Here is a 72,089-nt window from a genome sequence, read left to right on the forward strand (position 1 = left end):
ACTTGTTTTTGCGCCAACCATCTGTTGTTTCCCTGCTTTATCGAAATTAAAGGACAGGCTTGTTTATCTGTTTACAGCCAGGCATGATTAAAGGAAACCAAAACCTTCATACTAAGTTACTCTTATTGTAAAGTTTAAAAGATTTGAATAAAATCAGTGAAAATTTGAACAAAATCGGGTAAGGAATAAGAAAGTTAGAGCTTTTTGAAATGAGTAGTCACTAGAGGGCAGTATTCAATTTGATGACATCATCTGTGAACAACTCTCCATGCCTTTTGTACATAAATTTCACAATTTTGTTGTTTTCTTCGTATTTATTTGTGTTCTTGATCCGACTTCATAACATGTGAAGTAGAATATCATTTTGCATTCTATATCGTGCTTTCAGGGGAGTACATTATCTCAATCACAAGAAAGAAGGAAAAACATGAAATTTGATGTACAAAAGGCATGGAGAGTTGTCCACAGATGATGTCATCAAATTGAATACCGCCCTCTAGTGACTAGTAATTTCAAAAAGCTCGTACTTCCTTATTCCTTGCCCGATTTTGTTCAAATTTTCACTGATATTTTTCAAATATCTTAAACTTTACAATAAAAGTAACTTAGTTTGAAGGTTTTGGTTTCCTTTAATAGTGTGCAGGCTTTAGACAATTCATAAGAACTACCGGTACAGCTATTAAAAGTTACAATAAGACCTCGTTCTCACTCACTTCGTTGGAGCGCTCTGGAGCGCTCTAACTAAGACCGTTCCTCAGGAGCGGTTCTTAGGTGAGTGAGAACGGTCAAAGTGGTCCAGGAAGTGGACTTCTGGACCGCTCCAGAAGAACGGAAAGAACGGAAAGCGTACTTTGAACGGAAGTGAGCTAGTGACCTTCGGTGCGAAACATGTAGTACGGTACCTACGGTTTGTATTCCGCACGCGAAAAAATTGATCTGCTGACCTGAGCTGCCATAGCAACAAGACCACTTTGACTCGTGGAGCGATTTGAGCCATTAAAAACTGCTCGGAGTGTGTACGCTCGCAAACCGTTCCTCAAGACCCGTTCCTCTGGAGCGGTCTAACTAAGACCACTTTCAAAGTGAGTGAGAATGGGTTCTAACACTTGGTTGGCTGAGAGCAGATTTGTCATATAAATTGAGCATTTTTTATTGATAACAAGTTTTATGAAACAGGGCCCTGCATGATGTGGGATTGAAGCATGAAAGGCAAGTCGATGACGTCATCTGTTAGGCGCCAGAAGGGAATTAATCTTCTGACATGTACTATCACCTGGAGTCAAAGCCCTTTTGGTCCTCAACAGACGCTACCTTCCAATCTAATTAAAAACAATCTGTATTGTTTATTCAGACGACGGCACGACAAACACACCAGTATGACAGATTCAAAGTGGGGAAAAGCCATAAAGACGTCATGCCAAATCAATACGATACACTGTATTCTGTATTTGGCAGAGAAATGAAATTTTGTAGCTATATTTTGAAGATGGATCAATTTTATCTGATTGAATTTGTCACCTGTTTCAACAAAGTGTTTTACAGGTGACGCTCAGCTGCTACATTGTATTATCCTCGGGAGGGTACATGCTATTGGCCTGATGAAATCAATATCAATATTGTGTGTGTATTTTTTTTTTAATTTCTAATGCCAGCAAGTAAAAAATTTGTTCGAATAAAAATACTGAAGGTGTTAGTTTTATCAATGATGATGATCATGTAGCTACTTGTATTTCTGGATAAGATCAAGTTAACTGAAACTTTGGGATATGAAGTGGCTTTTTTCTGGCTGTTACATACAAGAGATGAATCACATTGTAATGTGCATGTGAACTGGTGGTAGCAGCAGGAAGGAGATTTATGAGGGGGCATTTTTAACCTCACCCCCCCCCCACTCCTTCTTATGATTTCAGTCAAAGGCTCTGCCCATCGACACCATGTATGCCCCTATATTTTTCAAAATGTTTCATGAAAGAGAAAAAAAGAAAGAAGGAGAGAGACAAAGGGAGGGAGGGTGGGAGGGAGGGAGGGACGGAGGGAGGGAGGGAGGGAGGGAGGGAGGGAGGGGATGGAGGGGAGGGAGGGAGGAAGGGGAGGGAGGGAGGGGAGGGGAGGGAGGAGGGAAGGGGAGGGAGGGAGGGGAGGGAGGGAGGGAGGGGAGGGAGGGGAGGGAGGGGGGAGGGAGGGAGGGGGAGGGGAGGGAGGGGAGGGAGGGAGGGGGAGGGGAGGGAGGGGGGAGGGAGGGAGGGAGGGAGGGGGGAGGGAGGAAGGGAGGGGAGGGAGGGAGATAGGGAGGGGGAGAGAGGGAGAAAGGTAAAGAAATACAAATCTAAATTATGAAGATACAATAATATTTTCAATTTCAAATATCTAATTCTCTGCACATGCATCTACATCTATTTTGAAATATGCCATCCTGCAAATGTGTACTTAAAACGTGTAGGAACTCCACCACCTCTGTATTAAATAAAAATTGATTTGTCAAACATTTAATCACATTTACTCAAAGTGGCTCCTCCCGAAGGCAAATCAACTTATATTCTGTATCGTCTTGCGAACGATATAAATAACCCACTTCTTAAATCAAATATGACCGCATTATCAAATCTAATATAGGGGGATTTACCCTCCAAGTTTGCGCCAGAAATGACATTGTCGAGTTGATTTTGTCTGGAGAGTTCTATTTGTCTTGTCCAAAGTGGCAGCTTCAAGTTAATTTGGTTAGAAAATAGTAGTTGTGTTCACACGACAGTATTTTAACTCTAAAGTGTTCCAATCACTAAAACCTGTTTAGCTCTTAATGTAAGGGGTTCCATATACTGTAATCAAAATATGAGCTTCAAATATTACTTCTGCAAAGAAGATCTTGCAACTTAATTCTTTTATTCCCTGCAAGCCCTATACGTGGGGTTTTATGTTATACTTTATTTCCTTTATACTCGTTTACCTACAGAATGCTAGGTACGTTTTTTTAGGTGATGGGTACGCTTTAAGGGTACGTCATTGCTTTAAAATTCAAAGTTATTGTGTAGTTAGGATTATGGAATCATGCGGACGCACTTGTGGTAACAAAACTTTGAGTCTACTCGTAGTTATAAACCACAAATGATCTTAAGGAATAGCATGAAAACTAAAAGCAGTTAGGTGGGTCCTCACTTGAATTGATATGCCGTGCAGACTCAATTAACTTGTAGTTAAAATGAATGCGTTCTTATCTTGTAGTTTACAAATTTAAAAGCTTATTCCTTAGTTTTCTTGTGAACCCTCTTCATTGTCAGTAGATCATTGTTTATTGCTTTGAGGTAATTTCCTGAACTTGAAGCTTTAAACTTAGTTTTAAACTTTGACGGTCCCGTGCAAACACAGCTACATTTATTGATTTGCAGATTGGTTAATGTATAAATTGAAGGAGGGGAAGGGCTGGCATGTGTTGGAGTTGTCAGATCAGGCAGGATGGATGGCCCAAGGTTGTACTGCAAGGAGAATTCAGTATGGTGCTATTCCCAAAGCTTCAATTTTTCAGCTGTATGTCCTCATGAAAGGCTATTTGTTAAAACAGAATATGCAGAATGCTATTTCTTTAATTATCAAATAGCTGAAAGACAACTTTGAAAAGCAGAAGAAAGAAATGTCTTCACTCTCAAGAAATTTTGATTTTATAGGTATTCTCCCCTAGATAGTAGATTTATGTTTGCTCCTTTTCAAATTTTCTGCTTGAAATTTTAGAAATACATGCACATTTTAGTACCGGTAACACCTGGTAGCACCAGATCTCAGGATAACAAGGAAACCATAACACTGTACAAAAGTAAGCTGTATTGGGGGAAATAAACATGAAAAGTTCCATATTTTTATATTTCAAATCTAATTTGAGGGTTTATACACTTCAAATTTGGTGCTGCTTTACATTGTCAAGGTGACCTTTTAAATTGGTGTGAAATTGGTCAGTCCAAAAGTGCTGGAATCCAATGAGTTTAGTTAAATGGTATTGATTGATCAATATTGATTGAATTAAGTAGGCGCTCGTCATCCTAAAAAGTGCTTGAGTAATATGTTTGTTACAAGTTGTTGCATATATACTGTTTACCTGTAGAGGCAAGCTTAAAGGTAATACAAAGTTTTGGTGTGGGGTCATGAATTTGGTTTAAATGAACATATTGGAAGCGTACACAATTTTACAATGTTCAATGATCATTGTTGCGGTTGAAATCCTCTCATTTTTTTTTCTTCAAAGCTATCGTGCCAAACCACAAAATGTTGAAAGCATTGTTATAGAATAGTTGATGGTTGAAGGGGTTTGCAATATGTTACTTCTGAACATATGGAATGGTGTTTAATAGCGAACACCCAGACTGACGCTATGCTATTGCTTTGTTTATAATAAAAAAAGACCTTTGCTGCATGTATCATGTTGGAAAAGCATTATAAAAAAAAAATTCCAAACCAAATATCCATTATTAAAGATAAGTATATTTCTAGGGTACTTTCTGCTTCCCAATGATTTTCCTTTTTGCACCAAATATCCATTATTAAAGATGGGTAGATGTCTAGGGTGTATTATCGACAACGTCCGGGGTACTTTCTGGCTCGCAATGATTTGCGGAGATACAACCCTCTCGCTCCCGGTCATGATTTATGTAGTCAGAAAGGCAGGAGCAATAACCCAGTGTTGAAATATGGATGGGCCGGGGGTGAGGGAGTTTAGGTGGCTGACATGACCCCCAGTATATGGGACTGACACGAGGGAACGAGGAGCTGACGCACATCCAAGTATGTGGGGCTGACGCCTTTGGTGGTTGACATTCTTTCAATACATATTGGACTATTAACTTGAGGCTATTATTAACCCCTTGTCCACTGAATTCTGGCATTTCCATAGGCTTTAATACAGGACCCACCAGGTTCAAGGAGTCAATGTGTTTAGTAAATATCTTGGGCTGATTCTCTCCATCTTGCTATTTACTTGACTAAAGTGTAACATAGTCTGTCCTATAAACTCATATGCTAAGATAATAAATTGTAATGTTTGTGTGTGTGTGTGTGTGTGTAATTGGGTTTTTACAGACGTGTATCAATCAGACATTATTTATGTCTGGGAACGGACCTTCAACGTCACCATTCGAAACACGTGATTCAGTTTAGAACCTGACCGCCTGAGCTAGTTTGTAGGCGAAGACAGAGAGCTGACCAAGTGAACGTACCGCGCTAGACCATCTCATATCTCCCTATGTAATGTTGTATTTAGTTTGTAGATTTATGTATGAATCTACCTTAAAAGCATTCAGGACTGCTGAAATGATGTCTGAACTGAATTGAAGTCTTTTTTCTTCCTAGTGGTGACATCTAATTGCTGTCTATTTTGTATGCTTCAAAAGATCAATTTTCTGACAAGTGTCGACATAAACTGAATCTTAAAATCTAAAATCACCATTCATATCCCCCCCCCCCCAAAAAAAAAAAAAAAAATTAAAAAAAAAAATTAAAGTTTCCTTGGTTTTTGCCTATTTACACATTTTTAAAAAATGTACCAAAAATGCTCTTGCTGCTCGTAGAGTAGTGTCATAGCGCAGACGCTGTTACGCACAACGCCTGACAAGAGTTTGTCCATGCAAACTAATCTTGTCGTAGATCGAGCTGGTTAATTACAGGCCTCCCTTGGGCTTGGCCGTACTGACGTAGAGGTTAAGTGTGAATTGCACGTCGCATGTTCTGTTGGGTCTGTCGCCTAAGGCACCTCGGGTAGGCCACAGGTGCGTAGTGCTGGGATTAATCAAGGTTCAATCCCCCAATCATGAATTACTTCCATTAATCACTTTCTATATGGCATGGACTCTCACCTTCGAAGAGAAAGGTCACAGAGGTCATCATCACTTACAAAAGAGGTTGATTGATTGGGGTAGGGGAGGGGGGGTTGTGGATGGGCTTGAGCACCCCCCTCCCCCCTTTGGACAACTGTACGTAAATGAATGGACTTGATTAACGGTCAGAGCGCGCTAGCATTCGCAAAACAGACTGAAGTTCTCCTCATGCTTCGGTTTCGCGTATATTGCATGCACGTGAATACTGCAGTCACGTCGTCCGTATTCGTATTATACTGATTGGCCACGGGAAAGACACGTAGTCTCATCATGCTACACCCCCATTAAGCTTGCAGAGCAGCAACAAGTCTTGCATGCGTAGTACTCACCCCAAAATCAGAATGAGCAAACACTGTTTTTCATGGGGTTTTTAAGTAGAGAAAATGGCAGTAAAAAATAATAAACAATTTTTCAAAATTGTCTTTGTGCTGAGTAAACTATTGTTGGCTATTGTTGATATATATGCAAGAAATAAGGTAACATTGATACTGCTCATTCCTTTGTTGAATATTTGAAGGGAGTATCCCAACATTTTTACCTAAATTTCAACATTTCCTTTTCCCCCTGCTTTTTCCTTTCTCCTGCAGGATTTTCTTGGAATAATAATCTTGGAATAATATTTGTTTGGACACAGAAGAAAGTGGGAATTTGGGAACCGTACTCCCAGCATCGTATGACAGTTAGGTAAGTCAGCTCTCAATCAAAAGACACATATAATATATGTGTGTATCATCTGTTGACAGCCAGACGTGCTCTGAAGAGAATGAGTGTTGATAAATGTTACTCTATATCTCTTTAGGCCATTCCAAAAACAAAAACATGTTTAGCGTCCTTGCCTTTTTGAAAAATATGAAGGAGGAGGCCCTATTTTTTCTTTCAATATGACCGCTCTGTATATTTGCCTTGACATTCAATCAGTCAGGCTTTTTTTCAAGATGGCCGCCAGCATTTATGTTTTTTTTGTTTTTTTTAATCAGAAAAGATCCTTTTAGCAGTATGTTTTACATGTTACAAAGGAGAAAAAAAGTAGCAGGCGGCCTCAATGAAAGCAGACGGGGACTCTAAACATGATTTTTTTTTCTTCTTTTTATTGGCCTTATGGTTTGTTGACATATGGTATGTTGTGCGGCGGCAGTCTTTTTGATTTACTTTGTGCCTTTGTGGTGTCGGTGGTGAAACAAAGGACCTGCACCTTCTTTTTTCTGTGTTTTTGGAGATACAGAAATTAATGGATTATGCTTTAATACCAGAGTACATCATTATGCTTTTGTTATTGCTAGCTATGGCTTAAAACAGCATATGTAAGTGAGCATTAAATATTTTGATATGGTCTTGAAAATATGGATTTGTTTTGTTGTTGTTTTTGTTTTTTGTTTTCTTGGATGTTAGAGAAAACATTGAAAGTTTTAATGGAAAGGGCAAGATTTATTTTTATCATTTTTTAGAATAAAAATTCTATCGGTTCCACATGGGACGGTTTTGCCCAGAGTGGATTATTATTCCAAGTTATTGCTATCTTGGGAAAAAAGAACGACGCGTTACTAATGCTTCTAGACAAATATTGCCTCGTCATGTAAACCTGAAACTCACTCTCATAAACAATTATTTCCAGTTAGCTATTAAAGACAAGATACCCATGTCGTGCTGGAAAGAAAAGAACCCACGGGCGAAAAAATGAAATGAAATGGCAATGCAGCGTGCGTTCAAAGCCAGAGTTACCCAATCGTTTTCATTAGCGATGCCGGGGCTGTGTCGATGACTGCGTAATGGGCGACGCATCTCCGATGTAACGGTAGTCTCACGTCCAGAGGGGGACGGGGATATCAGAAACGCCGGCTGACATTTCGTAGCCAGCTCAGGTTTCAGTCGTAGCCCGACGCACTTGGAATCGTGTTACCACTGTTATGACAAGCTGACAGCCTGACAGGACAATTTTGATTTCTTCATCTGTACCCGGTGTGGGTTCATGAATTTTTTGATTTTGTTTTTCTTCTTCTGTTTTGAAAGTGTAACAATGATAGCTTCAATGTTTTTACTTGCGCAACTACAGTTTGAAGACATTGAAATCTAGCGCAGTCAAGATGAGATGGTTTTGATACGTGTACAAACTTCCATATCAGCGTCTAGATGTTAGAGTTATAAAAGGATGTGTATTATATCATTGAATAGCAGGGGGGCAATGATCATTTTAGGTGAGGGGGGAGGCACGTTGTACCAATTTTGTCAAGTGTGCCAAAGATTTTACAAGTACGGTAGTAAAAAGAACACATATTGTATATTAAATATGCATGTGCACTCTATGTCTTCATTTTTTTCTCCATTTTTTTCATTTTTTTCATTTTTTCAATTTTCATTTTTCATTTTTCATTTTTCTTTTCTTTTTCTTATTTTTTTTTTTTTTTTTTTTTTTTTTTTTTTGGGGGGGGAGTTTTACTCCAAAATGTTTATTTTTAAACTCTATACATATCTGATGTGCTAATGACGCTGTTAAAATCCAGAAATTGCTTACAGAATATATTAAAAAGGGGTGTACTGTAACCCCCCCCCCCCCCCCCCCCCCCCCCCCCCCCACAGACACTCAGCTCCAGTGGTGCTCCTAATGACAAAGCTGTTCAAGCACTACTTCAAACACAAGTCAATAGTTTGATGTGTCTAGTGCCTTCAGATTACATGTATGCTGGCATATAAATTTGGACAATGGAAATCACCAAGAAAAAAATAAGTAAAAGAGAAATTGAAAATATTGTTTCGATTTTAAAATCTGTATTAATATCTGACAGGACATTTCCCATGTACGCCACCATGTTTTACAGAATGTTTTACAGAATGGTGTAGATATATTGTGCAGGCTATTTGACAGGGTTTGCCAACCGGTCAATACTCTAAATTGATGAGTTTGATTCATGATAGCAACAGTGTTTGATTGAGTTGCTACACTCGACAATATTATAGGGGCCAGCTGGTGTTGCTAAAAGGGATACAGTGTGTCCCAGAAAAAACGAAACCGAGAATTATTGATGTTTCATCATAACTTAATCACAATTATAATTGATAAATGACACATATTTGTAAAGCTTAGATCCTCCTCTTTCATTTGATGCAACTCATATGATGCATATTTCACGCATGAGTGATTAAAAACAATTTTAAGAGAGGAAATCAAAAAGTAATTTTCCCGTTTTGTTGACGATCAGCCATGCACACAGAAGACAAAAGAAATATGCATCATATGAATTGCATCACATGAAAGAAGAGGATCTAAGCTTTACAAATATGTGTCATTTATTAATTATAATTTTGATTAAGATATGATAAAACATCGATAATTCTCGGTTCGTTTTTTCTAGGACGCACTGTATAAATATAAGGAACATTAATGGGCCTGACCACCTATCAAAACATTGATTGATGAGCTGATAAGGACAAGAGCACTTCTCAAAATGAAGATTCCTTTTTGTCTCGCCCTGACAGATGAAGATTCTGTGAATACATGTAGGATAATTAGTTTGATTGCTGTATTCAAAAGAAACAAATTAAAATATTTACTTTTTATCTGTTGACTATTGAGAGCCTGAAAGGTGTTTTATGTCTCTGTGAAACATATAGGATTTATTTACCTTCTGGGCTTTCTTGCTCTGAACAGACACCCCCCCCCCCCTCACTCAGTGTTATTTAGGGTACGCGTATGCATGTTCCCTCCCTTGGAGAGGACCCCCCCCCCCTAAGTTTGGTGTGTAAAGTCGATGCAGGCCGATTTTTGTGTATTACGAGCCGGACTTTGGTGCGTGAAAAGTAGCCCTTTACCAGACATTTTGGGAACACGCATGGAGGGGGGGGGGGGGGGGGCGGGGGCGGGCCTGATGGGAGTTACATCGCTGTGAAGTGTAGGAGTAAATGCCCTGGCTGTGAAGACTCTGTGTGTGTCAAGTATCTATTGATGTGTATCTATGAGCGCGTTTATCTAGGCTTGCCACTAGATATGTACATATCGTACCCCACTATCGAACCCCACTATCGTACCCCACTATACGATCGTGATTTGCGGGATGTCGCGTTTATCGACCCTTCACGATTCAAAATAAAGGCCTTGTGTCTGCCCAGCTGTTTTGACCCGGGAAGCAGACAGTTTCCCGGAGGTCAACTTCACACGTATGCTTGTACACAACACCTGGGTGGTCATATTTGTATGTGAGGTTCAAAACAGCTTTGCGTTTATCGATCTCTCAGAAACGTGATTCTGGCTGTATGTCACATTCAAACCTCACCTTTTTGCGTCTTTAGATATGCCCATATCTAAAGACGTTTGAAAAAGGCTTTGCGTTTATCTACTTCTAAATTTGCCTGAAAGACGTTTGAGAAACCTGATTCTAGCAAAAATTTGCTAGATAAACGCAACCTATAACTGTCTAGTGAACACCTTTGAAGTAGTTATGCCCTCTCAACATTCCTATCAGCTATTACAATGCCATTGTGTTTCCGCTTGATAGCTTCCTCAGTAGGATAATAAGCGTGAACCAAATAAAAGTGTGCTTTTATATACCGGTAATAAAGGAGTTACGCCCTTTCGGTATTCCTATTGGTTATTAAAGCCCCTCTGTGGGAGCCCCAAAATTTTGATGGCAAAATTGCATTTAAATTGTATCATTATGTGAAAGAGGATGTCATTTAAAAGTCATTTCTGCAAGGATTTTCAGGAGAAAAGAGAAAAGAGAAAAGTTCATGTTTTCTGCGTACAACAGAAAACCCAAATTATGTATTCTTTGATCAATATTTGTCTTCGAACACATTTTTTTTTTTTGGGGGGGGGAAATCTTTGCAGAAGTGTGTCTTATTCAAATGACATCCTCTTTCACATTATGAAACAATTAAAGTGAAATTTTGCCATCAAATTTTTGGCGTATTTGGGGCTCCCAACACTTTTGAGAATACCTCTGCCAGACAGATTTCTGAGAATAGAATAAGTAGTATTCTAGAAGACAAAACAGTAGTCTGCAATATACATCTCATAGACCTCTTGGTTCAAATGTCTTTGATTGACTTAAAGAGAAGGTTGAGTTCTGGGAAGAGTTCAAAAATAATTTGTGAGCATTATCATTGTTATTATGCAAGTGTGGAAGAACATTAGATAAAAAATGTTCCCTGAAAAGCAAGGCTCTTCAAATGCCTTAATATTCTAAATATGGCATGTAACGTCATAAAAGTAAGGACATATTTTTATGCATTGTAGTCCCATATTAATATTTCTTTGTACAGTGCTTGTAACTTACCAAGACTGGGCCAAATTTCTTATCATTTTGATGATTCCAGAACCTTGCAGTACTGCTAGATGATCAACCTTTTCTGATCGATTCCACACCATTTCTTTCACAATGCAATCGCGTGACCAGAACTCAACTTTATCTTTAAATGCCTTTTCCACCAACCCATCGGCTATTAATACACCTTTGTGTCTCACCAAGTAGATTACTTAGAATAGGATTAATGCAATCTTTGATTCGCCCTGCATGAACTACCCATCTTTGAAGAAAGGTACACGGAAATGACCGGACAGTTATTCATCCGCATCGGAATGCCAGGCATCCGTGAAATGCATATGGTCGTAATTGCCAGGCGGTAATTAAGGGCCGGGTAACGGGGAATGCATTCGGAGAAGAGTCACTGAGGATTCGCTCTACGGGGAAATGAATTTAATTTGAGGGGTGATGCGACGGTCAAGCGCAAAAATTATCTGTCGGGAGGGGGCAGATAAGATCCATGTGTCTGTGAATTTTTGTTTGTTCTAAACTGTCTATACACTGCATGTACACAGTTTGTATCTGTAATTCATGACGCAGTACCGGTACATAAGGAAGACATTTGGAAATTAATAATTATAATGATATTTTACATAGTTGTGGACTTGAACCACGTATATGTATGCGGTAGACTGTCTGGTGTGTAATTCATCTTATGTTTGTAATTGGGCTTTTGCAGACTCTTTTCAATCAGGTATGCAGACTTTTCTTTTTTTCCGGATTTTTCTTCAGAATAGAAATGGTTCCAGGAAAAATAAAAAAAATCTCTGCCTTTCTCTCTCTCTCCGATCCCTTTTTTCTCTCTTTCCCTGTTTACTTTCATGTGAGCGTGTCAGCCTACGTCTATTACGTACAGTACATGTACATGTACGTTTTCTTTTAGCAGGTCTGTGTATCACTGTTCAGATCATACGCGCTACGTTATTTTCTCAGCTGAATGTGCGCCGGACACGGTAACAGTTCAGGCAGTGTATAATGTTGTAGTAGAGCAGGGCATTCTCTATAATCACCTTTTCATGCATCAGGTCTATTGGAAGTAAAGCAAGAGAGAAGAAGAAGGGGATGTGGAGGAGATTGAAGAGGGAATAAAGAAATACAAAACAAGTGGAGCTGGTCATGGCTTGAAATGAAAGGCGAGCAAGTAAAGGGATTCTATCTCCAGCTACGTCCATCTACAAGAGTAGCAATGACAACTCATCATAAACACAGAATTATTAAACACCAACGTTTTTTGATGGGTTTTTCCAGTAGTGTAGAAAGTTTTTCAAATTATTTTGTCTGCAGTGTAAACATGCCTATTGCCACCTTTTTGACTTCTGAGTGTGGTGTCAATCATTCTTCTCTTGTGTAGTTGCAGTCACAGACCCGAATCAATTGTAAACATGAAACGTTCGCAGGGTCTGAATTTGCAAGGCAGTAAACTCACATGTATTCCTTGGTACTACACCCATGAATAATTTACAATTGCATATATATAGTATGATTATGATTCTATAGTGATTTTTTTTCATTGATCATGTACTTTTGTAAAAATATTGTTCAATTCTGCATGCCCCCCCCCCTCCTGCGAAGCATATTTTTTACTAAAGAAACCATTATTATTATTCTAAAGGCCCTGTATTCTACATGTCTCTATCATTCTATTTTTACTTGCCAGAATTAGGTTTATATGATAAAGCTATCTGGAAGCTAGAATAGGCACCATCAAAAGATTCGGTGTGTTTTGTTTACAAATCAAATTTTGAATTTGAGTCTGTTTTTGCAGACTACACAAGTGTAAGACTATCAATTACAAAAGCTTGAGTATTATTACAGCATTAATTAGTCAACGATGCATATTTTATGAGCATTGATTTACCTATTGTCAGATGCACGTAAAAAGACTGCTGCATGCAATTAACACTATACACACCCATGACTCTTCAGCCTCATTGCAAGTTGCAGGCAGCCAATGAATTATATTGTTTTTCATTTCAAAACAAGTTCTCTTGACAAGTAAGAAAATAGTATTGTTATTTTGAAGAATTAATGAGAAAGAAGTGTAGGTATTCTAATTGAAAACCCTGACTATATTAGAAATGAAATGAGAAATAATTAAATCTGTCCCCTTTTACGCGCCATTACGTGTAGCTATATTTACATAACTTGCGCAATCTGCAGTTTGTTTTTTTATGAGAAATAACCCCATTTTATTACCTTCCGGCCCTACTTAATTAATGCGCTCTACAAGTAAATACTGGAATATATACAGTCATTATGACAGTATGACTTTTCGCTTCACTAAGCGCACACATGTAGGCACACACAGAAGGGGTCGCATTGAAATACATGCAAGGGGGCTACTTCAACACACAGATATAGGGCTTCTGAACTCGTACACACAAATACACACTCCTGTTTCGCATGTACATGTATGTGAACGCTCGGGTTTTATTATCAGCACACTACACGTGCATTCAAGCAACCAATATATTGTGCAGGGGTACAGCCAAGCATAGGGAAATAACACTCTCACTTGTGTCTTACAGTCCAGTGGATTACCTAAATTGGTGACTATAGTATACTGCTTTTATCGTTTGTAAACACTGCATTAATTTTTCACAGCCCACTGCTTATTTTCTACAGGCAACATTCTATCAGCCTAAGCTTTAAATTGGGGATTTTTATCGGCTGCTGAATATATACAGTGTGTTTTTGGAGTGTATTATTGTTATTCGGCAGAGCTCGAGGATTTTCTTGACAGGTCGTTACTCTTGGAATATATGTACTGTAGAGAGGATATTGAATTGAGCATACCTGCATGTATGTTCGGGAGCTGCTATCGTACGAACTTGACGTCAACGTAGGACTTGATTCTGAGTAATTGACTGCATGTCGCGAGGCTAAAGAGAGGTGTGTTTAAAAGCTGTACTATCTGATTTGATTTTGCTCAGATCAGTTATTAATATTGGCTATAGGCTAGACCTATTTCAAGAGAGGCTGTATGTTACATTTGTAATAAATGTACATGTATGTAGGGTCTATGTCTGTTTAACGTACAGGTCTGTATCCTGTTTCATTTAAGTTGAGCAAAGGTATGTAGCATGTAATTTTATGAAATTTAGTTATTTTTGTCATAATTAGTAGAAGTAGTAATAGTTGTAGAAGTAGTAGTAGTAGTAGCAGTCGTAGTAGTAATGTTGCTGTTGATGTTGTTTTTAGTAGACTAGTAAGTAATTAGTTAGACCTAGTAATTATTATATACTATTATTGTTATTACTAAATATTGTTATTATTATTATTACTTGGATTATAATTTTTTTATAGTACCGTTTCTAGGAGATAATCTTTTTTAAAGGAGATACAAATTAATCTTCCTTCTATTAATTTTTCTATCATGTCCACTGTGTTTTTTTTCCAGTCAGAGTATGAAAGACGATACTGTAATAATACAGTAGTCAGAACAGGCAACAGTTGTTGTGTCATTATACTCACAGTGATTGGAGGCAACCACATTTATAAATAGTGACCACAATTCCAAACACAGAGATTACTAATGAAAGCCATTTTTGAGACGAGAAGCAGAATTGATATGCCAAATGTGTTGAATGATTCCATCACTATACCGCATGAACGATTTGCCGATTTTGACCATGTATGATTTACGAGCAGTCAAAATTGAATTCTACTGGTTCTGTGCTACATGTATATGTAGTACTATAGTACTGCAATATTATATTTTTCTATTCATGTACCTTTAAATACATGATACGTGATGGGACTGAGTGAAATACGTTGACTTACGTATTCTTTCACTTGTGCATTCGTTGTAGAAATACAACTTATGCATATACATGTACATGTACATACTACATATGTACCACATATTCATGTACACCTGTACATGTGTTGTTCCGAGGCCTAGCATAAGCAAGAAGTTACTGGTAACTTCTTGGCATAAGTGCCCATATATCCCTCCGACACCTTTCTAAGCGTAAAGTTGTGATCGCAGCCCCAAACAGCTTGTGCAAGAACCTCAACTTCTGTCCCATTTCCAGATCAAAATGTAGTAATTGAAAAAAAATTATATGAAAAGTATTCCTTGTAAAAGTTTTCAAAATGCAAATATCAACCCTTCATTTATGTACCTACATGTACTTTTAGTTTTACCTGAAAAGCATTGCTAATTTGTAGATACATAACATGTTATAAGTGGTGACGGCGCGGAGATTAGTTGGTCATCTCTCTCTCTCTCTCTCTCTCTCTCCACTCCACTCTTCCTTTCTCCTCATTGAATTATAAACCCACACACATTCTGTTTACTGCAAATTTGTTTGCAAAATATGGCACGCTTGACTGGTAAACAAATAAGAATTGTTGTAAATAGAGCAGTAAATGGGTCTACTGTAGGCCCACTTAGACCCTGTTCTCACTCACTTTGAAAGTGGTCTTAGTTAGACCGTTCCAGATGAACGGGTCTTGAGGAACGGTTTTCGAGCATTCACACTCCGAGCAGTTTTTTATGGCTCAAACCGCTCCACGAGTCAAAGTGGTCATGTTGCTATGGCAGCTCAGGTCAGCAGGTCAATTTTTCGCGCGCGGAATACAAACCGTATGTACCGTACTACATGTTTCGCGCGGAACGTCACTAGCTCACTTCCGGTCAAAGTACACTTCCGTTCACATTGCACGTTAGAGCGGTCCAAACCGCTCTTAATAAGACCCGTTCCTCAAGACCACCTCCCGAGGTGGTCTTCTGGAGCGGTCCAGAAGTCCACTCCCTGGACCACTTTGACCGTTCTCACTCGCCTAAGAACTGCTCCTGAGGAACGGGTCTTAGTTAGACCGCTCCAACGAAGTGAATGAGAACGGGGTCTTACACAGCCTGAACGCCATTTACACCTCTGGAAAAAGCCATTGATGTTTATTCATTCCATTATTTTAGTGAGAAGTGCGCATACAGACTTGTTGCATATACAGTATGCGATCGCACAGAAGCGAGGAGAGTCGCGCAACAGAAGAAAAAATTTAATCATTCACTGATGTTTCGAGAGTGGGCAAGCCAGGCATAATTTATGATGCAAGAATCTTTGAAATTTCTACCGTTTAAAAAACCCACACATTCCAAGGGGTGGATATTTTTTTTATTTTTTTTTTTCGTTGTGAAAAACAACGGAATGTGAGAAAATCAACTATCTTTGCTTACAGTGTGGGAGGATAAGCACTTGTTTTCACTAAATTGTATATGTACATGTACTAGGGAATTGTCTATGGCAAGTGAATTGTCGAAGTGGAAAGATTTACTAGATGAATTATATTCAATAATGAAATGTATTGTAAATTGCAAATTAACAAAGAATCACTAGGGTTGAATTGAATGACATATTGGAGAAATTATTGATAGCGTAGGGTACCTCGGTGACTTCTCTACAGTACGGGTGTGACTGTCCTATCGGCTGATAAGGTTTTGTGACCCTCAACAATTTGTTATATATCCACAAGCATGCAATATAACACGTACATGCATAATGTGTTCAAAAGTGAATTAGACTGTGCACCTGTCTTGAGTGTCTTCACTGTTTACATTGTCTTGGCGTCACGCAAAGGCAGCCTGAATTTCATCAACTTGATCAAGAGGGCCCAACTGACTCCAAGGGAGCAAGGTATTAGATCAGGGAAAAAATACACGGGGGCTCAGGGCAAAATAGCCCCCGAAATGCCAAAAAGAGCCCCCGAAAGCATAAAAGAGCCCCAAAAAATTTGCATAGAGCTCAATGCAAACAAAATTAAAGAGTGTTATTTTCAGCAAGCTTGAAAAGTAGCCCGAAATGTTTTAAATAATTTTTTCCCTGTATTAGATTGCAAATAGGCCTTCATGTTTCTCCAGATTTTGCAAATTTGTTTGTATTTTGTTGTTCAATAGAATATACATGAACATGTACATTTATGTATCTATTCACCCCCACATTCAGAATTCCCCTTGTGTCATAATATTTCGACCTTTTGTCATTCTTTCGTCAGCAGTGAAGTATAACATCACTCAGGAAATTCTTAATTTGTCGGTTCACATATTTTGTTATATTGAAAGCCGGAGCATGCGATATTTTATATTATGTACAGATTCAGAATTTGTAAGGGGAGTAAAAAAAGGGCATAGTTTGAGTGTTGGGTTGGGTTTGAGTGTTGTGTTGGGTTTAAGTTTGGGTCCGGTGCTAACCCCCCCCCCCCCCCCCCGAAACTGTGCCACTTATTCCAATGAAAAATGTGTCAACTCCAAGGGCTATCTGTTAATATGTTATAATCTCAATTCTATTATTAATTTAAAGGGCACCAGTTGGGCTACGAAATCAAGGTACATGTATGCCACTTAGGTTTTTTAATGCAGGCGCAGTTGTAGCCCCCCCCCCCCCCCCCAATCCCCCAACAAAGAAATAAAACAAATCAGCCAGGGATTACAAATGGCTACAGGTATTACAGCGTATCCACACACAAAACAATTTATCCCGAAACTCTATAACGAAACGTCGTATAAATAATCATCGTATAAATTCCAGGATGTCCACACACAGAAGAATGTAATCCTGAAACTCTACAGCGAAATGTCATATAGGTGCACAGTTTGCTACTGCGGTCATGAAATGGAAGCGGAAATGAGAGGTCTGGTCTCCTTTCGCTCGAGGTCACGTTAAGCCCCGCCCAGTTAGTTACACTAGTTAAACTCCCCCTGTCCACACACAACATTTTCCGTGATTAGACGTGATTCTTTATTGAGTTCTAGTTCGAAACGATGCCCAAACCTGCGTTTCGTTAGACTAGTTTCGTTATACGACGTATCGTTAGTGAGCATGAAAAAACTATCGCAAAACGGTATAGCTAATCACGCCTAATCATGGAAAATGTTGTGTGTGGACAGGGGGTTACTGTCATATCCAAGGCCAAATTTTATCATATTGCAATATTAAGTATTTCCTCATAAATGTAATTAGCTTACTTCCTAGTTTTATTTGCTTTTTTATTGCACTTGTGTGGTAAAGCTATTTGGATTCATACATAACGGATATGGCCACTCTGTTTTCAAATCATAAATTGATATATTGTACAGACATTAATCAATAGGCTTTGTAGTTTGTATGAGGTGATTTTCTTGTATTGATACAAAAAGATATTGCTTCACCGACTTTAGGCCATGGTAATAAAGATTGAAATTAATTTTTTTCATTCCTTTATACAGCTCGACACTCTCCAGTAAGTAGGACCTTTTGCTGCAGTTTGAGGATTTAGCTACATATGTTAAATACACATGTTCAAACTGTATGTACATGTAGGAATATACAATGTATACCGGTAGCTTGTTTAAGCAACTCTTTAAAAAACTTGGATAAAACAAACTTAGAGAGTTTCAAAAGGGTTTTGATTTAGATACACCCAAGTGTTCAGAAATATCATGTAGTTTCAATCATTGTCAGAAATAAGAACAGAAACTGTGTGTACAGTCTAGTATGTACTATATTTCTATCTATTCTTTTTCAAAGTGTTAATGTTAAATTGCCCTGAGCCCACTTGTCAATAAGTGTTCATATTTAGCATACAATCACACAATCAAAACATAGCATCAAAGATGTGAAAATATATCTGATTTAAAAAGAAACACTCAAATGGTTTTGATTTTAGTTTTCATCTTGTTAGACCGAGGACGCGCGCACCGGCCCTCACTAGCGATTGCGATCTACATGTACACAATTTCTCTCGCTTGTCTTGTTTCCCGTTGCGACTTTTACGTACCCTGCATGTGTTGACCTCATTACGTTGGCACATTACAAATGTTCACAAATTATTATTATCAGCTACAATTATTATAAGACACTATCTTCCTATCCTCATCCGAAAAAGTTATTGCAAGTACATGTACCTTCAAAACAAGATTTTGGGGTACAGTTAAAGGTACTGTGTCCCTTTTGCAGCCAACCTCAAATGCTGTATAACTTTGCAGGAATTATGAATATGTCATGTATGTCCTATCTGTGAAATTTAAACGTTAGCAGTGTCCTCATATTCAAATTATGCAAGGAAACCCGTTTACTTGCTAGACTTCACTGTCAGACACTATTGAGTGACTGACTGGCTTTTTTTCTTCTTTGGTAATAACATACATGAAAAGAGTTGTAAAGGGTACATGAGCATTTGTCTACATCAATAACCCACTTCTTGTGATGGCCAAGATTAAACTGATTGAACCTTTGCGCAGCATAAAACGTATGACCATTCGGTACAATTGTCTGAAAATCAAGATTATTACTTTTGGGCTCTATAGCCCTAAAGTCGATTTGACAACTAATAGTCATTATTTTCCCACTTGAAGACATTTTCAAGCCCCACCTTTTTTAGGGAAGTTCTAAATTAGTATTATCTTTCAAATGCAGTTGGAATTTAACGTTTTCATTTTTTTGGCCTGCAAATGGGACATAGTACCTTTAAACAAGTTGAGATGTTTTTATGAGGTAGATGTTGTGTGTACCTCAGGGCTTCTACATTTCCATACGACCATAGAATACACATGTACTGTAGCTTTCATGCATGCATCCTACAGACCAAGGCAAGTATTCAGAAATGTAATGAATTATTGAAGGACCCCTCTTTCCATGATAACTTCAAACAAAGAGAACAAAAAAGGCTGGTATGCTATGAGGGGTTTCGTTATACCAAAGAGATACTCTTTGGTTATGTATCTGAATAGTTTATAAGCAAGGTTTGGTATTTCTCTTTCCTCAAGCTCTGTTTACATGTGGCAAGGTTAAACCTCCTTACTAAAGCCTTGTTCACACACGATGTAAGTAAAGCCTTATAATGACATGTGATGTTGGGAACTGAAACTTTATTTAAAACCGAGATTTGAATTGTGAATACGTTGTTTCATTTCGGAGGTGAGGAGGGGGTGTGTTCCCCAGTTCAGGATCAGAACTTGAAAATAACCGCCTTCCTCAGAAATTCTGGGGGCATGGGACTCAAAGGAGCTGGGTGTAAGCTGAGTGGAGTTGATGTGGTTGTTCATAGAGGTGTATTACAATGTACATGTAGGCCTATGTAAGTCCTGCATGGATACTGTATGAGGGTGTAGTGTAATGAAAAGTTTGAAAGATGAGAAGAATGATTTTGAAGATGATGCGCTGAAGGATGGGTGAGATGTGAGCTGTACCTTTGGTGAGTGCTACAATTAAGTCTGGACACTGAGATTTGAAGTCATTGATGGCATTGCAGCTGGTACTGTAGTCAGGAAGATGTATCAGAAGAAAATTGCAAAAGTCCAAGTGCGAAGAGATTAGGAGAGAATGAGCCATGGTTTTAGTAGCCTTACGTGTCAGGAATCTTTGGATGTGCGACAGGTTGCGGAGTTGGAATCTGATGGCTTTAGTTGTTTAAGATACATGTACATGATCATTTAGTGTCATGTTGGAATCGATGGCAACACCGAGATTCTGGGATTTATTCGTAGAGCTGATCTGACCATCACAGATTTATAATAAGCTTTCCAGGATGTAAATTCATAAACTCATTTCCCTCCTTTGAGGTTTAGATTGTTATGTGTCATCCACCTATAGCATTGATTCAACCTCATATTCTCCCAGGCGCTTGATGATGGATATCAAAATGTCGTCAGAATCTGATCAAAATTTGAACATCAGATGGAGGGAAGGAGATGAAGAGTTGGATGTCAGCCAGCATTGTTGCTCTTGATGAGTTGACTAAGTGGTTTGGTGTGATTGGATCTACCATGTACTGTACATGTGTATGGAGAACAAGAGCGGTGCACCAAAAGATCCCTTGGGGACACACTCTGTACATTGTACATCAGATCTTTGTGTTATAAGCTGTAGGAAATTGAACTGCTCCAGCATTTTTTTCTGTAAATACATACTCTCTATTAGGAGTGTTCCCATATCATATTTGAACAAAGGTTAATCCACATTATCAGTGATATCAAAATTTGTATGTTCAAAGATCATTCTGGGTGAGGAGAGATCAATGATAGATATGTCAGTCACTGTTATCAGATATCGGTAAGCTTGTCAACCAGTGTTATTAGAAGATAAAGATGAGCATAGTTGATGCTCGGGCTCAGGGAAAAACACTCTGTTCCCTGGCCACAGGCGCGGATCCAGGATTTCTCAGGGGAGGGGGCCCAACTTTTTATTTTTTTGCTCCCGAAAATTTGAAAATCGCGCCGGCCGAAAAGTCGCTCAGTGGGGGGGGGGGGGGGGGGGGGGGGGGGTTTTGCTCCTGAACATTTGAAAAACACGGCGGCCAAAAATTCGCTCAGTTGGGGGGGGGGGGGGGGGGGGGGAGGGGAGGGGGGTAGTGAGCACTTTTTTTTTTTTTTTTTTTGATCCTCAAAAAAATTTCAATTTGCAAACCCCCCCCCCCCTCCCCGTTGAGCGTGTAAAATGTAAAATCACGTGGTTTTACATGAGTGGCGAGCATTCATATCGCTGGGATTCAAAATCAAATCCCTGTTGTCAGGGAACATCCGGGAGAGAACAGGAGAAGATGAATTTATCCTCATCTCTCCAGAAATCATTGGTATCAGCAGCGCAGATGCACTTGGCGTTTGAAGATGATACAGGAATGAAGATGTCTGCCCTCATTCAGACTACCAGAATTCATTGTATTGCTAATATATACAGCTACATGTTATGATAAAGTAATTACATGCTTTTCTTCCAGCCTGAACAGATATATAACAAAATATTGTACAACAAAACGTTGTTTTGAATACAAAACGCACATTTGAGCGTCATTTCAAACGAACACTCAATAAAGAGTGAGGGTCCTGTTGTACGCGTAGTATGAATGTTGTATCATATGAAAATCAAAGTGGGTAGGGCTTGTAGCGAGAATGCACTGATGAATGATCTACATTTGCCACTCTCCACCCAGGTGTTAAATTGGTGCCCGGTAGGATGCAAAAGCCAATGTAGTATGCTTAATAGCAATTTGAGCCTACATGTATGTAGTACATGTAGCTCTTGCTAGATTGCTCCCCAGGAAGTGGAGAAAGTGCATACATTGTGTGCGGGCAAGCCAGAATCCGATGACGGGGTAATAATGTAAAACGCTTAGAAACTCAGACATTGCCGATGTATTAAGCGCTATATGAGCAGAAATATTATTATTATGATTGGCCAGCTTTCAATTTTTTAAAATTGCTACATGTATATTGACCCTTCCATGACCTCTTCGAAACTGGTTTCTTTACACCATTTCTTTTAATGATATATCTTATCTAGTCTGTAATTCACCCCTTTTGCTATGCGATGGTGGTTTGTATGACAGTTCTTACAAAAAATTGTCATAAATTTTCTCTAGTCTAAACAAGCTGTTTATTGGAGGAATCTTTGATGGGAAGCCCTCGCTGGTCCTCGTTACGTCAGCCTAAGGCAGCCTTGCCGGAAAGAAAAAAATGATATTAATAACCCAGCCCACCTGTTTCTATGTGTACAATTAGCCATGTCTGCGCCATTACCGGTGGCGGTGTGGCTCTTGTGACTGTCTCCCGCTAAATCAGTCTTATGAACGTAATTGGGAAAAAAATGATTAGGGCAGGGGCGGATCCACAGGAATTTCTTCCCGGGGGGGATGGGGGGGGGGCACACGGGGGGTAAGAGGACATGTGTATATTTTTTTGGTCCCCTCCAAAATAGCAACGACTCAGTCAGCCAGCCGCTGAATAAGCAGGGGGGGGGGGGGGAGAGCACATTTTTTTTGCTCCCGAATATTTTAAAATCGTGCCGGTTGCAAATTCACTCAGTGAGTGAGTGGGGGGGGGGGGGAGTGCGTACTTATCTCTTTTTTTTGCCAGGGGGGGGGGGCACGTCCCTGTTTGTCAGTCCATTTTTGGCAAATTTGGGGCTGATTTCAACATTTGGCCTGGGGGGGGGGGGGGGGCCTGGATCCGCCACTGTAGGGGTAGTACTGGTAGTTTTCATTTGAAGTTGCATGTATGTGGCGTAAGAGCTGATCAAATTGTGGACACGTTGTGGTTGCACGTACAGTGTACATATACATGTACATGTATGTCACAGGAAGTGATTAGATTTTTTGACTGGCACCCAAAAATTGGAATCATCGGTGAACAAGGTCACTGTATGTTAGTTAGTGTTGATTAGAGAGAGAGAGAGAGAGAGAGAGAGAGAGAGTTTTATTATGACCATATTATTTAACTCTAGAAATTTGTCATTACTGACAATGATTTAGTTTTTGTCGTCTACAAGATTAGCCTTGCAACCATCAAGTTTACAAATGTTTTTCTGCTTAGCAAAGATACATGTAGGTGACAATAGGTACTCAGAGTCCCTGTTTAGTGTCGGCTTAATGCTTAGTGGACGAAAGCTTATGCAACAAAATTCAAGGTTGGTAGAAGCATCAAAAACTACATTGTATCATTATCCCCAACCAATGAAAGTTTTCTGTATCGCTTTCCAATATTTTTGTGTTGTTGGTTTTGTTCTTATTTTAAATATTTAATTTCCTCTTTAGATAATTTTACCAGCTCTCTTGGAAGAAAACATCGGACGCTATAGGTTACTAGAGAGCAGCCCACCCGTGAGAGTCCATTTTGCCAGCCGCACTGACACAATCCCAACAAGCGAGGGCAGTAGGTGTAGACAGGAGGCAGCACACAGACGAGGAGGGGGAGACGGATAGGCGGAGGGGGACGCGATTCTTGGGAGTGACAGAACGGCAGCGGATTAGAGGAAGATGGGGAAACAGAACAGCAAACTGAGGCCCGAGATGCTGACCGATTTGAGGGAGAACACAGAATTCAACGAGCATGAGTTACAAGAATGGTACAAGGGCTTTCTTAAAGGTAAGGATCAAACGTGATGACCTGAATGTTAATCTCCCCCAAATTTTTGTCACAGGTGTGTATATTTTTTATGACCCCCCCCCCCCCAAAAAAAAAAAAGCAGAGTGATTTGCAATACAAATGTTTTTGAATTTGTTTGTCATGCCAAATCAGTGAAATCATCTCTATTTCTAATAAGGCGCGTTAAAGGGCAGGTCCAAGCTATTTGGATTGTGACGTACGGGACATTTAGAGACTTTAAACAAGAAATAACAACAGATGAAATTATTTATATGGCTATCTTTTGGTATGAGTCTGTGGCTATTATGGGCTAGTTCATTTGTGGAAAGTTTTAGTTCTGACCAATTTTTTAATTAATTTTAAATGTAATTAATGTGCTGCGTGATGACCTGACCTTTGCTCTGCCGACATTTGCTCTTGGTTATATGTTGTCAAAATATATGGTTAGGGTAAGGGTTAGAGTTGCAGTTAGGTTTTAGATTCGGCTAGGGTTTAGGATAGTGTTACATGTAGATATTGCATTTAGTACAAGATTGAAGTCCATGTAGAAGCGATTCAGTCGTAGGAAATTTAGTGTGAATAGCGATTGTCGCCAAAGCCCGTGTCATAGAACCCACTTTCCTTCATTGCATAAAAACAATTCGAAATCTGTGGTTTGAATGAACTGAAAACAGAAAAAGGCATTTCTTCAAATAATGTAGACTCGACCTATCCAAAGTGGGTGGAATTTGACCACATATTTTCCCTCTCGCTGGCCCAGAATCTGCAGTATGTAGGTGAATTGGAGTGGAGGTTTTAACCGCCGTAATCATCATGAACTTTATTTAATTTTCTGTGAGTGCATACCTCTTTTCGTCTACCTGACCCTGTCCCTCTCTCTCCCACTCTCTCTCTTTCTCTCTCTCTCTCCCACCTTCTTTCTCTCTCCCACTCTCTCTCTCTCCCACTCTCTCTTCCACTCCTTCTCTCTAACCTCTTTCTCCATTATTTTCTCCCTCTGCCTCTCTTTTCTCCCATCCCTTATTTTTCCTTTCTCTTTTCTCCCATCCCTTATTTTTCCTTTCTCCTTTCTCCCATCCCTTATTTTTCCTTTCTCCTTTCTCCCATCCCTTATTTTTCCTTTCTCCTTTCTCCCATCCCTTATTTTTCCTTTCTCTTTTCTCCCATCCCTTATTTTTCCTTTCTCTTTTCTCCCATCCCTTATTTTTCCTTTCTCTTTTCTCCCATCCCTTATTTTTCCTTTCTCCTTTCTCCCATCCCTTATTTTTCCTTCCTCCCTTCCTCGTGTGCCTCATTTCTCCATCTCTTTCTCCTCTCCATCTTTATGTCTTCTAAATACTCTATCTCATACCCTCTATCTCTTTATCTTTGTTCTCCTTCAGCCTTTCTTGTCCTCCCCCGTCCTCTCCCATCTCTCTCCACCTTCATCCCCCCTCCCTCCCCCCTCCCTATCTCTTTCTCTCTCTCTCTCTCTCTGTGTCTCTATCCCTGTCTCTGTCTCTCATCTCCCTCCCCCTCCCAACCCTCTCTACTAATGCAGTATTGAGTGCATCCCATTAGAGACCCAGTGAACTTGATAGAGACCTAGACACCCCCCCCCCCCCTCCCTCCCCCTTCTCTCTCCCAACCCTCTCCCTCCCCCTCCCAACCCTCTCTACTAATGCAGTATTGAGTGCATCCCATTGGAGACCCAATGAACTTGATGTAGAGACCTAGACACCCCCCCCCCCCCCTCCCTCCCTCCCTCCCCCTTCCCTCTCCCAACCCTCTCCCTCCCCCTCCCAACCCTCTCTACTAATGCAGTATTGAGTGCATCCATTAGAGACCCAATGAACTTGATATAGGGACCTAGACACCCCCCCCCCCCCCTCCCCCTTCCCTCTCCCAACCCTCTCCCTCCCCCTCCCAACCCTCTCTACTAATGCAGTATTGAGTGCATCCATTAGAGACCCAATGAACTTGATATAGGGACCTAGACACCCCCCCCCCCCCCCCCTTCCCTCTCCCAACCCTCTCCCTCCCCCTCCCAACCCTCTCTACTAATGCAGTATTGAGTGCATCCATTAGAGACCCAATGAACTTGATATAGGGACCTAGACACCCCCCCCCCAGGGCGCGACAAACCCGCTTGCCCGACGTCCCGGGGCAACCAAATTGAGCCGTCGGGCAAGTAAATCAAATTATCACTTGCCCGATTCGGGCAAGTGATACTTTTACAGTAATTTCCTAGTGTCCAAGAACTCTACCATTCACCCGTCAACTTCTTACCCGTCGTCAAAATCCAGAAGCAAAAAAGCGATCGTTCCGATTTCGAAAAAACTTCACAGACAGCTAGCCAGCTCAGCTAGCTCAGCGCGCATGTAACAGTGACACTTCAAGCCATGAATGCCGCTCCGCCTCCACGCACGGCCGGCCGTGAGCTAGCTAGAGACAGCTAGCGCGATCGTACCAGCTGCGAGCTTATTCGCGCTCTCTCTCTCTAGCTCTGCAGGCCGCACCGACAGGCCTTTGCTATTCTCTGATTGCCGATTGGTTGAATCACGCCAAATATGACGTCATTATTCTAGGGAAATGAACACGTGCGAATCGGAATGGAATAAACAACAGGGATTTTCTAGTAAGTACAAAAAGTCAAATGTTTGATATTTATTCATAATGACTGTTAATGATTGTGAACATATTATTTAAAACTCGCTGCTCATATAAATCAGATGAATGTTTTTGTCTCGTTTTCAATTTATTACTGCGGTCTCGAGATCCGACCGAGCGAGTCATTTTGATAATAGTATCGAGACCCTCAGAATATAAGCCGTTGTTGTTTTGTTTTCATGGTTTTAGCGACGTTGTTTAGTCTAGTTTTCGCATACTTATCCGAGATTTATCGTAAAATATCTTCAATATTATTATTTAGTAAGAATTTACAAATTTTGGCATGATATACATGACTGAATATTAAAAACTTAAACCTGCTTGAACCATTCTACCTTGCCGAGATTCATGTGAATCTGATTATTTATGGAGAATCAATAAAATGCGTTTTTTAAACCTTCAACCATCCTTTGTTGACCATTTTCTTTGACATATTATTATTCAGTACAGTTACACTGTACATGTATGTGCATTAATTTGCTATCTAAAACACTAACTTATCATTACGAGATAATAAATGCTTTAACCTCGAGTCCTTTTTCGCTTTAAAGTTTTGGGCAAGTGGAAATATTGTTTGGGCAAGTAAATTGAAAACCCACTTGCCCGACAGGGCAAGTGGTGAAAAAAATTCTTGTAGGACCCTGCCCCCCTCCCCCTTCCCTCTCCCAACCCTCTCCCAACCCTCTCCCAACCCTCTCCCTCCCCCTCCCAACCCTCTCTACTAATGCAGTATTGAGTGCATCCATTAGAGACCCAATGAACTTGATATAGGGACCAAGGTCACATGTGATTGATGGCTTAGCTGAAGGGGACACAGAATACCGCGAAGGGCAAAATTCAGTCAAAGACCTTTATATTATGCGTTCCCTTGCACACGAGAACATCACATACCGATAAGAGCCAAAAGGCTATTAAAGAGAAGGTTCAGTTCTGGGAAGGGGTAAAATATAATTTGTGAGCGTTATCATTGTTATAATGCAAGGATGGAAGAACATCAGATTAAACATGTTCCCTGAAAAGCATGGCTCTTCAAATGCCTTCATATTCTAAATATGACATGAAACATCGTAAAAATCCGGGTAGGATTTTTTCGTTGTGTGTTTGTGTAGTCCCATATACATCATTCTGTGTATAGTGCTTGTAACTTTGCCAAGATTTGGCCAAATTTCTTATCATTTTGATGGTTCCAGAACCTTGCAATACACACGAATACTTATATACTAGATGATCAACCTTTTCTGATAGATTCCACACCGACCAGAACTCAACTACAGTCAAACATGCTTTAGTGACCACCTGTCTACAACAAGCACATTTTTTGTTTCCCTTGTAAATGGTTCCTCATTGACACATGTACTAAAGGAACCTGTCTAACAAAGACCACTTTTTGTGTTTCCCTTGGGCAGTCGCTGTAGACAGGTTTGACTGTATTATGTCAGTCAAACCTGCTTTAGCGACCACCTGTATAGAAAGACTGTCTGTCTTTAAAGACCTCATTTTTGTTGGTTTCCTTTGAGTATGGTTTCTCGTTCAAACTTGTAATACGGGAACTTGTACACAAAGACCACCTGCCTATAAAGACCACTTCTCATGTTTCCCTTTAGTGGTCTTTATATACAGGTTTCAATGTAGTTAACACAAAGTTAATAAGGACTTTTAGATTTGCACGTCGACATAGTGGACTGCTACGTGTGACGTTCTGCCTTAAAGGGATCCGGTAACTTTGTCTCAGATTCTGAAACAAAATTCTGGATTTAGCTCATGATGCAATGATAATTATAAACCTTTAGGTCAGTCAGGAACCCCATTACTTTTACAAGCCGATCGCCTGTCTGATTATCAAGATATTTATGATTGGAATTACAAATTTTGAAAACCGTTCGCCTGACGGTTTTCGTAACACTACAGTCTATTGGGGGAAACGAGTATGGTAAAACCGGTCACTCAAAGATTTTTACTTTTTTGAGACACTTCTTGATCATTTTTAAGCGCAATTTTTAGGGCTTCAATATTACACCATATCACAGACACTGATAACACGTAGGGCTGTGTATCTCAGATTTAACATTGTTAAACGATCCCTTTAAAATGACATCACAAGTAGCAGTCCACTATGTCGACGTGCACATCTAAAAGTCCCTATTGCCTTTCCGCCTCTCAACAAACAACATGAAGACATAAAATATTCTAGCGGCCATGGGGAAACCACAGGTTTCAAGCCGTTTTCCTGCTACAGTGCTAGAGGTTTCATTTCAGGGAAATTGTTATAGGAAGTGATGTCATCGTCCATCTATCAAAACTGTATTCATATTGATACAGGAATGTGAATGTACATACATGTACATGTGCATGTGCAAGTACATGTGCAAGTACAATGGAATAAATTCCAAAGCTCTTTGGAAGCGCATAGAGAGGTTATAATGTGATATGTATACTGTATGCGCTATACATGGACAAGACCCTAATATTATTATTGTTATAATCATTTAATATTAAACCATGTATTGTTAGTGGATTTTATATCTATTTTTACTTGTCATGGCAAATCAGTTAACAGATAATCAAAGCCCAAAACATTTTTATCAGTTTTTATACCAATTAAAGGATTATTTTTTAATGAAATATCCATTACACATATTTCATAATTCATATGTTATCTAGAGTACATACTGACATACATGAACATGCAGGCCCTATATCTCGTTTAAAGCTAAATTTAATCATGTTGAATATGAATCATATTCATGTATACGTGCCCAAATTTGCCTCCCTCATATTTTTTTGTTATGCAATTTTTTAATTAAGAAATCTTGAACATACCTGGTACACAAATCTTTCATTATTAATCAGGGTTATGAGGTTTTAAAATAGCATGCAAATAGAGTCATACTCATAGACCAACATGTACATATACATGTAAGTAAACACATTATAGGCTCGTACTGATAAATCCAATGTTCATACATTGTAGGAGCTGTTGGCAGTAGAAATTGGTGCTAGAATAGTACATGTACGTACATCTTAAAATAGCATCCCACATTGTTGTGTTGCTAGACTCTGTCGCCATCTATACAAATAGCACCGTCTCTTTCATTCCTCTTCTCTCTCTCTCTCTCTCTCTCCTTCTCGCGCTCTTTATTGCTGTCCTCTTCTTACTCTCACCCCCCCCCCTCTCTCTCTCTCTCTCTATCTATCTATCTTATCTATCTATCTGTACAAACACAAAGATGTAGGCATAGATTCCATTACAACTAATTTGTGTACATGTACATTACGATTTCTAGTCGCTTGATAGAATTCCAAAGCACATGAAGTTTATTGCAAGTATTTCCAGGCAATGTGCTTGGCGTCGTAAAAGGGACAGACATTCCTGATCTCAATGGAAAAATTAATTCTCAGCTCAACTGAAAAACCCATTTCACCGATTTTCATTTTCTTCACATTACAATGCTGCTATTTTGACTGCAATACCAAACAAAATCCAATTAAGGTTCTGTCGGCCATTATGAGGGACAACATAGCGCCTCGTTGAAAGCTAATATAACAGCAGTGCTGTCTCTCTCTCTCCCGTTGGCAAGATGTCGGTAATAATGACGGGACATATTTGCGACCTTCCGTGATTGTTTTGATTAATAGATAATAAATTGGGTTGGCATCTCTGCAAGGGCTGCGTCGGCAGAGGGACATGTCCCTCGCCATGTTTTAATTGGATCGTACATGAGAATAATTAAAGGGGCCTTGCCCTACACACGTTGGAGAGTGATTAAGTTGGTCTCTCTCTCTCTCTCTCTCCCTCTCTCTCTCTCTCTCTATTTATCTCTATCTCTATCTCTATCTCTATCTCTATCTCTCTCTCTATCTTTATCTTTCAGGGGGAAAACGATAGCTGGATTTTTTTTCTTTTTACATACAGTATATGAAAGGGGAAAAAAAGATAATAAAGTTGGAGAGTGGTTAAGTTGGTCTCTCTCTCTCTCTCTCCCTCTCTCTCTCTCTCTCTCTCTCTCTCTCTCTCTATTTATCTCTATCTCTATCTCTATCTCTATCTCTATCTCTATCTCTCTCTCTCTCTCTCTCTCTATCTCTATCTATCTATCTTTCAGGGGGAAAACGATAGCTGGATTTTTTTTTTCTTTTTACATATATGAAGGGGAAAAAAAGATAATAGAAAAAAAAAAATCAATCTCTCTATCTCTCACTTTCTCTCTCTCTCTCTCTCTCTCTCTCTCTTTCTCTATCTATCTTTCAGAGAAAGAGGATGCAGAATTTTTATTTTTTGTACACATATGAAAGGAAAAAAACAAAAAGATAATAGAATTGTTAAATACATTTCATGTAGACTTCGTAATTTTCATTAAAAAAACCGAGCACTTATTGTTTAGCCTTTCAAATGAAAATGTTTTATTTATAAATGCAAGCCATGGAATTTGCAAAAAATGAGGTACATGCACTTTAACAATTTTCCTTTCTAATTATATTGAAAGCCCAATTATGTGGTGGGGGGGGGGGGGGGGGACTTTAGAGTGAATGCTATCGCTGTTGAAATGTCTGAACACTAAATCACTACTGATTAAGCTATATGTAGGCTTTCATTGCAGGTGCTGTTGAAGCCAATATTGTCATGTACAGATATTTTGGTAGTTGACAGGGATTCAATAATTTTGTTGGTCTTTTTTTGGTGTTGCAATAATAGACACAGGATACTTACAATTAATGTTTGCAGTTGCGTTGCCAGCTCATTTTCACAGTGTCTAAATTTGTGGCCAGCAAGTCTCGAAAACAAACATCCCAATGACATGGTTAACACAAGAGCTGGAGACTTCCACAAAATTTGGGAGTGCTTCAGATTTTTTGATTGTTTTTACCAAGTTAAAGATAAAGTTGAGTTATGGTCATGCGATTGCATTGTGAAAGAAACAGTGTGTACTGCCAGGTTCTGGAATCATCAAAATGATAAGAAATTTGGCCCAGTCTTTGTAAAGTTACAAGCACTGTACACAGAAATATGTATATGGAACTACACAAACATTTAGCATAAAAATCGGGACTCATTTTTGATTTTCTCTGATGTCCTTCCCCACTTACATAATAACAATGATAACGCTCACAAATTATTGTCACCTCTTCCCAGAACTCAACCTTCTCTTTAAAGTGTATTCAAGAATTAACTTTACTTTCTTGCTTTTCCTTCATTCCTCCTCCCAGATTGTCCTAGTGGACACCTAACCGTGGAAGAATTCAAGAAGATATACGGCAACTTTTTCCCTTACGGCGATGCGTCAAAGTTTGCAGAGCATGTATTCCGCACATTCGACTCAAACAGCGACGGCACGATCGACTTCCGTGAATTCATCTGTGCACTGAGCGTCACGTCGCGAGGGAAGTTGGAGGAGAAACTGAAATGGGCCTTCAGTATGTACGACTTGGACGGCAACGGATATATATCAAGACAAGAGATGCTAGAAATTGTACAGGTATGATACGATTGGTAGTGGGCGTGGTAGGGGTGGTAGTAATGTTAGTAGCAGAGGCAGGTGTAGAGTAGTGGTAGCAATATAGGTAGTGGTAGTGGTGAAAATAACATTCATGTAGTTGCACTTGTAGTGGTAGAGATGGTAGTATTGAATTGATAAAGGCATTATAGTTGTGTGGTAGTTGTAGTGGTAGTAGTAGCGATAGTGGTAGTGGTAGGGAAATGCAAGTTAAAGTGGTAGGGATAGTGGTAAAGGAAGTTGTCAAGGTAGTGGAAGTGATAATCAAATAGGTAGTAGTTTAGGTTAGTGTAGTGGTTGTAGATGTAGTTGTATAGATAGGTGTAGTGGGTAGTGGTAGTTGAAGAGATGGTGGTATGGGTAGTGGTACTTGTAGATGTGTTTTAGAGTTGTAGTGGTAGTGGTAGTGGTAGTGGTAGTTTTGTTGAACTAGAAAAGAAGCAAGAAGACGCCCTCATCGTGTAGTCTAAACAGCGCCAAATGAATCTCAAGACATGATATGTGTATACCGGTAAGACTCATCAAAGACCATATTTTGCATTCCAAAAGTGCCAATATTAGGGAAAGGGTAAGTCCAAAGAGTTGCATATATTGGGGTAAAGCAATGGTAGCAGTTCAATTTGAAGTAGAGATGGATTAATATAATATGATTTTCCTCTTTCTTTCCTTTTTTTTGTCTCCCACATTTTCTCCATTTTTACTTACTCTCCTACCAATACCCCTCTTTCATGACCGACCCTCCCCCTCCGCCCCTTCTCCCTCTATCCCGCCTCTATCCACAATCCCAACCCACCACATCCAGGCGATCTACAAGATGGTCGGCACGGTGATGAAGATGCCCGAGGACGAGTCGACGCCCGAGAAGAGGACGGACAAGATCTTCCGACAGATGGACGAGAACCTGGACGGCAAACTTTCCCTGGCTGAATTCATCAAGGGTGCGAAACAGGACCCCTCGATAGTCAGGCTTCTCCAATGCGATCCTAGCGGGAGCGCTGTGACGAAGTGAGACCGTCTCCCGCCCCCCTTCTGTAAATAAGCAAAAGTATGGTAGCTGAGAAGAGAGGATATTATTAAAAAATGAGAGAAAAACAAAGGAGTTGGGTACGAATTCTGAGAGAAAGGAGAACAACAACAATTAAATGGAATGGTCGTAGCACCGAGAGGGTTGCCTTTTTGACTAACTCTGTAACATGGTGTGTTAGCCATTTGGATGTTAACGTGGTGGGGAACAGGGTGTTTGCGGTTGTCAGAATGATGTATTGTTGGGGAAAAGAATGAGAATGGAAAGCCCGTTTCTTTCATAAAATTCCTTCTCATCCGTTTGTGAGCCTTCATTGTAATATTCCGTATACACAACAGCTGGGAATGTTTGCTCGACCGTGTACAAGGGCAAGCACGACGGAGAATCTTACCAAATGTTGCTTTTCCATTTCCAAATCGGTGTGCTCTTGCATGAAAAGCAGCAAATATTAAGGAAAACATTTTGCCACGATATGAAAAGAAGGCAATGATATGCTTCAAAAACAAGTTATACCCTTTTTATATTAAATTGTATGATATATACGCTGTGTTGTCGTATTATAAAGCCCCTCTGATTTTAACTAATTAATGCAAGATGAAGTATAGAAGATTTGCCTCAGAAGTCTTTATTCTGCGGTCACATGTATTTAGTAATATGGTAGAAAGATATCTTTGAATTTTTAAATAAAAATCAATATTAAATCGTGTTTGTCGAAAGAATCTAATATTTCAATGCAAGATAAAATATTTTGTCTCTTGCATTGTAACCTGGCGTTGCCAATTTGGGAATTAAAGTGCTATGTAGAGATCATTGTGCTTTTTTCTCCAAATCCACATTGTGGTAGTTATATGAAGATTGATTTTTTTTAAATTGTCTCTAATACTTGACCGATGTAACATCAAGAGCAAAACATGTTTTCATGTTTGTCTTTTTTTTTACGGGGAAATACAGACATTATGGCCATGTAATTATGTGGGTAGAGAATTCAGCGCAGCTGTACATAGAGCTCGTACAAACGCAAATAAGTAGACATAGATTCCATTACAACTAATTTTTTTACATGTACATTACGATTCCTAGACGCTTGATAGAATTCCAAAGTACATGAAGTTAGTATTTCCAGGCAATGTGCTTGGCGTGGTAGATTTTTCTCTTTTTCTTATCGTTGTCATCTTCATCAACATCATACTTCTCACTTCATCATCATCATCATCATCATCATCATCATCATCATCATCATCATCATCATCAACAACAATATCTCATTTTCATCTCAGACTTTTTGGAGAAAAAAAAGGGATAGCCGAGCCCGCCTTACATCCTTTTTGCCTCCAGAAGTAAGCTGCAACAAACTTGCAGCCTTCATGCTCCGACAAACTACCCTCTGTTGTTTTTAGAAGGCAGTTATTGTTTGGTAGTACTTGTATAAAGAATGTTCTTATTCTTTCATTAACTTCATGTTGGATTACAAAATTTGTAGAGTCTTGAAAAAATCACAACATTTCATGTGACACATCACCATAATCATTTCATTCAGTTTAGGCATTTAGAATTTGACCAAAATACCTTATTTTAAGAACTACATCATTGGCATGTTTTTCATGTCCTGTTTACTACTTTTGTTTTTGTATGAAGGAAGCACAATTTCAACTTGAATTTTGTTTAAAGAAGGGACATGCATTTAGGATAGATTAACTTAAAAAATAATGAAAATAATGACCAATTTCAAATTTTCTCATTCAATTCACAAATCATTCCATGTTTTCACAATTGAAAGAGAAACTTAGCCGGAAATATGCTTTGGTGAAATGTTGTGCAGTACACCTCGCCTTCTTCCACAATTAGATCCCAGCAACAACTATTAGATATGGAAATGGCCTTTTGTAAGTCAGTGAGGTACATTTTTAAATGACATCGGCTTTCAGTCATACAAATTCAAAATTGATGACCGGGTTGGAGAGGCAGCAAACAATTTACTCCATGAGAATCCCAACAAATTTACAACTAAGGAGACATTTTACTCTTGGAAGTTATGAGATATGATCTGCCATTTACACATTCCAAACATTCTTTTCTCATGCGATCAATGTTAGTGTTTTCAATATTAGGCATGTACATGTATGATGCAACACAATGTAATAAAAACTTGAACTTCCAAAAGCATGCAGTTATATTAAATCACCTCCATGTTGAGAATATTCTCATTCCTTCTATAGAGTTTGACTCGAGTGTCTGAGAATGATCGAACGGTAAAACTCGTCCTTCCTAAATCACTTCGTCCCCTACATCAGTCAAGTTAAGTTTAATTTCAAATTCTTTAAACCAATGAATGAAGCGATATATACCTGTAAGTGTTTGATTGTTTTTTAAGATAAATTTCGCAGGTAGTTCTACATTTTATTGTGTCTTAAATGCTGGGCATTTTCGCTGCGAATTAAGGTCCTTTCTCCAAGCTAAAAAATATGGATGCAAATGAGTAGCGAGAGATGAAAATATCAAACGGGATCGGTGTTAGGGTTTAGAAATTGTTTATGTTGTGGAGATTTTTTTTGGTGAAGATTTCTTACTGTAGTATCTCCAGTCAAGCCATTCCTGTTGATTTTTATGTCATTTTATGAAGCAAATCAAGTATGTACGACGCTGACAACTTTTTACAAATCTGTAGATTTTATGAAAGACAGGCTTAATGCATGGGTGGGAAAAGTCTGCGTTGTTTGTTCTTAAACTGTGTCATGTTTTGAAATTCTATTTTATATTATTCTTTGTGTGAAATCTAGAGAAATGTGCAATTTTGTCGGTGTTTCTTCCCCGATATGTGGGGGAGAGATGCGAGAATATTCTGCTTTTTTGTCTGAGGGTTGTTTAACTAGTTTCTACTTCAAGAGATTATGCTGCATTTTCTCCTTAGAGCACTACTGTTTCTCAACAGTTTTTAGCTCGGAATTGAAAGAGTGATGCTTGTGTTTTTTAAAAATTTTATCTGTTGGAGGCGGAAGGGCTTTAAATCTGTGTATAAACCGTATTGGATTTGGAGTTAATGCCATTCTAACTCATAGCAGAAGTTTTATTCTCTAAGTTGTGGGTAGGTGTGAAGACACCCATCTGTTACAATCTACCCACGCTGTGCATTTTACCATACCAGGTTTTTAATTTATTTAAAGGGGCATTCACATTTCATCGATAACTAGGACTACATGTATTGAATTGTAAAATATTTAGTAAATGTTTGGATCTGAGCAAATTTGTGCTGAAGTCTCATGAGCATATTAAAGTCTGTCGGTAGCATCAATATCCAATACCCTTTCAACGTAGACCGCTTTGACGGTTATTGGTTACTTTTATCTTTGATAATGTAGCCAGCTCTTTAGTGCGCATTTCACTTTGCTGGCTTTATAGGGATTTTAGTTTTTCTCCTCTCCATGTTCAACACAATTCTCTGTAAGCTTTGTTATGTACATAATAAGCAGCGTTAGTCTGATAATGCTGATTTTTTTTTTTTTCTTCTTCTTCAGAGTTTGAAGACCTCTCATTATGTTTATTGAGAAGCATAAGATTAGAAAAGAAAATGTGTACCTTTTAGCTACAGCTCTCCAAAATCACACATGAGTATATGCATTATGACCAAACCAGGTGAGCATCTAACTGTCAGTCTAGCATCATAGATTGGAATAAGCCAATACTACCCTTTCATATCGATAAAAATGAGGTCCGTGTCATTGCTCTGTCAAAAGATATAAAAGCTAAGTCCCTAACTGGAGTGAAAGGGATGAAAATGCAGCTTCCTCAGAATGCAATTTTGTGTCTTCTGTTTTCAAAGAATATATTCTTTTCTAAGAAAAAGAACATGCTGTAAAAACTAGAGCTGAATTCTTGCTTTTGTCTCAAGGATAGAATTGAACACATTTTGCCATTTTCCCTTGTGATGTATCATGTATGTAATTCTATTAAATCCCATAAATATTGGAGAAAATTATCTTCTCACTAGTGCAAATATGAAGAGATCATGAGAAAATATGTAAATACTTTATGTGTATATTTTTTTTTCATAGGTACCATGTTCATTACGATACAAAATGAGGTAGAAATATACAAAAGCAATTTACGCGATCACTCTGTGAATACAAGGCGAGACAGATAAGTTTTTTTAGCTGAAAGAATAAGATAGTATGCATCAGAGAATCTTGGATTAGTCTAGCGAGAAGATTGAAATGAGGGGGATAGGGTTTGTGGGTATGATTTTTTTTATAAGTGTTGTTTTGTTTGTGGTGGAAACTTTTGAAACGGATTTCCGTCTGTTCTTTCTAAGTAAATGTTTGTTCATTTTGGGGGCTAAATTCCTCAAGCTCAATATCGTTCAGTTTTTATAAGTGCCAAGTTTTCCTGTGATTTCCTGTATTTCTTTGTCTGTTTGGAGCCAGAGGGCGTTATCTAACAGCGTTAAAATGATGTGATTTAAATCCTTCTGGCTGTAAACAGACGTTGTGTGGAGAGGGGAAGGGAAGCGAGTGCTTTTGTAGGAATTGGGTTTTTTTCATCGAGTGAAAAAAAGGATTATCACTTTCAAATCATGTAGTCTGTGACATACAATTATGTTTAAAAAATTGAGGAATGTTAAGGAATATGAGTGAAACAAATTATGATTCAGGCAGGCTTGACATCTTATTGCAATCATGAGTGATGCTTTACAAATTTTCTCCAGATGCTAGTAAATTTAGAATAATCTAATATTTATAAGTAATGAAAACAACTACTTATTTATTCCAACAAACAATTTCATGTAATCGATAAATTGGTGTAGGGGTTTAATGTAGCTTTGATATATAGCAAAAGGGAAGGAAAGTATTGGAACGTAATCTTACAGATTTGAGATAAATTAATGTTATACTCATTTTGTGTAAAAAATTAACATAATGCAAGATAGGTCATTTCATAGCAGTTACTTATGATGGTTTCATATTTTAAAAACAACTCTGCCCAGGGCCCCCAAGTTTAATGGTTTAGAAATAGAAAAGTGCATTTGATCTTAGCGTATCACCTAGATAGGACATAGTTCCTACAGCAGTGAGCACTATCATATGTAACTGGTTTTTTAAACTGGTGTCCATACTCTGTTTATCTTATACCCCATTCACAGTGGCCTCAAACACCGCGACAGCAGCGGGACTGTCCCGCTGCTGTCGCGGTGTTGTCTTCAGTGTGAAGGCTCGGACCCGTTATAAACTATCGCGGGATAACACCGCCTAGCGATAACGCCGACACAAACTATCGCTAGGGACGCCTAGCTACAGCAGCGGGACAGTCCCGCTGCTGTCGCGGTGTTTACTCAGTGTGAAGGCTCTCCGCTATAACACCGCGACAAACACGTGTGATTTGTTTACTTACCTATCACTGACCTCTTTTCTCCAGCAATGGGGAACATAAAGTGAAATAGAAATAAAGTAACCAGTGGATTCAAATTTATTTTATTATTATGTAGGTATTATAATTATCCAAATAAAAATATTTCACACTTCAAAAAATTAAAATATTCTGACTGGAAGCAATAAAAATGCTAGTTTTTTTAAAAGTAATATGATCGAGGATACAAAAAGCAACTTGACATGTTTACCGCGCAATTTCAAGCAAGTATTTCCGGTCATATCGGGGTCACTCGCGGGTCATGAGCCATGCATACACGTGTTTGTTACGGAGGTAATAAAAATCACCCGCTGCAGCGTGAATGGGTACATGATATTTATCCCGCTGCTGCAGCGGGATAACTTTTCTACTGTGAATGCATTTGTAGCGGTGTTATGGCGGTGTCGCCGCTCCGCTACAACGCCGCTACAAATTTCAAAACCACTGTGAATGGGGTATAAGTTACGCCATTGCCGATATTCATGCTATACTTGTATCTACAGATATGTTGGATGTCTTTTCACAAACTAAAATATATATATTTCTACCTTTGAGCATCATTTACCGTGGTATCACGGGCCACAGCCTTTTGTGAGGTCCATGCAAAGAGCCCGCTGCATCTGTAGTAGAGAGTCATTAGCAACAGTAGGCGTAGCAACGGTAGTTTTTAACGGATGTGCTCGGAGAGGGGGACGGGGGCGGGGGATGTTGATAGGGGTCGTACTCTCTTTCTTTTGTATATTGTATATTGCCTGTCTTGTATAAACTTTGAAGAATATTAAAAAAATTGATCGTGTTCTCACCTTTTATCTCTTTCTCTCTTTTCTCTGTGCGTGGTATCTCTCTCTCTCTCTCTCTCTTTCTTGTCATGAGAACTATTTATGTTAATTGAATATGAATACAAATAAACAAAAAAATATGAATATTCATAAATAACTTGTGTTGCTGTTGTTTGTCTTTGCTTGTGCATTGTCTAAGGATATGAAATTTAAGAGGGGAGGAAAGGAGGCAAGGAGGCGTTTCACAAAACTTGTCATCGGTGACAAATTACAGCTTTTTTTATAAGCTACTGAAATCCTTGCTTCTGATTGGTTATCAACAGATTTGTCACTGATTTTGTCATTTGTCATTGAATAAAGGCTTTGTGAAACGGGTCCCAGTGAACAATAGGTCCATTGGCAAGCATATTTCAAACTTCTGATAAATAAATAGAGAGAATTAAGTTTTTTGCACAGTTTATATAGGTGGAAGTAATGGTTTTAACTGTTGACCTGTGCGATTCATTAAAATCATTCAGATAATTAATTTGGGGTGGGGGTACAGGTGTCATTTTCCTACATGGGTATTAAACTTCATCAAGAAATCTGATATTAACCTTTATGAAAAAGATAATAGTAGCACTAGACTTGTCTTGTCAGTTGGTAAGAATGTTGATTTTTGAAACTTGGATGATAGTGATAGAAATTTTGCAGATAACGAAAGTTAATGACAATAATATTAAAATTATTATGATGGTGGTGGTGATGGTGATGATGCTTAATGTGATGGGGATGATGATGCTATTGTGATGGTGGTGGTGATGATGATGATGATGATGACAGTGGTGGTGGTGATGATAATGTGATGGATAGAAATGGAGTTGATGCTTTCATGTTGATAATCATGAATGGTAACTAACATCAAAATAAGGAATTTAAGGGAAAGGAGTTTCTTAACATATGGCGCCTGTTTTAAAATGCACCTCACCCCCTCCTCATATGCCAATTCAATGTTCTATTGGTTTGCAATATTTCTGTGCTATTCGTCCACAAGTACCAAAAGCCCCAAACTGAAAACGTTGTCACCGTATTTCAAAGAGATTCGATCATACCATAGAAGATACACGTATGTCCTCCGTATTTGTTCAATAGCGCCATCTAACGGTTTCGGATATTTATTGAAGTTGTGGGGTGAAGAATATAAATAGGAAAGAAATTCAACTGTATCATGCCTATATTACTATTTAATTATGGGTAATACTTTTTGTTCCGCCCTGACTGTTTTCTTCTTTGCTCTTTTCCATTCTGTTTTCCTACTCCTTTCCCCTTCTTCATTTCGAGACTTATGTTGTTAATTCTTTTCATCTGTGAAACCGCCGAGACTTTCAAGAAACCAACTCAAGATAATAATAATAATGTAATAAGTTTGTCCATGACCTGTTTATCACAATATGACGTATCCCATAATCTGAACATGATTTTTGTATATGTAATACAAGGGGGTCTTGATTTAATTTTTGGTTTGAAGAGAAACTATTGGTTGGGATTATTGACCTTTAGTTGATTTCTCGAAAGTCTTTGCGCTTATGTTAAATTTATTTATGCGGGGATTTTCTACGTTTAGATAGCATTTCTATTTTATCCGCATTATTGAAATAACATAATAATTACAGAAAGAAAGAATTGAATATATAAACTTATACAGACAACTTAAACCCAGCATAAGAAACATTTTATTCTAAAACTTCCTTTATTCTCTTCTCATTCTTTTTCTGACTCCCAATCTTTACCTTCTCTTCCTATTTCTCTCTTTTCTTGCATCCACCATCCATATCATTTCATTGTCTTTGTCTGTATACTCTGCATTTTAATTATTATACTCAACTTCTTCCATATTATTAATGACACTGTATCAAAGTTATTTTGAGGAACTTAAATTCTACAAGCTATATGCTTTTTATTAAGTTCCATTTTTCACATGTAATTATGACATTATTTAGTGTAAATGCAATACAAACTCATGCTGTGTAGATGTCTTTATCAATTTTGTAAATATGCTATGTTTTGTTAACGTATTGTTTTTTTCATGTGAAATAAAAGAAACTAAACTCAAAACTCAAGGCCAAAATATTACGGCCAGTCAACACTGATGATACGAACTTCCTTTCCTAGCACAGAAATATAAACCCGTTTTCTTCTGAATTCTCTCTTTTCCATAAGCATAATACAGGGACCCCTCGGTTTCTGCATGCGATGGGTTAACTGTATTATCAAAAATACCCATCTTGCTGGATAGAAAGCAATACAAAAGCAAACAAAATATATTCCCGGAACCGTGCAAAGGGCCATAATTGTATATTTGGTGTATTGTTACTGCCAACATATAAAAATATATTAATTTACTATGCATAAGAGTGGAAATTCACTGGTACGTGTATTATGTTGTGTTATTGCTAAGACGTTTGATTTATTGTAATAAAGTATTATATGCAGGAGCTGATCCAAGATTTTGTGTTTAAAAAAAAGGGGTGGGGGGCCGTGGTCAAAAGGCCTGCCTCTAAAAGTATGACAAGCCAACAACAAAAACGTGAACGGGGATTGTCTTATTTGCAAAGATTTATGACAAGCGAATACGGGTCAGGGCCCCTGTGACTCCCCCCCCCCCCCCCCCCCCCATTTGCCCTTAGCAAAAGGAGAGTATTGAATATTGGGTAAAAGGAATGTAGTACGTTTTAATGTAATCAACAAGAGATGGCGCTCTTCCGTACAAAGGAACCTGATGAATTACTGACTGCGAGTTTGAATTGGGATCTGAATCTGAATTCTTGCTTCATGTTCTCCCAAGTCGCTTTGCGATACAATTGACAGTAATGAGTGTATAGTAACAGTGAAAATTCAGTATCCCAAATCTGACAACCCTTGGGTAAATAATGAATTGACAACTCTGACACCAACTCTTCGTCTCGTCTTGGACGGATTAAGGGCAAAGCAACACTGTCACCGGAGCAAAATGTCGGACTACCAAATGAAGACCAACGCCACCATCATCATCACCCCACCAAAACCGCAACCATCATTATCGGTATCACCATCACAATTATCATCATCATCACTATCATCATCACCACCACCACTACCACCACCACCAACACTACAATATACATCATCATCATCATAATATCAATAGTATCCTCTTTTTCATCTTCCTCGTCAACTTTTCGATCATCTACATCAACGCTACCATCAGCATCACCACAATCTTCATCCTTATCATTACCATTATGATCAGTATCATCAAAGATCACCGTTATCATCATCATCATCATCGTCATCATCATCGCTATCGTCATCATCACCATCATTATTATCATCGCCCACATCTCTTCCCTGCAGAAATTTATCAATATATTCATTTTCATCCATAACGTCATTGACACGACACATGATATCCCCTCGCACTCCATGTAAACTCATCTAAAAGTTTGTTCACCCGAACTAGTTATAACACGAACAATTCAAATCCTTCCGTTAAGAATAACAAAGGAGAGACAGCGCCATATTATTGTTTTACACAAGAATATATACTTTTAATGTTCAGTGTCTGCCATTTCTCAAAAAACAACAACAAATACAATCATATTCATTCAAAACTTGTCATATTATCTTTGCGACATTTGGAACGAGATATGCACATGACATTTACTTTGGAATGTCAAAATAATGAATATAAAAAGGAGCATGTTAAGATAATATATCGATAATATTTTGGTCATTATTTTCCTTCATAATGAAACACTTTCAGTAAATGAACAAATGAAAAAGTACAATCTTCGCATTTTTAAAGATTACACATTCCTATCATCCCGTTGTTCTTCAGGATCAAGAGAATGATTGGAATTACTATTTAGTACTGATCAACTATTACAAAAATATATAATATTATATGTTGTACATGTGTGTAATTAAGTGATTAACATGATTACACATCGGTAGAGAAAAATATGAAGGAAGGAAGTTTAGTGCTAACACAGATCAGAAATAGTTAAGAAAAAATAATATGATATTTAAATATGCAAGTAAAAAAGGAAAAATTAATTCTTCATGGCAATCAATACACACTTAGTAAAACACGATTTTAGCACCATATTACAATATTTCATTTAAATATCAGTTGTGGAGTTGATTTGGAAATTACAAGAAATTGTATTTTTAGTCAAGATTTTTACTCCACACAAAATCAACGTTTTCTAGTTATCGGGGGATAATTATTTGTAGAATGTGAGTGATGCCACGTGGAATGTCAATTCTTTTTGTGATCCAACATATCTTACAACTTTATTTGACTCATAAGATACTTCTCTTTTCACTGCTCTTTCTGCGTTATTAGTTTAATTCATTTATTGAACCAAAGCTCATGATACACATATACTGGAATGTTTAACCTTTTTTGTAAATCTTATCTTACGTAGCACTCGCGTTTATAACAAAAAAACAATAATGAAAAAAAAAAAAGATTGTTCAAACATGGACCTGTCTTAAGACCATGGTTCGATCATGATTGTAACCCTCGACCCAGCCATTGCACAATTTGATAATGATATTTCTTTTACAAGAACAAAATATAACAAGATAAATACATATTAAATACACCGCATATAATGAAGATAACATCATTTTCCTTAATGATTTTAATTTTAAATTAAGAGATGACAAACGCGAACTGACCGCTGAATTGTACTTTGCTGCCCCCCCCCCCATCTTCTCCACAACACTATCTTTCTCCGACCATCAAAGCCCCCCCCCCCCCTACCACCCATCCCTCCCACCTCTTACCCCAGACATCTTGAATCCTTCTAGACTTATCTTAAAACTAACCTACCCGACGCTTCGCTTTATCAGTATAACCTTTCCTTGGTCACTTTAATCCGTTCAAAGTCCAGTATATTGACAGAAACTTTGATAACGCACGAGTATTATTGTCTCCTGTGCCCTAGTTAATTTTATTTCTTTCTTCTGGCAAAATCTAAAAAATAAATAACCTGAGGTATCGGGTGATGAGACTATATCGCAAAAGCAAATAGTATACACCTTTTAGAAGAAAAAAAACAGTACGAAAAGACAAACAGCAATTCAATAATCTGATAACTTGTCAACGTTATCTTGCGATTTCGGCCAAAGTCACAATGACATGTTAACGGGTTGAATGCACGGAAAAGTGCGAAGCTAAATTAAAACAATTTAATTTCTGATTTTCTTTGAAACTAAGATTCTGCAAAAGTGCGCGTAGTGAACAGGTAATTAGCCAATTTCAAGGAAGAAAACAAAAAGGTGGTGAACTTTTTTTTTCAACATGAGAATGTTGTTATTCCTTTCATTCTTGATGGTTAAGTTTGTCCAAGGTATCTGTGCCCATTTATTTAACTTTGCACTTAAAAAAACAAAATCTGATGTTTAAATCTTCACCTTTATTATTTCTATTTCAATTAACAATGTTTAACAGAAAACCAGCTTTTCCGCGGGATATAATATATTAGATGCAATGAATATAATCTCGCCCTATTTCATTTTAGGTATCTTTACATTGAGCCATATATCTTTTATTTCTTTTGTTTTTTTACCAATGATCTTTATAAATTTGAACATTCTCCAACATGGAGAGTTTGATGAAAATTGGAATGCATCTTGGAATGAAACATGTAATCTATGAGATGAAGAAAATATCTGCTCAATATGAACAAAAATGCAACGAATAAAATCCCTGTATTAAACGCACTGACCCTGTTACCACAGTTACCATGAACGGAACGCGAGGATAACCCTGATAATGGCGCGAGAGGGCGCAATGAATACAGTTATCGCGGCTGGAGGCTTTCGCCTGGTAGAAGGGGGGAAATGGCGCTCAAAACGCGAGAAGATGGTCTCAGGCGTCGCTAGAATATTCTGAATGGCAAAGTACTCGACAACATTTATTTTCAGGATTGCCAACGAGGGAAAATTAACTACCTACTTCCAAAACTGCCGACAAGGATAAATCATGGCCAGAAATGTGAAAGTTTGCCGACAACATGCAGACCCCCGTCTTCTAAAACATGGGGATCAATTCAGATCGATGTAACTTGATATCAAGTATATTTGCAAGAGAGTTTGCAAGTTTTCCAATGATTGGAATAGAAGGACTCGCGATCAATTTGGGTCAATTGTGAATCGTTATTGGGCAGAGTCCATAACTTGAAATTTGCCGACAAGGATAACCTTTTAATCGTGAAATTTGCCGAGAAGTCCGACAAGATTTGGTGAGTTTGTCGACTGAAAATTTGAGCGAAGGTATGGGGCACAACTACTAGTGAAACCCCGATTGAATGTAGATGCATCTTACTCTAGATTATGGATGTGATGTGATGATCACAGTTATTAATGAAAAGCAGCATTTTGGAATTGGCAGACTTGGTAGAACACCTGACTCACATTAAAAGTTTCCAACATTGGCATTATGACGTCACGATATACAGCGTTTGACTGTAACAGAGGTCCGATTGAATGGGTCTTACTAGATGTAAATTCCGGACCCTAATTTATTCAGATTTTATATAGAGACCCAAATGCACACAAACCTGCACATTTTGATACCAAACACTTTGAAAGGTCACTTGTATGGAGCCTTTCAACTTGACCTAAAGGCCATTCACAAAGACGCAACGTGAAGCGCATCTTTGTCCCATTCCACGATATCCTTTCGAAAACATTACACACATAATATCGCATAATTATTATTGTATGCAGGTCTCGGTTGCATTAGACCATGGTCTCGATTGAAACATGCGTCGGTTATAATGACACATTGCGATAAACCATTCGGTCTACTTAAGACAGCCAGTCAATGTCAAATTAACTTCTGATGGTCGTGATTCCGAAGTGTTCCGAAGTTTTCCGAAAGTTCGGACTGCCCAAAGGTCTGAAAGACAGCATCTGATACGAATGCCGAAGACCTGTGAAAAACTGTCCAATTATAGCTAGGCCATTATTATGACAAGCTGTCTTTACGGCACCTACAAGAATGGCTACGATGTTTGATCGAAACCCATCTCCGATCACGGTAGCACATTGGATATATTCATAGTTATTGCATTGTTAACAACAACAAAAATTCTAACAACCATATCGCCATTTTCTCTTTTATGTCATAATGAAAAAATATATAGAGGCACTTGGAGTTAGAGTGTTGAATATACCACTTCGAACAGCAGTCACTATAGCGTTGGTGTCTGATGGAAGTGGTGCTTTCGTCATACCGTGCTGATTTTTGTTTCGACGACATAGAATTCATTATCGGGAGCTGCAGCTATAACGGGAGGTTCTAACATGTAATTGATGTAAATATTGCATTGATCAATGTCTTTCTTTTCCACTTCTACTTCTTCTTCTCTCGCGTGCTTTCGGGGGATGATGTTCCCGAGGAAGGAGAGGATAACAGGTAAGAAGACGAGGCCGTGGAGTGCCCCAAAGGACATGGCTAGGAAAAGGGTTTTGAAGAATGTCCTGAAGAGGTAGGTGGGAGCTGTTGCGAGGGGGCTCAAGGCGATCATCGATGAGAGGGCGCCCTGGGCGATTGGCATGCCGACTGCGAAGAGTGCAGCGATGGCGCGTTTGTTCGGCTCCTCGTCGGGCGCGGAGACGAACGAGTACGTGATGTGGGCGGAGAAGTCGACACTGAACCCGATACAGAGGATGATGTTGATGACGGAGACGGTATCGAGGCTGACGCCCCAGAGCGACATGTACCCGATGACGGCGGCGTCGATACTGATGGCGCAGGTCGTGACGAAGATGGCGCAGATGGGATGCGGGATCATGATCAAAGACACCATCATCATGCACGCCATCGCTATCCCCAGCGTCTGAAACAAGTTCGGTATCGTTCCGACGTACTGGTCGTATACCACGAACATCGGATGAAAGGTGATGATGTTAAAGGAGGATTCGATGGCGATTTCGCGGACCTCCAACATCATGTCTCTTTTTTGCATGGCGCTTTGCATGTTGCGTGACGTCACCAAGAACCTTGACGCTTTGATGTCGACCGCGGTGATGTTGTCCGCGGCGTATTCAAACGCGATGTCGAGTTCGAATTGCTTGAAGCGATAATCCTTCAAAAACCTGTGTTGGAGTATCGTCAGGAAGGTGTCCTTATCGACTTCGCTTGTTTGGAAGATTGCTTTGAGGTACTGAGAGTAAACGCGCAGCCAGGAAACGCTAATCTCGCTGCCGTGAAAGAGATGCGTCCCTTCAATTTCAGCGAGGGTTTCGTTCAGCGAGTCCTGCGCAGACTGATTCCAATAATCTACTTGTTCTGTCACCCCTACACTTACGACTGGGCCATAATCGCTGAAGTAGTCTTCGTATTCCTTGTAGAATCGCCATGTTGGGGAGCCGTCTCTGGCCAAGTTCCGTAGTTTCAACCCTTGATCAATGTTCATGCAGCCATAGATAGCGCCACCGAGGTAAGCAATGAACAACCCCATCGCGACCAGCTTTACCCATTTCCTCATCAGGAACGGACCGTAGTAGTCCCTGAACAATACCATGACCGGGTGGATGATGTGGCCTTCGGGCTTCCTGCACTTCGAGTCCTGTTGCGGCACGCCACCGGCGCAGAAGATCATGTACAACTTGTTGGGCGACTCGTCCTTGGACACTACCTTCTTGCACGTGTAGCAGTGAAGGTTCTTCGCCTCGCGTTCGCCGGTGAACGCCATGCAAGCGCCGAAGAAGGTGATCTGGTAGAAGTAGGCGAAGAACATGGCCACTCCGGCGTAGATGCAGAAGGCGCGGATGGCTGGTAGGGAGATGGAAGCGCCGATGATGAAGGCGAGGATGGTGGTGAGGTTGGTGATGGTGATGGAGACGGCGGCCTCGGAGTAGGTCTTGCCCATGCGCTCGTGAACGGGTAGGTAGATGCTGAGCTGACGCCAGCCAGCGATCATGATGAACATGTTGTCGACTCCGACACCTGGAGAGAAGACGAAATTACAGAAAAACAAAAGCATTAACAATCTCTGTCTTTATTACCTCCGTAGACATAAAGGGGTGGGTGCATGGTCGACACATTTTCTGAGAGGTGCTACTTACTACCACAAAGGCATTTACACATGTGGGGAATATTTTCATGAAGGAAATAACATAAAAAAACGCTAAAGGGAATATAAGTATTCGTGTGCATAACATTTTCCTATTTTTTTAAATTAGAATTGTATTCGTCATTAGGATCTAGATTCCACAAATTGCAGTTGCCTGGAAAAAGAAGAATCCTTAAGCAGTGACTATGATTGTCTGTTTTCCCAATAACATATTTTTCTTCCTCCTCCACGACCTCTCCTCCTCTTCCTTCTTCTTCTACTTCTTTTTCTTTCCAAATGCCTTTGCACCGCCTTTGTTTTCCGCTCCTGTTTTCCTCCCCGTATATTCCAACCTAAGGGATACCAGTTAGAATTGATCAGAGGGCCTGAAAATCACCTAGAATGAGCTATTTTGTACACAAAAAAGCCTAAACCATGGTCTGAAAATAACTCGCCCGGGCCTGAATTCAGGCCATTGTCTAAAAATTGGCATCCCTGCCACCTTCTCTTCCTTCCATTCAAAGTTCCCCGCATCTCATTTTTATTCCAACCTTCTCCTCCTTCCATTCAAAGTCCCCCATATCTCGTTTTTTTTTTAACCCTCCCCTTCCCCTCTATTCACCATCCATTCATGCCACTTTCATCTCTCACAAACGAACTTACCGATGATGAGGAAAGGCATGAGAGAGACGAGCTCGTTGAACTCGACACGGCAGTAGCTCAGGAACCCGATCGACGAGACGATGGCCAACGACGCCGACAGGACCCCGATCAGACCCAACCACGGCTTCGACTGCACCCAATCTCGCATGATGCATGACCCGACCGCGAAGATGACCAGCATGCAGAACGTCGCAACGAAGAGGGGGATGACGCGCTTGCTCGCCTCGCCGATCTCGTCCGCGAGCCCGAAGCTAGTCTCGTACGATATCACAATGTGCTCGGCTGATTCGGCGAATTTATCAACCTTAAGAAAGAAAAAATAAAGAGGAAAAGAACATTACATTAGATGATAAAGTGGTTTTTATTCCTAACAACGCAGAAAACAATGATGCCCTATCAAAATGTTTATCAATTACCTTTTGCATTGTTCTTTTGTTGATAAAATACGTCGAGAGGGTGTGATTAGAATGTTTCAGATTTATACTAAACATTAGAATTGTCAAAACAACGGGCCTGATTAACAAGGGAACAACTAAATATTTGCATGGAATTAGTTTATAATCACACCGCTATTAAAAGTCAAGCATATTTTTGTTTTGACTTCCCAAGTACAATATGCGCCATCCATCATTTAAAAATGAGCTTTTATCGTTTCGGCTAGTGATTGTTTGTGAAATGCCCGTAAGGTAATTTGTCAATTTCTCTACACGCTTTGGATATCACTAGAAGGGCCTATCTTAAAACTTTTAACGGCTAACTTTTTGGTCAACCATAATTTGTACACGATCATGTTTCAATAGCTAATTATATTCTGTTTCAAATTCTAAGAAAAAGAAATCTTTACCTCCTGGATGAAATGCTCCTCCCATTCGTACGCCAGCTCCTCCGCTTCACGGGTTTCCCTGGTAACGCTATAAATGAGCAGCATGGCTCTCGCCATCTTGATGACATCCGTCTTGGGGTACAGGTCGACCCCTCCCAGCTGGCTACCGACGAACACCCTCCCCTCGTGGGGCGGGGGCAACGGCAGGAAGGGGAAGGTCAAGTTGATATGGTCCATCGCTTCGACTTGATGCCGTAGGATCGACATGAGCACGTTGTCATGGCAGGCGTGGAGCCATGTTTGGCAGACGTGGCTGTAACTGTAGTCGGTGTAGTTGCTCGTGAAAGTGAAAGTGCGGATGAGCTCGTCCAGATGGGCGATCTCCCGGAAGGCCGCCGTCGAAAGGACGTCGCCGTCATCCTTCTCGCGGACGATGATGCTACCGCGGGTCTGGAAGAAGATGAAGAAGAAGAAGAACAGATGAAGAACATTGCCATGATAACGCCGTGATAACATTGCCATGATAACATTGCCATGATAACATGATTGCCATGATAACATGATTGCCATGATAACATTGCCATGATAACGCCGCCAAAATACTTGGTACTGAGATAAGTTACTGGAATAACTTTTCAAATGGTAGCTACATTCGTTCCATTGGTATAGTCAGGTAATTGTTATTTTTTTTAATGTCAAGATGAGCTTATAGGGGAAATAAAAGAAAATTAATGGCCGAAGTACATTAATAAGTTTCACATAAGATATCGTGTTATATCATGACAAAACGATTTACTCTACGGGTCGCTAGAGACTCGGTGACATCCGTTTTCAGCCTGTTTCCGTTAATGTCTTTATTGGATAAAATAGTATTTGGGGAATTTTGAGCTAACTATTAGATCCAATAGCTTCCTGTACAAAAAGAAAGTTACATGAACTAGATTATCGACCCTCATGGTTATTTTGGGTATTTTTTAAGGAAAAGACAATATTGAAAACGAAAAAAAAATATTAACTTCACTACGATAACTTTTTTTCTTCAAAATATTTGTCCTCTACTCCTCTGATGGGAATTACATGTTTACATTTGCACACATACGGAGATAAAACAATTCATATTAAGCACCTAGTGTTTATTGAATACCCATCAATAATTTTGTCGGTAACTGATACCCATGACGAGCTTACCATGCTAACAAATGAGCTGACATGTGGCAATTTGGAATTAAAATCATGTGACGAAAATGATAGCATTAACAGTGAAAACGATATGGCGTATCTAATTCACAGGCAATTGATAGGTATCTTTAATTCTCAGCTAAATCGATCTTACCGGAATTGAACCAAGCAATATAAAACCTCATTTTAGTTTGATCAGAGACCATCATTTCCTATACAGTGTGTCCCGAAAAAAACTATACACTTTTGAAATGGCTGCCGAATAAAAAATATATGATTCTTGGGGGAAAAGTTGTATATGTATGGAAAGCTCATATACTCAACTTTCATATGACACCAACAAGTTTGAAAATAATTCATGCTTGGGTGAGCACTGCTCACTTTTGTAAAGGGTATGAAAATTAGGTTGCGCAGGAATTAGCCTTCCAATGTGTGAGAGGTAAATCCTTTGGAGCTTACAACATTGAGGGTGATATGATAAATTCATGATTTGCTGAGTTAATTCCATGGTTTATTAAACCAAACTTTTATGCACGGAACAGGAATTTCATTTTTCTATTGTAGCATAGTAACTTTCCCTGGTAGACTCAGTGGTGTGTTCATGAGAGTCAGGATGGGGTGATGGTACATGTTGTAATTTCCATGTTACAAACTGTTATTTTTTTACATTTGTGACTTCGAATAAAAACCTTCACCCCACATTTCAGTTACCATTTACCTGAAGAATAAGTAGCCGACATCTTGGACATTCCTTTTTTCAACAAACCGTATTTGAATATTCGATTTATATTATCCCTACCTGGGTATTGAATAAATCAATGAGATGTTCAACTAATCTTACAATAATTGAAATGTGGGGTGAAGGTTTTTATTCAAAGTCACAGATGTAAGAGAATAACAGTTTGTAACATGGAAATTACAACATGTACCATCACCCCATCCTGACTCCCATGAACACACCACTGATTCTAACAGGGAAGTTACAGTGCTACAATAAAAAATGCAATTCCCGTTCACTCATGCATAAAACGTTAATCCCATAAACCAAACATTTCACTCAGCAAACCCAAACTCATCACAATTGATCATAAATTGGTCATATCATCCTCAATTCCGTAGGCTCCAAAGGATTTACCTCTCACACGTTGGAAGGCTAATTCCTGCGCAACCTAATTTTCATACCCTTTACAAAAGTGAGCAGTGCTCACCCGAGCATGAATTATTTTCACAACTTTTGGTGTCATATGAAAGATGAGTATATGAGCTTTCCATACATATATAACTTTTCCCCTAGAATCATATATTTGTTATTCGGCAGCCATTTCAAAAGTGTATAGTTTTTTTCGGGACACACTGTATAGACGCAATCATTTAGAAATACGTTTTTGGTTTTTGTATGTAACTGTATGTTTTATTGTAGAAATGTTATATTGCTAATCAAACTGTAGTATACTTTCAGGAGACCGACCTATAAAGCATTATATATTGCATCATTTACCAAACATGATTTATACTCTATACCAACCAACAACTTCTTATGAATTCCATAAATATTTTTGCACTTTAGAGTGTATAGCTCAAATTCGGTTTACGTGCAATGCAAAATATTTAGCATATTTTTACACATTCCCTTGAAAATATACGGATCACTCATGAAAGTAAAATAATTTTACCCAAAATAACAAACTATTAAAGGCATCGTTTAACAATGTTAAATCTGAGATGCACGGCCCTACGTCTTATCAGTGTCTGTGTCTCTGTGATATGGTGTAATATTGAAGCCCTACAAAATCGCGCTTTAAAATGATTAAGAAGTGCCTCAAAAAAGTAAAAATCTTTGAGTGACCGGTTTCACCATACTCGTTTTACCCCCAATAGACTGTAGTGTAATGAAAACCGTTAGAAAACGCATGAATTTGGTTTCGACAGGCGATCGGCTTGTAAAAGTCATAAGGTTCCTGACTGACCTAAAGGTTTATAATTATCATTGCAGCATAAGCTAAACCCAGGATTTTCTTTCAGAATCTGAGACAAAGTTACAGGATCCATTTAAATACAATCCTTACCTGCCGATCGATCAGCTCTCGGTTGGGTAAAAATTCCGTCTCGTTGTCTCCAGATGGAAAATAAGTCTTGAAGACTTCGCCATCAGCACGACCAGGGCTACCCGTAGGCGTGAAGAGATAGACGACGTCGTCCTGAATGGTGAGACACGTGATGCCGTGAACGCACACGATGGCGACCACGAGCGGCATCAAGAGAAAGAAGATACGATGTCGGGAAACGAGCTGGCCGAACTTGAAGAACGCCGCCGTCATCGCATGGTCGATGCACCGGTATTTGTGCTCGTCATCGCTTTTCTCGCCGTACATGTTGAAAGATATATCCGTTTAATTCCTTGTCAAAATCATCAAATTATTATTTCCTTTTCCTTTTCTGCGAGCAGCTACAGTTACTGGCAAATCATTGACATATACCGATTTACGATTGAGCTACCACTGTCAGCGGTCCGTTGTCGGTCGAGTCTCTCTTGCAGACTAAATTTTGGAAGAATTGGTAGTCTTGGGTCGCGCGCAAACTCTGCGACCAGCTCCACGCAGACTGGTGACGAAACGATGAGACTCTGTACGTGATTGGTCATTGATAAGGTGACGGGATGCGGGTATCCAATCAGAGAACTCGTCTCAGTCAGCAAGGCTCAAGCGAAGATAGCAGTCGACTGAGAGAGAATGATATGGATCGTGGTTTTCGTTTGCTAGATATCTGTGAAGACGAAATAAGGAAACGGAAGACGGGTTTAGTTCACAATCCATTAAGCACTGGTGAATTCAAATCATTTTGATAAGGAAGACATCATAAAAATAGACATGATGCACTTTCATTTCCTTTGGCCACTTAATTATAATGTGGCATCAAAACTTCTTTTCTCCATCGTGATTGCAACCGGCACTATAACGACATCGTTGTGTAGCAATCTTAACAAGATGAAAGTAAAAATGTTGTAGGGCCTAGCTGAAATTAAACAAACCACCCAACAAACATAAATGAAAATGTTAAAACAAATCAGTTGATTGTATATCTCGTCAAACTTTCGATAACTTTTCAGTGGTCCCGCGAAGCGACAAGATACAAAGTGAACACAGAATATTTGTGAATTATAATATTTCGCTTGTAGAATATACTACATGAGAACGTGCCAACAAACTTATGGATAAAGTGGTTTAGGCCGATATATTCAGAGTCAGATTATTAATTGAGTCTTCTTAATTTTCATCATCGACGTATCCTATTCCGCAAGTAATACACCAACGAGAAACGCATATCTGCACTCAATTCGATATTCCTGTCCACTTAGATAAGGGTTCAAAGGAAGAAGCAGAAGAAGAAAAGGGAAAATAAAGAGGAGGAGAACAAAAACAAGAAGGAGAAGAAGAATGTATATACAGGAAATAGACAGAAAGAAAGAATGACAATCGGCAGTTATAATAGTTGAAGTATCGTCAACTAACGTAGTTATTTTGCATTGGCCATAGTGCTGAAGGAAAACATGATACAGCAACATTATAGAGCGGTGACGTAGAAGGTCACGTGTAAGGCATATGAACATACTTCAAACCAAGGATGCATGTCCCACGTAATCAGTATAATAACATTGCGAAAGACATATTATAATAAAGTTTAAATATAGATAAAGGTCCATTAATGCAAGGTAGCACTTATATTTGTTGTCTGCACTTTGTATTTGAAGTCGAACGAACTTGTCTTTTTCTACTTTTGTCTGGTACTGTTTCTTATTCTCGACCATCTTCCTCGTCTTTGTCTCCTCCGGAAATATTTCGCTTTCATTGTCGGAACTTGTTATTGTCATTATTATCAGTCCAACCCCGCCCCTTTTTAATTGAAGCTCAGCACACTCGTACATATTAAATGAACAATTGCCATTTAACTTCCATCCGAAAATGCGTTAACTAAACCCTTAAACAATTATCTTTCACATGCTAATAAGAAAGAACATCGCCCACCATATAAATAAAATTTTTAAAAAGAGAAGAAAAAAAACATCGCCCACATCATTTTGTTTCGCGCCCACTACGCACTTTGATCATGGCTAAATATAGACCCAACGTAAATTGGTAGCCTGACGGTTAAATATTAATCTTTTTTCATGCCCGGGACACCTGCCTTAAGGTTTTAATTATTATCTTCTTGAAGGGATCCGGTAACTTTGTTTCAGATTCTGAAACAAAATTCTGGATTTAGCTCATGCTGCAATAATAATTATAAACCTTTAGGTCAGTCAGGAAGCCCACGACTTTTACAAGCCCATCGCATGTCTGATTATCAAGATATTTATGATTGAAATTACAAATTTTGAAAACCGTTTGCCAAACGGTTATCATAAAACTACAGTCTATTGGGTAAAACGAGTATGGTAAAACCGGTCACTCAAAGATTTTTACTTTTTTGAGGCACTTCTTGATCATTTTGAAGCGCGATTTTTGTAGGGCTTCAATATTACACCATATCACAGAGACACAGACACTGATCAAACGTAGGGCCGTGTATCTCATATTTAACATTGTTAAACGATCCCTTTAAATGTGAATATCAATGATACTCGAACCAGGTAGTGCCAGGATAATGGATGAATATCGAAGGAAATTTGATCTAGAATTTGGCCATAAAAATCTTCACAGCTATGATAGTGGGCGTCGAGTCGTAGTTTCATTTCTTATCGATTATAAGAACTTGGATTATTCCTATCATTTCTATTTTTTGCGAAGGATTGGCATTCAAGCTCCGCTTACGTGACAATCTTTCTTTGTGCTACGGCTATAATGTAATAACTTTTCTTTGACAATGTACCGATCATATTATTTGTTTTTTACGTTGTCATCAGTTTAAGTATTTTTGTTTCTATCATGGACAGAAATAGATGAATCATTATGGAAAAAGAGCATCAATCTTCAGTCGCACACACACACACAAACATATTATACACAATGATACGAAAAGAATAATAAAAAAAAAAGACGCGCAATTCTATAAAGAAATGAATCTACTGGTGGCTGAATATTCCGAAGCCAGAAGATAGTTATGATAAATATCATGCCTATACAAGCATAGCTATTAAATTAATTTAATTTACATACGAGAAAGCTATTATAACCGTGTTAAATAATATTAATGATTAGATTGTGAAGTTAGTTGGTAAAGCTTTTCATATTTAATTTGTATTTTCTTCAGGAATTATATATATGCAGCGCGGTTAATTGCTTTATGTGATGAATAAAACATGTCAAAAACAATCTGCATCATTTCAAGTATCTAGAACTGACCAAAAGAGAATGAGTGCTTTAAATATGACCGAATGTATTAAAGGTACTATGTCCCATTTGCAGGCCAAAAAAATAAAAAAATAAAATTCCAACTGTATTTGAAAGATAATAATTATTTAGAACTTCCCTAAAAAGCTGGGGCTTGAAAATGTCTTCAAGTAGGAAAATAATGACTATTAGTTGTCAAATCGACTTTAGGGCTATAGAGCCCAAAAGTAATAGTCTTGATTTTCAGACAATTGTACCGAATGGTCATACGTTTTATGCTGCGCAAAGATTCAATCAGTTTAATCTTGGCCATCACAAGAAGTGGGTTATTGATGTAGACAAATGCTCATGTACCCTTTACAACTCTTTTCATGTATGTTATTACCAAAGAAGAAAAAAGCCAGTCAGCCACTCAATAGTGTCTGACAGTGAAGTCTAGCAAGTAAACGGGTTTCCTTGCATAATTTGAATATGAGTAGACTGCTAACATTTAAATTTCACAGATAGGACATTCATAATTCCTGCAAAGTTCTACAGAATTTGAGGTTGGCTGCAAAAGGGACATAGTACCTTTAAATAATGTGATTTATTTCAACTTTGTAGACTTTCAAGAACAACAGTTAAAAAAGTATACAGAACTCACAACGAAATCAATTCCGTTTTAAACACACTCAATGTACATGTCTACCATATAAATAGTCAACCATTTTCTCAAGCACCACAAAATACCTGTGGATAATGCACACACACGTTTCAGAAGAAGGTTTGAAAGGAAAAAAAAGTCCATAGTACCTTAAACTGGCGTCCTTTCAGAGTTATCAAAGGGACCGACAGACAGACTGACAGACAGATGGAAAGACAGACAGACACACGCAGATCGGCCAGACCAAGAGCCCTTTTCGACTTGTCCCGAATCAGCGTCACGTACGAGTGCCCAAAAGAAGGGGGGAAAAAATCAGCTGTTCAGCTGACAGCGACAAAAATACAGATAAAACTATGTCTTGTCAAAGATGGGTAGCAGATAACGAGGGTATTGTTCTATTTTTCGCTGGGAGTTCTTTTTTTTTGGGGGGGGGGGGAGGGGGGGGGGGTATGGGCATCAATGATGATGGGCTATATCTGAGCTATATACTGGCCCCTATTCTTATATTAATACACACTATTTAAAACTGAGATGTTAAATCACCATTTAAAAGGGTCGAGTGGTATATACTGACAGCTTTGTTCTTCAAATGGTTTATTTTACCCTGTAGACACACGTTAGAAGCAACATGTAGAGTGTGAGAACTTGGATCCAAAGATATTATACATAATAGGAGTGAGATATGGACACACTGCCGGTACCGGGCCCTTTAAATTTGTAGAGTGTATAAATCTGCAAAATATGAATTTTATGTCAATATAGTAGATTTCATGCAGAGCTAACCCTGGATCTTTAATCGTATCTTAGTTTTGTGGGTTTTTTGTTTGGGGTGGGGGGGGGGGGGGTTGCCCCCAATCTACCCCAAGGCCAATCTACCCGTCAGATAACAACGCTTAAGAATAAATAAGCACTATTCTAGCTAAGACAACTACATGACACAAATCCTTAAAATAAATAAGGACCAGCGTTAGGCTTGCAAACATCTCGAAACGATGCTTGCATGTTCAGAACTGGGACCCGTTTCACAAAGCCTTCTTTCAATGACAAATGACAAAAATCAGTGACAAATCTGCTTATAACCAATCAAAAGCAAGGATTTCAGTAGCTTATAACAAAGACTGTCATTTGTCACTGATGTCAAGTTTTGTGAAACGCCCCCCTGATGTTGTGCGCAGTCAAATTCTGTTATTTCAAAGAAAAAGCAGGATAATTAGCTAGCTCCTTTTCTTTATATATTTTGAAATAAAATGTATCTGACATGTTTCCATAAACTGACCATTGCACGTCCTTATTCGCAAAATGAAAAAGACAATCGAAAAGACAGCCAATAATCTTCATTATTCCTGTCATATTTTTAGTTTTTTAAAATAATAATTAATGCTGAGCAAGATTATTGTTCAGATCTCAATGATCATATTGATAGCAGGAATTCCACAGAGGCCTTGAATTGAGTAGTGACAAACGACAACGAAAATACAATGCGTGAATGAAATAACTACTAGGTCTCTCAGGGAAAAAAAATTATAATAAATGCGAAAAATATATAAAACCATGACAAAGAAATACACTTTTGCCACAAAAGTTTGAATAAATGTTCTTTAGTACCCTTTTCATGAAATGCTTGTGACAATATGATTTATTCTTGATCGATAATGTTTCCATCTCCTAGAACTGTACAGATAAATCAATAAAGAACTATTATAAAGTTCTGAGAAGCAAAAGGTTATATGTTAAGAATAAATCATATTGTCACAATTACTTCATTAAAATGGTAAGAAAAATATATTTTATATTAATATATTATGTGCAAATTTTACAGTATATGAAGGAGAAGACAAAACAATGGAACATGTCAGAAAAAAATACCCAGACGCTTAAAGTGCAGTGACCTCTGTATACTCTTCCGAATCACATAGCACGTTCAGGCTAATTAGAGATCTACACCTCCTTGACATCATTTAAGAAAAAATAACCGGAGTCAAAGGTTCTTCAGAGATCATTCCCCTTAAGTCTGAACTGACAATCTCATTTATGGTAAATATTTGAAGAGATACAAGATAATTAGATAAATAAGCGGTTTGTTATTGAATAATTGTGTAAGATAAGAATGAAGATAAGGTAATTATTTTGGTGTCGACAACCCAGCTGTATTTATTGCAATTGACATGCAACCAATCCGTTATGCTATCTTAAATATGAACGAGTTAAGACCGGAAAAGAAATCGAATCGTTTGAATGTATTATGTCATTGATAAGGGCCGAATATACCACAAACTGCGGCAGTTGACAAATAGTTAAAGTTATTTGTTGTAAGATGATAAGTAGAGAATGTCGTCTTCCATGAACTTTCTTAAGATTGAAAATAGCATTTCATGCCATTATAGGTTATGATGATGTCGAATTTAAAAAAGAAATCACTGGTTAACATGACCGTCATCATTATCATCACCACCACCACCACCACCACCACCACCACCACCACCTCCACCATCACCACCACCACCACCACCACCACCACCACCACCACCACCACCTCCACCTCCACCATCACCACCACCACCACCACGAAGCACCGACTTACCAGTACCACCAAAATCATCAACAACATCGGAACATGCCCCTCGACACCGACGCCATTATAGGTTATGATGATGTCGAATTTAAAAAAGAAATCACTGGTTAACATCACCGTCATCATTATCATCACCACCACCACCACCACCACCACCACCACCACCACCTCCACCATCACCACCACCACCACCACCACCACCACCACCACCACCACCACCACCTCCACCTCCACCATCACCACCACCACCACCACGAAGCACCGACTTACCAGTACCACCAAAATCATCAACAACATCGGAACATGCCCCTCGACACCAAATGCTCTCCAAGTACGCGAATAGGCCCTCAGAAGGTAGGTCAAAAAGTAATTGTTTCATAATCATATTTGTTGACAGGTTGCGGTCAACGATCGGTCCTGCCCTTAGGAAGCGAGATCACCTCAAGTAAGGGCGGGCATAGTTTGAATGACGAAAGGGGTAACTATATACCCCCCCCCCCCCCCAAAAAAAAAAAAAAAAAAAAAAAATCTTTGAGAAGGAAAACAATTTTGCTGTGGGAAGCTTATTGAATGTCAGATTTGTAGAAGGGGAATCGGCCGCTAACGCCCCTCCCCCTGAAAGCCATTTGGTGAACCCTTAAATACCCCCTACTCCCTCCCTCGACCACACCTTCACATGATAGATAAAATTATAAAATAATATTTGCCATCTAGGGTTTGGAAAGACCAGCATCTGTCTCTATAAACAGGGTTCAATTGGACTTTAAACATCTCCTGATGGATAAAAACAGAAACAATATTTTGACACACTTTCAAATCAATACTCAACCCTAAAAAGTTTCGAGATTAGATCCGATTTTTAAAGATTCATTCCTTTTTATAGGACGAGAACGTCAATCATTAATCAGCTTGAGAATGAGGATGATTTTAAGGCCACTTGTACAATTTTTATTTGATACGCTTCTGTGGAAGTCAAATATATATACTCCCATGTAGTAACGAAGATTTTAGTACACTTGGATCTTGGATTCATTTCCTCCTAAATACTCCAAAGAAGAGTTTTAACTGCAGGTGGTGGAGGGTGAACGACCATCACCATTACTTGCTGATGGTATCAAGATTGTTGAATTATTTTCGCTTTGAAATATCAAGGAATGATTCTCTCAATTTTAATAGGTACATGTATGTTCACTTTTCCACAATACAATGCACATAGTAGATCTGCAAAGTCAGTATGTGAATTTTTGTTAAGAGTTAAACTGATTGGTTACTACGAAGAAGCGTCGCCGTTGGCATGAAAGGACATATTATCACATTTCCCCAATGTACACACTTTCATGTTTGCACATCCATCTCTCTCTACATATCTCCATCATCTACATATTCATTTATTTATCCAAATGTATTCATGAACACGATAACTCTCCATACCTCGCCTCACCCCACCTCGACCCCTCCCCAGCCCCCCCCCCTCGCTCTCTCTTTTTCTCTCTCAACCCCATCTATTATTATAGCACATATTCCTAATTAATCATGGAAAATAAATTGAGTTGCTAGGATAACTTTCATTTCAATGAATTCCATTGTCAGTCGCTTAAGATACGTCATTGATGATGTCATAAGAAGAGACAGTATAATTGTATAAAAGCTCCCTCTCCCCAAGAAAAAAAATAGAAGGAAGAAAAAAAAGAGTAAAGGAAATACAGAGAAAATGGAAAAGAGCCACTCTGATACTATGGAGTCTAAACAATTTCAAGTGGTACCGTATTTAACACTTGTGTCACTATTTTCAAATAAAGATAAGGGAGGGCAACATCATTGTGACATCACGAAATCGTATGGAGTTGCCTTGCTTACAGACTTATGAACTTATTTTTTGATGTACGTCTTATTTTACTCTGTTTTAGTAATGCCCTTATAATTCTACTCCTTCCTTCTCCGATGATTTGAGATTTGACTTCTTTTAGTAGCCTTTTTGTATGACTCCTCTTTCTTTTCTTTTTTTTTATTCCTTCCGTCTCCCCCCCCCCCCTTTTTTTCAGTCACCGTGCATTTCTTTTTATTACTCGAAATCTATGTTTGCGTAATAAAGGCTATTCGTTGTGTTTAATGTCTTTCCTCGTTTTTTTCCGAGGGGGGGGGGGGGGGGCTCCATGTTTTCATCTCCTTTCTAACCTTAAAATCTAATACAATTACCATACTTTATCAGTCCTCAAAGTGAGGCTCAGGTACTCCTACACCATTTTAATTTCTTTTAATCCTTTGCATTTATATTGGGGGGGGGGGGGGTTAGGTTCTCACTGTACAAGTATCTATTCTCGCATACCTTTCGGTACTTTCACCAATCAGCCTATATTAGAATTAAAAACCGATAACTCAAACTTGAAAGAACTCCACTTGAAAATACGACGAAATAAATCTTGTACGATAAAAAAAAGGCTTCGTGAAATATTTTCAAAAAGGCTCTTGAGCTTCTTGAAGTAAGACTATATCATGGGCAGACGAACTTTTTTTTCGGCTCAAACTCAAAGTCCACAGGGTTTACTTCAGAGTGAAGGCTCAGTGCTGCATTCGAAAAAAATTGCATGCTTTGGATTGAGAGAAGGATAGTTACAGATTAACTCATTAACTGATTGTGTAATTAAAGAACAAACAGTAAAGCAACTCGAATAGGGTTTGGAGTAAGTGACATTGGAGGAAGTTTGCCGCTATCGGTAAATGATCCCCGGAATGGTTCAAAAGTTCACTGGATTTAATACTCGTGTCTATTTAAAAGCTCGAGTTCGGCGAACTTTTTATCACAGTTAGATGAGTACGAGCATATGGTATCAGAATGGTTATACCTCATGAGACAATCTAGATTAATAAGTTGGGAAGAATACCGAAATTTCATGTTTAAAATATGAGGCTTTATTACAGAGCAGTCTACCAGATCTGGAAGGGGAGTTTCCAGTTTAATATTACCATTTGTTATTCATTATCATTTGTTTTAATTCTGTTATAATTATGATAACGAAACGTTACTACCTGATTGCATCATTTCAGAATATAGTTTGACAAATCTTTGCATTCTATTTTTGTTTTATTTTCAAAGAAGACGAACTAGTGGTTCATTATTACTTCACATTCAACAATCAGTATTTCATATAATTTATGTCGAGGTTTTTTAAAAAATAATTGAATGTTTCTCTTTTGTATTAACAACAACAAAAATCAAATTACATACCCGTTCCTTATTATAAATCAGTTCGGGTCGTAACATTGTCCTCACGGATCAATGACCATATTTCAACAACTCGACTTTAGACCTTCCATTAATGATTTAAAACCTTGGGTTGTAATTGACATCAAATCAAAACTAGTTTGAGTGGTTTTGCCTTCTCCTATGTATAGCATTACGCCATCGAATCACGTATGTGAGAGCCATCGACGATCCCCACATCGTTCAGCAATAGCGCCCTCTCTTAGCCAAAGGTCTACATTGTCATCGCAGGTGAAAAGTTGGACCCCATCCATCGAGAAGACGGTATACAAATATATACATAATTCATTGACTGGTTGGGGTTCTCCAAAAATCTGGCTTGGGTCCCAAATCGCTCTTGATTACCACTACCAAAAGCAATAAATAATTCAAGAGTCAAGATGCAAAAGAAGTTGAAAAGGGTGAGTAAATATTTAGTTGCCTGTCTGGCTGTCAAAAAAAAAGACATGCGGTTTTCTTATTTTGGCACTTGGCTGGGGGAAATCACCTCTTACATGACTGTGTATCGATATGGCTATCGGATGCCTCTTCTGTCGTCTGCGCCGGAACATCCGAAGATTGGGAAAAGTTCAGGAAGTTATATATCAATGAAACCTCATATAACTTGATGCACATTTTTACAGACAGTTCAACGATTAACACAACAAAGAAGATCAAATTGCAGCATACTTGAAATGCCAATTTTTGTTTCAACGAAAATAATCCACCTGAATTTTTTTCCTTTCCGTTGAACACAAGTGCATTATAGTATACCAATCATTTGACTACATGATTTTCCATAATCAACTGGTATTTGCGCATTTCACGCCTAATTACGCCGCATAATTATGTCCCATATTTCTATAATCGTCACAAATACTTCCACGCCGTCAGACAAAAGATTGAATGATATGGATGCAACGAAGCGACCTTATTTTGTTGACAGATGGCGTTCGTAAATCGAACGAAAATAAAGAGCAGACAAAAATGCAAGTACAATAACAAAATATATTTATAGCAGTGATTCAATGAATATTCATGCAGGGCGCGGTGAATGTTTTTTTCTCTTTTTTCGTTGCTTTTGCGCTTGATGAACTTTGATCAGTAATTCATTTTTATCCATGGCATTATTGTCATTACCGATAATTTACAAAAAAAAAGGTATAAATCTCCTTGCATGGCGATGGATGACCCGTTTCCCGTGTTTTATTTTTTTTTTATATCAATAATCATAACAATTGATGTTTAAATAAATTGCACTAAATTCCCCATCAAGCAATGGTGCTCGAGGCGCTCTAGTATTATTGGTGGTCGCGTTATTATAATATTGATATTGTTTTAAGAATGAAGAGATAAAACTCAAGAAGAAGAAGAAAGGAGAAGAAAGGAAACAGGAGGAAGCCTGCCGATTTTTGGCACACACTGATGCTAAAAAAGAGTTGCATAAAATACTAGTAGACTAAAAGTACAAAGAAATAATAAAGAAGTCGTATACAAAGTGGTGGAAGTCGCATTATTAAACACGGCATGATATAATTTTGATATTGTTTTAAGAATGAAGAGAAGTAACTCAAAAAGAAGAAGAGAAGAAGAGAAGAAGAGGAACAGGAGAAAGGAGAAGAAGAAATTAAAAAAAAAACATCGGGCATATGTCCTTTTCATCTCACGTACCCTTCCAACAATTTCATCGTTTTGTAAACACCAAAACTAATCAGTCGAACAGAAAATAAATGTCCCTGGACCAATTTCAATCCACCCCAACATAACTGCCGACCGTGATTGCGTCAATGCACAGTCTCCCCCGATTGCAACACACAGAGAAAAGCACTGCAATTGCATGCGTCTACATACACCGTCATCACGAATACGACATCATTTTGCAGTGTCGCACCATGCGTTTTAGACAGATGGTCATCGTTGTTACGTTGTATGTGAAAGGTGGAATCCCAGGGCCATCATGTACGCGCTTTATAAATCAATAAAACCATCGTTTCATTAATTCATTTGTTAATCGACGAGAGTGTAATATGAAAGCTCCATCATGTTTATTGTCTTTTATGTTAACCGAGGTGGAGAGCAGAGCGTACATTAGCCAGAACAACACGTACTACAGATTTTTTAAATATTTTTTTTTTTCAGGGGGAGGGGGGGGGGGGGGGGGGGAGGTGTTTGCCATTACTTAGCAGGATTACTACCTACACAAACTGTTTGATGCTATTTTTGCTATAATTAAATGTTTGTATACATTGTTTTTTTAATAATAAACATCGGTACCTTTATTGTTTTGAGTCTATATTGATTATACAAATGAAATTGAGTAGACCAAACAATTTTTTTTAGATTGACCCAATGGCATTTGTATGTTTAAAAATATACCAAATATCAAATAGAAAAAGAGCCTCCTCCCCATATAATTCAAAAATTCCACACGAGAAACTCGAATCAGTTTTACCTGGCCCTATACTGTATTACATAGGCTATGGCGCGTAACGAATGCTTTTCAGTGCGGGGAATCTTTTCCCCAAATGTATCTATAGTTTCATTCATATTTGTGTACTGGCGCCCTCAGTGTGTGGCTGTTAAACTTGTGAACTCAGCACATATCAGTTTCATTGTCCACAAAATACCAGTCTAGAGACAAAAAATCCCAGAAATATGAGCGCTCATTTAGCGATTCATAATAGGCTGATACAACACAGTGACTTCAATCGCCCAGCAAAAAATTGTTGAACAATACAAACAAACAAACAAATAATTGAAAGAAATTCCAGACGAGAAACTCGGCCAGTTTTACTTGGCTCTATGCTATCATTGTTGAACATCGTACTATTCAACTGTATTTCTTCCATGCCCCAGAAGGGTCCGTTAAAGAAATAAAAAAATCATTGTCATTGTCATTGTCATTGGCATTGTCATCTATCGAGCATAACGAATCCTTTTCAGTGTGGGGGATCTGCGGGGAGGCTCTCCCGTACACACATTCCCCGAATTTATCTATAGTTTCATTCATATGTGTGTACTGTGAAGTCAGCATGTATCAGTTTTATTGTCCACAAAATACAAGACAAAAATCCATAACTATGAGCGATCATGGTTTAGCCAGAGCCATAGTAGACTGATACCATTGTGTTAGAAAGGAGATCAAAGTGACCTTCACAGCAAGTAAACAACACTCTGGCTTCAGTCTACCAGCAATAGTTTGTTGAACTCAAAAAGTTCGTTGGATTCGATTATGAAGTCACGAGTGCCGGCATTGACTAGTCTGCATATACAGACCCTTGTCAGTCAGTGTGTATAACAGGGTCTGCAATGTTAGACTAAGCTGACTGCAAAGTCTACTGCGCAGCATAGGCTCTGTATTGCAGCTGCTCTTGATACAGCCAGAGACTGACAGAGCTAGGCTCGGCTCAAGGCTTTATGGAATTGTGTTTAAGTGTCAAATTAGAGTTTTTGACTGTAGACTACACAATGATTGCTGAGCTTTACAGCGAGGGAAACACGAACTAGGAAATGGCATTTTGTTTTTGTATTGACAAGTATTGATTGACAACTTTGAAAATACTACATTTATCTCGGCGGGTTATTTCTTGAACACAATCGGAGTTGGTACTAAAGTTAGTACGGATCAAGAAGCTTATATAGATTGAAAAAATAATATCCCTGAGAAAACTAAATATTGGCTATTATAATATTTATCTTTGATTTAACCATTATAGGCACAATCGGTAGGCCTGCAATAGCCAAGCCATCCCATGAACCTTGTAAACAAATACAATTTTACCGGGCATGAATCATAATCATAATATAACTTTAAAAGGCTTTAATCAGGCGCAGTATTGGCCTGGCGAGACGACTGTGAGTGGTAAAACGAATATGGAAAGCGGGAGGAGGCCCGCCCCGCGTCACAAAATGGTCTAATGCACCGTACACGATCCTCCTGAAATCTGATTTTCAGAGATTATAAAGAAACATTATGTTCCTGATTTATATTGTTAATGATGAGAAGAATACTAATAACCGGAATCTTGTTACGTTTGAGCCTTCTCTTCAGAATAAAAGCCGAATCGGCTTGAAATAGTAGGGACTTTTAGATTCTGCACGACGAGAACGTGGACTGCCCTTTTAAGGCAGTGTGGCGTCCTTTTAAGGCACTGGCAGTGACGTCACATTGTCTTAAAAGGGCAGTTCACGTTCTCGTCGTGCAGAATCTAAAAGTCCCTAGTACTGGCCTGACGCCATCACTACGATTCTCAGCCGATCTAGCTCTCCCTCCTCCAACGAAACGAAGTCCCTTGAAGTTTCATGTGACTACGCAGATCCTTGATCATTAAGATTTGACAAATCTGAATGTTCACATCAAATGCTATTGCGAATGCTGCCCCCAATTGGATCGTATAGTAGTTAGATTGTGAAATGTGCGCCGGGACCTAAATAAGGCCTGCATGTCATCATCAGCTCGAGTTTGCCAAATAACTCGCTATTTTCAGACTCGGGATATTATCCCGAAGCTCGAAATAGCGTTTTCACCAGACCGATACACTTATCACAAAATGGCTCAGACGGGCGCAGATAAGCCCGTTATTTCCCAAATAACGGGATACTATTTTTTGGAAACAAGACCAAGATTTCTCGGGATATTTTCTAGACCACATATCCCGCAAATTGCAACTGCAGGCTGATGAGGACGCAAATTAGCTGGATATTTTGCGATCGGGATAGTTAAAATAGCGAGGTTTTTGGCAAACTCGAGCTGATGAAAACAGTGTGGCTATATACAGCATTAGGTTCGGTGCAAATAACAAGACAGTCTAAATACCCAGGGCAGCATATTTTGTAAACCCTGGCGCAATTAACATTCGACGCCAGCATTTTAGATGGCTCGAAAGAGGTCCCAAATAGGGGTACTTGTTTGACTATTGTCATGATCAATCTCATTTTGAAATCATTTTGACGCTCTTGATGTAAATTAGTTGGCATGCCTTTCAATAACAAAGCATTATAATATCGAGGCTTTTTTTATGGTTGGAACACCTCGCATTCTCCACGTGATATTAACGCTGGCAATGATCCACGGCACTGATTTTGGATTTTTACGAGGGGGCACCGTTTTACCCTCTTTCCGTTTTGATACAGTAAAAAATATTTTCTTTTTGCGATATCGAATGCTATATCTAAACCATATATATGTTAGAAAAATTACAATTCTGTTCCTTATTTCATTAATTATATTCTACTAAATAACAACAGTGGATTTTCATTGGTTTCACAAGATAATACATTAATAGAACTGCTGAAAATGAGCAGCTTATAAATTGCGAGCACAACACCACCACCTGAAAACTAAAAACAGGGGCGCCGGTGTTATTGGGGGCACCGGCCCAACTCAATTAGGCAATTTTCGCAAACTCATTGGGGAATTAGAATCTGCGGTTCGTGTGCAAAATCGAGAAGTTACTATAGTAACAGCTGGATGACCGCTGAGGCCCTAAAATCTAGAACGGGTTTTGGCCAAATCTATGTTCGTTCTCAATTGACAACCCAAGTGAATCAGCAGCCAATCAGAGAGCTCGTATAGCTGGCCCGGGAACTTTATTCGTCTAAAATTTCTATCGCAGACAATAACAACACTGAGCTGAGACTAACATTTTGAGATTAAAACATGAATTTCAAAGCAAGTGGATCTTCGGTGAGTTTCTTTTATCGATTGTTGTTTCTTAACTATACTATGGATATAACATGAATCGTTTTAAAATTGGATAATGAATTGTTGAAAGATGATAAAAGCCGTTTTGTGGCTTGGTCGAGACAAGTTGTGCTACTACTTCGTGCGGTAGTCCCGTCTGTACTGTATTGCGCAGGGCATTGCATTGCATTGCTAAGTTGTTGTGCATTAATTGCCAGTTTATCGTCTCTGTCTGAGTGAGTGTTCGCCTAGTCTTGATGGCTATAATATTAATAGCCTCTGATCGTGCAAAATTGCGGGCCTACTCTCCTTGAAATTGTGTCCTGAATTAAACATCCCTGAAAATGTGTTGTTTGCAAATGTTTTCCAGGCTACCCTAGATCTAGGCCTAGGCTAGCCTACTGCCTAGGGCTAGGGCCAGGGCTAGCCTAATAGTAATAAGACTAAAAGTTAGACCCTAACGTTAGGGCTAGGGTTTGTTTGGTTTTACCTCACAATAACTCAACTCAGAGTCAGAGTCAGACAGCTCACTCTCTCTCTCTCTCACTCAGTCTCACTCTCATTCTTGAAAGGATGTTTCTATCAAAAGATACAGCCCCTCAAAAACTGCAATATTCATAGCATTTTCAGAATGGACAGAAAAGTGGTTCACGCAGAGTTATAATTTCTGCTCAAAAGCTGCACAGCTAATGCACAGCACGATATGCAAAGCGTGAAGCAAGGGTATTTTCAAACTGTTGTAACAAATGATCCCTTGGGACTAGAGAAAAAATAAGTGCATGGGATTACAGCTGGCCCAACTTATCCCTCGGGGGGGGGGGGGGGGGGGGGGGGGGGGCGGTTCGTGAAATTGGTAAATCTCCGAGTTACCATGGAAACGATGTTTAAATCGCTGTTTTGAGCAAGATATTTTTAGAATTCCGGGGGTGGCCTCCTATGGGGAATATGGAGAAAAACCTGCCCTTTCATATGACACCACATTTATTGAGTTTCACCTTCAGGATCATTTGTTATAGGTCTAGATCTAAAGGTTTGAATTTCAAATTTTTCATAAAATCATTGACCAAATCTGCTTGGTCGCGCAATGCATGTAGACCACATAGGGATGTGTGCAATCTCTATGGGAAAGATTTTAGCACACAACATCGGGTGCGCGATCAGACACCCTATTCTTAATCTTACCAGCGCATTCAAAATTATGACTTTGAACTAGATTCTAGACCTAGATAATTGTGGAAATTTTAATGTCAGAATGTTACAAATTACTTTCTCATCTTTTTGTTACAGGAGGTTGGCGAGGTGGTGCCTACCGTGCCAGTGAAAGCAGCAAAGGCAAAGCCCTCAAAATCTGTGAATCGGTATGTTTTCCATTACATGCATCATCTTAAATTATAGCTATAGATCCCTAGGCCTACATGTAAGAACAATATCATTATCATTGAATTTCAAATGTACATGCATGAATGGGTATGTGTTTTCGACTCAATATCCTTTGTACAATCATTTTCCACCTTTTTTGTCAAAAAATGATAACGTCCAAAATATAATGCATTCATGATATGATGTTTTTCATTATTACAAGATAGATACACATGTATAGGTCTAGTACCATTTGTGATGATTTCAGAATTCCATTTTATCTAAATCATTGTTTTGTTTTTCATTTCTTGTACTGCAGCATGTCCTGGGACAACAATAGTGTTAACGCACTAATAGGGGAGGTGACCCTAGCCAACCCCTTCCAGTTTCGTTATAAAACGAGCGATCGGGCCAGAGCATGGCAACAGGTGGCAGAGGGGATGGTCAAAAAGGGATACAAGGTCGACTGCAGGGCGGTGAGGGATAGGATCCACGTGTTAAAGGACAAGGTTAAGGCCAAGAACAATGTAGAGAGGGCAGCAAGTGGCATTGCAGTAGAGGAGACAGAGGAGGAGCTGGGCATTCGAGAGGCCGTTGAAAGGATGATGCAAGAGGAAGAGGATATAGAGTTGGCTCCAAAGGAGAGAGGGGACGAACAGAAGAAGAAGGCGGAAGGAGAAGAGCTGAGGAAGAGGGCCTGCGAGACCATGGGAGAAACAAGGAAGAGGTATTTTTCAGAAGATTTTTCAAATTTAACAAATTCTAGGTGTACTCCCTAACACCCCCTCTGCTCCCCTCTCAACACACATTTGATTTGATTTGATTTGATTTGATTTATTGGTTTCTGCATCTTTTTTCTTTTTTTCATCATCATCATCATCATCATCATCATGATACGAGGAGAGGTAGATCCTGTAATCCTCGGTCACTTCTTCAGGGTTGGTTATGTTCTAGAGGTTAACTCATTGCACATGCGCAGGTTTAGGACGGTTTTGATCATATCATTAACTTAATTCAAATCGCTCAGACCACCAGTGCTTATCCAGTCTCATCTTGAAGATATCAATGGAGTTTGAGTCAATTATTTCTTGAGGGAGACTATTCCAGTCGGACACCACTCTGTTGCTGAAAAAGCATTTCCTTATGTTTAGACGAGACCTTTCCTTGAAAATCTTTAGAGAGTGTCCTCGGGTTTGAGTATTCAGTGATAAGGTGAAGAAGTGACTTGGGTCCAGCTTTACTAAGCCCTTTAGTATTTTGAAAACTGTAATGGCATCGCCTCTCCGTCTCCTATAGTACAAGGAGTGTAGGTCTAAAATCTTTAGCCTGTCTGTGTAGGGAAGTTCATACATTTTCATGAACATAATATGGTTTGATACAATATTTTAAGTGTATATAATTTTATACAGATAATAAACGAAATTAAACAAATATATTGAATGCATAATTAACATACATTAGATGCAGGAGGGCTACAGAAATAAGCAAAGTAGCTAGACGTGCCCTCAGCCCTCAACTTAGATACAACAATAAAAATATAAATAAAAAAGAGTGTGACTTGCAGAGAAGAAAAGGAAAGAGAAGAGAAGGAGCGTTGGTAATAATACAATAAATCTCATACATCTGCTGATTGAATGCATAAAACCTACACCATTACATTACAAACTAACAAATATAACTCAACATGCATGAAAGGAAAACAAAATTACAAATGACTAAGTAAAAAGCCGTTATCATCGAATTTGTTATTATCTGACCAAAAAATTATTTTGTGTAGTGCCCTCTATACCAAACTCAATTATCCCTTTAATATATTTTTAGTATTATGTAAACCAACATTCGTTAATGTTCTTCATGTACAACATGTAGATTGACTTTAAAACTCCTTTTTCTTTTATGTTTTATATTTCATGTTAGATACCGAGGTGAATGCAGTACCCGCACCACATCATGCAGGCTCTTGAATATCTTACACGCTTGACACTTTTTCTCTTCTTTTTAAATATTGCATTTTAGACACCAAGACGAAGCCGGCACCAGTACCACTCCAAAAAGGCAGCGCAACAAAGGGCGAGATACTCTTGCTTTTCTAGACAGAAAGATGGAGTTGGAGCAGGAGATGAAGAGGGAGGATTTGGAGAAGAGAAGAGAGGAACAGGAGAGACAGCGAGCTGAA

The 72,089-nt window shown here is 38.8% G+C and overlaps 3 protein-coding genes across 6 annotated transcripts in view; 2 read left to right on the forward strand and 1 right to left on the reverse strand.

Moving 5' to 3' along the window:
* The first annotated feature begins 6,442 nt into the window (after positions 1–6,442).
* On the forward strand, positions 6,443–33,270 carry LOC577811 (hippocalcin-like protein 1). 3 transcript variants are annotated; one of them, XM_030982868.1, is made up of 4 exons: positions 6,443–6,539; positions 23,660–23,990; positions 31,845–32,113; positions 32,934–33,270. In XM_030982868.1, exons 2-4 carry the CDS (start codon positions 23,882–23,884, stop codon positions 33,138–33,140), a joined length of 585 nt encoding a protein of 194 aa, XP_030838728.1. In that variant the 5' UTR covers positions 6,443–6,539; positions 23,660–23,881; the 3' UTR covers positions 33,141–33,270. The 3 variants fall into 3 exon arrangements, with proteins under 3 accessions (XP_030838728.1, XP_030838730.1, XP_030838729.1); XM_030982870.1 differs by lacking the exon at positions 6,443–6,539 and adding an exon at positions 13,599–13,698; XM_030982869.1 differs by lacking the exon at positions 6,443–6,539 and adding an exon at positions 13,718–14,041.
* A 12,253-nt stretch (positions 33,271–45,523) lies between these two features.
* Positions 45,524–53,846, reverse strand: LOC586305 (patched domain-containing protein 3). Its single transcript, XM_030982871.1, has 4 exons — positions 53,155–53,846; positions 49,931–50,359; positions 49,087–49,390; positions 45,524–48,317 (listed from the first exon to the last, which is right to left on the reverse strand). The coding sequence occupies exons 1-4, from the start codon at positions 53,458–53,460 to the stop codon at positions 46,594–46,596; spliced, it is 2,763 nt and encodes a 920-aa protein (XP_030838731.1). The 5' UTR covers positions 53,461–53,846; the 3' UTR covers positions 45,524–46,593.
* A 14,498-nt stretch (positions 53,847–68,344) lies between these two features.
* The window catches only part of LOC115922981 (vicilin-like seed storage protein At2g18540), a 5,479-nt gene continuing 1,734 nt past the window's right edge, over positions 68,345–72,089 (forward strand). Inside the window, exons 1-4 of one of the 2 annotated variants that reach the window (XM_030982872.1) lie at positions 68,345–68,557; positions 69,842–69,912; positions 70,233–70,640; positions 71,930–72,089. The exon at positions 71,930–72,089 is cut by the window's right edge and continues 194 nt beyond it. In XM_030982872.1, the coding sequence (XP_030838732.1) occupies positions 68,531–68,557; positions 69,842–69,912; positions 70,233–70,640; positions 71,930–72,089 (666 nt within the window). In that variant the 5' untranslated portion in view covers positions 68,345–68,530. Of the gene's footprint in view, positions 68,558–68,584; positions 68,791–69,841; positions 69,913–70,232; positions 70,641–71,929 lie in introns of those variants that run through there. The other variant, XM_030982873.1, reaches the window with a different exon arrangement.

This window comes from Strongylocentrotus purpuratus, unplaced genomic scaffold (assembly GCF_000002235.5).
Source record: "Strongylocentrotus purpuratus isolate Spur 01 unplaced genomic scaffold, Spur_5.0 spur5_scaffold_13, whole genome shotgun sequence".
Taxonomy (NCBI): Eukaryota; Metazoa; Echinodermata; class Echinoidea; order Camarodonta; family Strongylocentrotidae; genus Strongylocentrotus; species Strongylocentrotus purpuratus.

Excerpts from the sequence above, each read along its gene's own strand:
- LOC577811 (XM_030982868.1), top strand. The coding sequence starts at position 23,882 with ATGGGGAAACAGAACAGCAAACTGAGGCCCGAGATGCTGACCGATTTG. Across the intron at positions 23,991-31,844 it reads GTACAAGGGCTTTCTTAAAG|ATTGTCCTAGTGGACACCTA; the intron begins GTAAGGATCAAA and ends TCCTCCTCCCAG. Across the intron at positions 32,114-32,933 it reads AGATGCTAGAAATTGTACAG|GCGATCTACAAGATGGTCGG; the intron begins GTATGATACGAT and ends CACCACATCCAG.
- LOC586305 (XM_030982871.1), bottom strand. The coding sequence starts at position 53,460 with ATGTACGGCGAGAAAAGCGATGACGAGCACAAATACCGGTGCATCGAC. Across the intron at positions 49,391-49,930 it reads AGGAGCATTTCATCCAGGAG|GTTGATAAATTCGCCGAATC; the intron begins GTAAAGATTTCT and ends TTCTTTCTTAAG. Across the intron at positions 48,318-49,086 it reads CATGCCTTTCCTCATCATCG|GTGTCGGAGTCGACAACATG; the intron begins GTAAGTTCGTTT and ends TCTTCTCTCCAG.